The following is a 69,703-nucleotide window of genomic DNA, read 5'->3' on the forward strand; positions in this document are numbered from 1 at the left end:
AAGACAATCCCACGGCTGGAAAAATGAAAACATCCTAAATGACATGTGACTTCCAGGAGAAGAAAAAGAGATCGCTAGAAAAGAACTTTACAAATGTACATTTTTTACATTACAAAAACTAACAGCTCATTTGCATATAAATATTCCATTTGGTCTGCCATCATCTCGTGGCATTACAAATCCCTGAAGTAGCTCATCATTTAAAGGGACCTGAGATCGCTCGGGGTGGAGAAGGGAGGGAGGAAGGGAGGGAGGGGAAGACTGACCACGAGGCGCCCGCGCCTCCTCCGAGCCGGAGCGTTTCTGGTGGACTCCTGGGGGGTCCGGTGGAAGCCCCCAGGGGAGGGAGAGCTGGCTCAGTCCGGGAGCTACCGGCGATGGGAGGTGGGGGGATCGGTCATCCCGAGGCTACAAGGGAGGGCTTCCGGGCCCCTGCGGGCTCCCTTCCGCAGCCCCGGTTGGGGGCCGCTCTCTTCCCTCCCTGGAATCTCCCGCCTCTGCTGCCGCAGCCCCCCCCAAAGTCTAGCCCATGCACGTGCACACGTGGTGGTCACCTCTAGTTCAGGGTGGAGTGCGGGCGGAGGCGGTGTTCCCAACCCTCTGACCCAGTTTCCCACCAGAGACGAGCACCAACCGGACCTAAGCATCAGCTCTGGTTGCCTGCCGGGATGTCCCCCCACCCGGCCCCAGCTGGGAAACCGGGCTCCGCGAGGCGAGGCTCTAGGAATTCGCCGGGACCCGGCCCACGGCACCGCCGCCTCGAGACTCTGGCTTCAAAGAGGCACCGGCAAAGCCCGATAGAGAGCCCCCGCCGGGGTCCTGGGATCCATTCCCAGACCCCCCTCCACCCCTCTGGGCCACAGTTCTGAACCTCGACAGTCCAGGGGACGGAGAAACCAAACCAAGACGAGGAGAAGCCGCGAGATGCTACTCAGGCGGAAGCTGGCCACCCATCAGGTGGCCGCCGGTCACCGCCCGGCTGCCTTTGGTGGTCTCAGTTGGGATGGGCAGCCCCATGAGGCCCCGCTCTGGTCCACGCCCTCCCGTCCACCCGCCTTGGCCAGATTCCAGTGTCGGGGAGGCCATGCCCAGGTCAAGATGTTGGGCATCCACTGCCCAACAGGTTTGAGAAGCCAGAGCAGGGAGAGGAGAGGAAGCCTGCCCTGTGGCCCCCGGGGGCCACCACCGACGCCTCAAGTCATACTACTGTCCCTGCCCCCCCCGGAACACAAACACACCCTCTCTCCCTCTCTCTATCTTGCTCTCCTTCAGGGTGAGTTTTCACACTCTAGGAGCATGCCTGGGGTTTGGGTCCTTCACCCCGGCCTGCTGGAAGCTCGCCTCGCTCTCCCCTCCGCTGCCCAATAAGGGTCTGGGCCCGCGTTCACTTGGCTCCGCCGAGCCGGGAGAGGGAGGGACAAGGACGGAGCCGGAGCCGGAAGAAGGATGCTCTCCGGAGGCGAGAGGAGCACCAGTTGAAGGCAGCCACCGCTGGACTGGTGGGTGTCTGTGGGCCTGGCCGATATTTCGGCACCGGGACCCCGGGGAGGGGGCCGGGGGGTACGTGCTCCTTCCTTCTCCCCGCCTTCCTGCCCATGCCAAGTGAACTGGAGAGCCAAGAGGGTTGGGGGAGACTATGTTTCCCGCCCCTACACACACACCCACACACATCCACACACACCCACGCCCACACACACACACACACACACACTAATGTGGGTGCCTGCACGGCATTGTTGGACACAGAGTGGCAGAGCACACTGGCACCAAACTGCCTCACCCGGAACTCTCCCTTGGGCCAAGTGGGCACTGTGCCCAGGGCTGCGACCCCCCCGTCTCACTCCTTTATATCCGGGACATGTCCACCGGTCAGTCCCAACCCCTCCCAGGCAAAGGCACCTCTAGAGCTGGCCACAGCACCCAGCCGAGGCCCGCAGAGATTTGCCTTAGGCCAGAATAAGAGAAGGGGTTCCACTTCCCACCCTCCCTTCTTGCTCCTATGGAAAAAACCATCGCATCGAGATGTCAACTCCCTTTCAGAAAGCCGATCTGAATGCCCAAAGGCGCCCGGCCCCCGCCCCCGTTACCTAAGAACACCCATTTCAGCTCTGGGGTGCAGAACTCCGGGTGAGGGGAGGATCCTGACTCCGAAGGCGTCCTAGCTCTCTTCCCCACCCCATGACCTCCTCCGGACACGCTGTCCGGCAGGGCTGGACCGCGAGCCTGACCTCTGGAGGGACGGAGTGGGGCGGAACTGACGGCTAGACCCCCGCCCCCCCTGGGGAGTCTGCAGGGCTACGAGAGCTGGGTGGGAAGGGGTGGTGGGGAGAGGACTCCCACCAGAGCCGACCTGGTAGTCCGTGGAGGGGAACGGGCCGGGGGAGACGTGTTCAGAGTCCCGGAGGTCGGGATCCAGCAGGAATGTGGGAACGGAGTTCCCCTCCTGGTGGAATTCTCATTTCTCCGGGGCCCTAGAGGTACTCGGTACTGGCAAAACACACACGCACACGAGGACACCCACCTCCACAGGCACACCCACACTGGCACGTGTACGCGCACACACATAAATACACGCACAAGCGGACCCCCATCCCCACCTCTGTACGTGGACACCCATACCTGCATCTGCTTGCACGGCCCACAGGGGCACACCCACAGACCAGCACATGCCCGTGCACACACATAAGCTTGCCCGCTCGCACGTGGGCAAAGATCCTCACTTGCGGACCCCCGCTGGGGCTCGGGGCCCGGCATCCACGGCCACTGACTCAAAACAAAGTGTGCGACAGAGAGCAAGAAAATGACCACAGGTGGGTCGCTCCTCATTTAAAGAAGCCAGATTTGGTAAAAAAACAAAACAAAATAAAAAAACCTCTAAATTAAAAAACAAAACTAGACTCCTGAAAAACATAACTTACTCCCTTCATGCTTCTAAAAGAAAACCCACATGCAAGAACGCAAGAGGATCCATCTCCTGATGAACGCCAGCTGTCCGCGCCATCCAGCACCACGCTCTCGGGAACGGTCCGGCAGCGCATCGGAGATTAACACTAAAGCCCCGGCAAAACGCTGTTTGTTTCACTACCACCTTCACAGTATTGCATTACACAGAAAACACACGCTACAAAAGCACCCTTACTCTCTCTCATCAGCCTACCTCAAACCTAGGAAACAGGACGGGCCGGGGACCCGAGTGGGTCTCTTTCCCCAGATAAACAATGACCGGAGCGGCGGAAGGGCCGTCGTCCTGTCCGGGCGGAGATCCCGGCTCCGGTGCCGGTCAGAGCCCCGGGAGGGGACGCGCTGGGCGGAGGGGGGCGGCCGAGCCGGGGCACCGACTGCGCCTCCCCCTCAGCCCGCCGTTCACCCTCATGCCAGGCTTCCCCCGACTCGCCTGCTCCCCACAAGGCACATCCTCCTGACCTGCGGTGCCACGTAGTGCCCCCAGTCCGGCGCCATGAAGGAAGGCCCCAGAGACGCCAGCGGGGACTTGTAGGCCCATCCCGGGAGGCGGCTGGGGAGGGGAAGGGGCCGCAGACGCGGCTCCGCTCCTCAGAGCAAAATTCCTTCCCTCCGCGATCGCACCTCCGGCCTCTCGCCGAGCATCGGGGCAGAGCGAGAGAGGAAGGAGTGGCGCCCGGGTGGGTGGGAGAACGGGTTCCCCCGTTTGGGGGTACGCTCCGGTCCCACCGGACCGCCGAAGGAGACCACCGTTGCCGCGAGCGACTCCTGCGTTTGGCACCTCTTGTCCGGACTCCGATACGTCCCCAGAGCTCTTTTTTTAATAAAGTTAACGCACACATCAGGACACACCACATCGAAGGTTTGCTACATATATACAAGGCACCAACCCTTTCTCATTTTGTACACGAATTAAGAATCGATGAAAAGCGTAGGTAGATCCCCCCCGCCCCCACCCCCCCAGCCCCCAAAACCTGTTGTATAAATATACTTCGGTTCAGGATAATTTATGGACGTTTTGGCTTGGGAAGAGTAAAATAATCCAAATCCTTCTTACACTCTAGAAACTGTAAACATTTTATAGCTGCCTTTAGGATTGGTGAATTGTGCAAAAGTCGTCATTATTACTGTGAATCGGAATCAAGGGCAGAAACTCGATAAAAGCCCCGGGAGGCGGCGCGGCGTCTGGAGAATGAAAACCCAACGAGGGGAAGGAGGCGGCGGTGAGGCGAGGGGGCGGGGAGGGGTGGCGGTCCGTTCACCACGAAAACGTCACGCTACTCACGAGAAGCTGGAAGCTCCTTTGAACTTAGTGGATCTGTAGTGTGTCGGGTAAGGTGGGGGGAGAGCGGGGGCGGGGAGGAGAGTGGACGCGGACAGAATCTATTTAATTTAAGGCCCGATGAGTAAGGCTTGTTTGGGCAGATGACGGGAGGACGCCTGGAGTCTCCGAACGGGTGACCCCGACGTGGGGAGTTGGGGCGGGGGGGATGAGAGGCGGAGAGTGGGTAGGGCGAGCACCTTTTTGCCTGATAGATTTCCTGGTAAAAATCCCTGCAGTAGAAGGGGGCCACTGAAATTCCTTTACGTTCATCCGGTCCCCCCGCCGGGCGGGCGGGCGGCCCCCGGGGTCAGCAGTTCCAGCCCATGAGGTGGCTCACCCTGGCTTTCTCGGTCATCTTCCGCACGCGGCCCGAGCGCGAGGTGCCCAGGTTCAGCGGGTCGGCGGCGGGCAGGAAGCTGTCGTTGTCCGAGTCGTCGTGGTAGAGCACCGTCCGCCGGCCTTGGTTGCGGGTCCTGATGCCGGGGGGCCGGCCGCCGCCCAGGCCGCCGCGCCCCGTCCACGGGCCCTCCGGCTCCTCGTCCGGGGCCAGGCGGGCCCGTTTGGCTCGGGTGGCCCCCCGGCCGCCTCGCCCCCGGCCGCCCGGCCCCGGCCGCCCCGCCCCCCGCCCCGGCCCCGGCCCCCGCCCCCTCGGCCCCGGCCCCCGCCGGCCCCCGGCCGCGGCGGCCCCAGCGGCCCCAGCGGCCCCGGCCGCCGGCTCCTCTCGTCTTCCAGGGTCTCCTGCCGTCGGCCGGGTCCAGGCGGAACTTCCGCCGGGCCCTCGAAGGGGCCGCTTTGCTGTAGTCGTGGTCCCCATCCACAAAGTCCTGGTCCGTCCGAGACGTGGAGTCCGAGTCGGAGCTGGATGCCGACTCGCCGCTGTCCGATGAGGGAGGGTGAGGCTTCTCTCTCACTTCCTTCTTCTCCCTGTCCTCCTCCTCCTCCTCCTCCTCCTCCTCGTCATCCTCCCCGTCATCGTCCTCATCCCCCTCCTCGTCCCTGCAGCTCTCCTCCTCCTCGGATGCCGAGAGCAGTTTCCTCTTGACTCCGGCCCGAGCCTCTCTGCCTCCGCTGCTGCCAAGGCCACCGTCGTCCCCGTTGCTCAGTGGCCCGTCGGGGGACTCAGCTGCCGGGTGGGAGGGAAGGGTGAGAACGATGCGGGGGGGACGAGGTTGGAGCCGACGGGCGTCGCGCCGACCCCGCGTCCCCGCTTCCCCAAGCCCCATGTCCCGCGCCCTGGGTCTACCTTGTTTTACGGGGGTGACTTTGCCCCGAGGGGTTCTCCCTCTCCCCGGATCGGCGGCGGACCAGTTCGCCGCCGGCGGGACGTCCATCTCCTGGTCCCCGCCGTGCGCGGGGGGCTCTTCTGCGATGTCTGAAACTTCATCTGCACGAGACCGCCGGCTCAGTTCCCGGGGGCCGGGCGTTGGCGGGGCTGTGCCGACCACCCCAGGCCCTTGGGCGGCGTTCCCAGGGTAGGAGGCCGGGCTCTCGTCCGGCCCAGATCCCGGGAAGCGTGTCCCAACTGCCATGGAGCTGGCCCCAGAAGCTGCCCACCCAACCACAGTGAGGTAGGGACAAGAGGGGTTTAGGAGCCAGGCCCGGGGTGGGGGGGGGGTCGCCCGCCCACCCCATCACACCAGGGGAGAGAGGAGAATGGTCGCGGAGCCCGGTCTGGAGGCTGCCCACCCACCCTTCCACATTGGGGGAGGGAGAGGAGGGAATCTCAGAGCCACGCCCAGGAGCCACCCACTGGCCCACTCGGCCACATTAGGAGAAGAGGGGTCTCAGAGCCACACCTGGGGGCCACCTGCCCACCCGCCCAGCCACGTGGGGGGACAGGGAGTGGGTCCGACGAGGGGCCCCCCCGAGACACAATGCAGGGGGAGAAGGGCGATCTTAGAAACAGAAGGGAACTTCTCCTCACCATGAGAGGAGACGGAAGAGCTGGTCCGGGTCAAGGGCAGCGGGGCACTCTGGGCGGTTCTGGGCGGCCCCTTGGTGAACTTCTGCTTTCCCTTCGGGCTGAAGCCAGAACATTTGGGTCCTGAGTGGGCAGCCCCGGGCAGTCACCTGCCAGGCTAACCTCCTCCCGCAGGGCCCGCCGATTCAGACACGGCCCGGCCTCTGGGTCCACCTCTTGTGGCCAACAGCCGGTCGCCGAGCCCAGAGGAGGGCCGGCCCGCTGACGGTCAACTGAACCGGAGCTGCGGACGTGGTCAGCCCAGAGGGCTTTGAAGGGGAGCCTGCCGTCCGTAGCCCTGCCAGCCTGCCGCTCTGCCAGACCCTCTGCCCGTCCCGGGCCGGGTGGAGAGTCCCCACCGGCACACTGAGGTGGTCGAGCCCAGAGACCATCAAATCCTGGGCCCCGACCCGGTGGCCTGCTCAGCTCGGCAAGGTCAGGTCGGGCCTGTCCAGGGCCCTCCCTTGGCCCGGGGAACCATCCTGCTTCTCTGAGCTCTCGGACCCCGTCGGCCGGGCTCCCGGGTACCCGGGCCTCTGAAGCCAGACCGGGTCTCTCGGTCCACCAGCTGGAAATGCCCAACTTTCCAAACTACTCACTGGGCATCACTCTCACCTCTGATCCTTTGCTCACGCCCCCCCCCTCCTGCCCGGAACTCTCTCTTCGTCTTCCAAGTCCAACTAAAGCTGAATCTCCTCCAGGAAGCCTTCCCCGATTACCATCCCCACCAACCCATTTCCCTGCCCTCCCGCATCACCTTTGCATTTGAGTCCTCATTCTCTAAGCAGCTTACTTCCTCGCCCCGCCCCGTCTCCCTCCTCACTCTGCCCACGACACCCACATACCCACAGCCCTGACATCCGTATCCTCATGCTCGGTGCCCAACCCTACCTGTATTTTTTCTGAAGTCCTTCTCCCCCGTTAGACCGAAAGCGCGGCGAGGGAAGGGACCTACTTACTATATTGTAATCTCCCAAGCGCTCAGTACAGCGCTTGTACTCTGTAAACCCTCAGTGTGTACCACGGACTGATCGACCGATTGCTTATCATTCATCCCCTTGGAAAATTCAGGGCACGGGGACAAGGAAATGAGGGGAGGGGAGGAGGCCGAGGGCGAGGGAAGCGAGGCCATTTGGGGCCGGGGTCCCTCCACGTGTAAAGGGCCCCTTCCGGGCTCCCCCCGTTCCTCCCCCGTGTGGCTTTTGCAATTTGGACCTTAATATATTTCACAAACAACTCCCCGAACCGGGGCCGAGTCCGGATGTTCCGCGTGTGGGGAGGCTGACCTGGACGCCCGACTGCTGGCCGGGGAGCTGCCGTCGCTGCCGTCCCCGGCCGTCCGTCTCCGCCACCGCCCGCTGCTAGCTGCTGCTGCGCAGCGCTTGCGGTAGCGAGGCCTCCTCCGCCCCCGGCCCCGCGGAGCCGCCTTGTACTCGGGAATGATGTTTTTGAATGTGGTTTTCAAACAAGGCCGACAGCCGCAGGGTCATGCTGTAGATCTGGAAAGGGGCAAGGCCTGGACGTTGGTGGTTCGGTGGCTACAGCGGCTTCCGGCCTCTCTCCCGCAGAAACAGAAACAGCAGCCCCAGCAGCCGCACCCGAGCGGTTGCTCGGGGCTGGGGAGAAACCGGACTGGACGGCAGGCCCGCCGCAAGGCCCCGACCGCCTCTTCGTCCAAGGCCCTCTGCATCCTCCCCCCTCCCGCTGTCCGAGGTCATCCCGGGGGGCAGGCGAGCCGGACCCATGCACGGTTCCCTCCTGGAAGTGCTCCCTGGCCGGTTTCTACGGCAGGCGCTTGGGATGAACCGGACCCATGTGGTGAGAGGGGGGAGGGAAGGGGGCCCATACCCTGGACCTCTTGTTTGGCGTGTAGGCCTTGGAGTTGGTGAAGATGAGGCGGATGTCCTTGTAGAACTCCAGGGGGCTGGCGTATTTCCCCGCCTCCAGCGTCTGCTTCACGGTGCTGAAGTCCATGGGCGGGGTGACGGCTTGGTGGTCCCGAAGGTCCTGTCGACACAGCCCGGGATCGTCACCTGAAGACCACCCAGATGTGGGCCCCCCGCCAAGCCCCGGGCATCGCCCAAGTGCCCCTAGCACACGCGGTCTGGGTCCCCGGGGGCCCGGGCACCGCGGGCTGGAGGGGAGGGTCGGTGGCCGTGTCCCGGACTGGCGCTGGGGCAGACCCGTCCCTCTGTGACGCTACCCACGGTTCGGAGCCCAGCAAACCAAAGCCTCTGGAGCTGCGCGGCACAGCCCGATGGGCGGGGTGTTAGCCGGGTGCGGAGGCGCCGGGCCCCGCGGCGCCGGCGGTGGGGACGTGCGATCGATCGTCCCCGGGGACCCCATCCTCTAGGCGGTCGGCTGGGCACCCTCCGCGTGGGGTGGGCAGGGAAGGTTCTGTGGCCAGGAACCCGCCCGCAGAGGCAGGACGGACCTTGCTCAGGAGGCTCAAACAGGGGCAGGGGCATCCCGGGGCAGGTCTCGGGGAATCAACCGAGGCGGCCCCGCTCCTGCCCTGTAGACCACCCCTCCAGTGGGCCGCAGGGCCACCCCGCTGCCCCTGAGCTCCACCTCGGCCAACTGACTCCTGGGGTCCCGGGGTCCCACGCGGGCTTCCATCCAGGATCCTGCAGCCCCGCTCCGCCCCACCCGCCTCCCGTCCCGAGGTGCTGACGTGGTATTGGCACTGCCCGAAGGGCCCCGCCAACAGAGGGGCCCCGAGGTCGCGGGTGACTCAGGCAACTTCCCACATCGGGACCCGGGGTGGGTGGCGGCCGGCAGAGTGGGTGGCTGGCAGAGGACCCAGGCAGGAGGCGGGCGCTGGACCAGTCCCATCCGCGGTGGGCAGAGAGAGTCCAGGTGAGGCCCGCATGTCCCGTCCCTAGTAGCGTGGCGCTGGGAAACAGAGAGCCGGGGCCGAGCGCTCCTGAGCCGCCGCCGAACACGCTCTCCGCGGCCCACGCCATCCTGGAAGCCGCTTCCGGGAGCAGATCCGTCTATCGAGCCGACACCTCCGTGTCGCGGGGCAGGGCGAGGCCCGATGCTCCCCGGGCCCGCCGGGCGTGGAAGGAGCGGGACCCTGTGGGCCGACAGGCCACAGCAGCCACGGCAGGGGCCGGGGGTGGAGTGCTAAGAACTCCAGAGCAGCCGCGGGGTGGGAGAGGAGGAAGTGATACCTGAGCGGAGTCGGGCCCTACCGGAACGAGGCGCAAAGCTATCCCGCACGGCCACACCTGCGTGTCCCCCCGGATCAAGCACAAAACACAACCCAAGCGTTGCGTCTCCGAGATGGGGGGCGGGCAGGCCTACCGCGAGGGAAGAGACGTCTCCTGCGGGGCTGTCCTCGTCGGGGGGTTCCGGCGGCCGTCCTTCGGGCCGGGGGCTGGCCCTGGCAGGGAGAGGCCCGCGTCGGGCATCCAGGCCGTCAGGCAACGGCCGGAGGGCGGAGGACACTGGGTCACCGATTCGCGGTACAGCGGGACCTCAGTTCTCTTGCCTTGTCACCCTCTCCGGCGCACGACTGCGCCTCCCTGACCTCAGGGGGTCCAAATCTGAGGCCCCGACGTCCAAAAAGGGCTTTGGGGAGCGAGACACAGCACCCCTGGGACTCTGAAACATTCGATGCTTGTGCGGCGCGTTCAGTGCACGCGTTGCACGAGTGTGCGAGCAGGGACTAGGAGGAGATTTTGGGAAATGGCTGGGCCGTGTCGGCGTGGAAGCCTGCGCCGGAGACCGCCCGCGGCGCGGGCAACAAGGCCTTCACTGGAATGGGACCCTAGTCACCCCCTACTCCCTTTCGCTCCCGCCGGGCATGCCGCGCACTCACTGCGCTGGGAGAAAGCGGTCCGCCGCGGCTGGCTATGCCGGAACGGCTCCTGAATCTTCCCGCTCGTAGACTGGGAGCTCAGGAGACTCCTGGACAATTGCCCGCTGCCAGGCTGCCAGTCGGCCGCCCCCGCTCTGCCGGGCGCCCCCACCGCCCCGCCGCCCCTGCACATTTTAGGGGAGACGGGCCTATAGGCGGGGCGCGGAGTTGCTCCGGGCCGCTCGCTGCCCCTCGGCCTCCTGCCCCTCGGGAGCGGGCAGGGGAGGAAAGGGGTGGGTGACCCGAGGCCTCTCCCCCGGGATGCTGCCACACAGGACCACGAGGGATAGGGGCTGGGCTTTAACCCCCTTCTGACCACGAGGTGGCCTGCGGCCAGAGGGTCAGCCAAACAGGACAGTCCTCAAGAACGACCAGTGGCGCCCAGGGCGCAGTGCCCCCGGAGCACCCCCGAGCATAAAGGGGGAAGGGACAAGGCCCAGGGTTTCAGGGGGACTCTAGCCTGAACAAGCCAGGCCCCGCAGGCTCCTCCGCCTGACACGTATTTGGCTTTGATCACGGCGGCACACCCCATCATCACCGGATCCCGAATCCCGGCCACGGCCCTCTCTTCGTCGAGCGCGGGGAGGGGTCGGGGGTAGCGGGCTGACCGGAGTACTCACTCTCCTTCCAGATGATTCCCGGGGCCCGTCCGAATCCCACGTCGCCACCTCTGTCTCCTAATCACGAGAAAGAGGATCTTCGCATCCGAACGCTGAGAATGCAATGGAATACCCCGGGGCCAGGGGGCAGGGGATGGGCAATAGGAATCCGTGGGGGCGATGGAGGAGGGATCAGGGCGCTGCCGGTCAGCAGAAAAGATGGGTCGGGGAAGACCGATACCGACCGCACCGAGGGCCGAGGACAGCTTGCCAGCCCCTCTCGGCCCCTATTGGTCCCCGATCCCCGGCTAGGGCGGGCAGATCTCCCGAAACTGGAAGCACGGGGTCCCTTCCTCCCGGGTGCCCGGGCCGCTCGGCCTCGCCGACCCCAGCCCAGCCCCCGCACGCCAGAAGCCCGCCGAGCCCTGGCTGCTGGCCCCTTCGGGAGTGAACTGCAGGGGGTGTGAGAGGGTTCGGGAAAGGCCCAGGGCACCCAGCAGGGCCGACCAACCGTGCGTTCGCCGGCCCCCACCGGGCCACAGTACCACCAGCCCCCTGCCGTACTTAGCCTGGCGCCGGCCCGGCTGGCCTCGCCGCCCGCTTCTGACCGAACCTCGCCTGCTGCACCCCCGCCCCCACGGCCGCCACTGGCCGCCCTCACCTCCTCCTCGTCAGGCGCTGCTCAGGCCTTCGGCCTTCACCTTGTTAGTACGTGTCCAGGGATGTCCGAACAGCTCTGGTCCCTGCAACCCAAGCACCGCCGTTCAGAAGCCTCGCCGCTGAGGAGGCTTCGCGGCCGGCCGCCGCCGGCCCCGTCGCCCGCCAGGCTTCCTACCCGATGAAGCGGAGCAGGACGTCGGTGACCGATTTTGGCGGCTTTGACGATCGGGCTGTTGGGCTCGTTGAAGGTCCGAGCGTTATGCTCTAATGTAGCGCACCTCCCACATCAAGCGCAGAGATCCTCCTGCGGGAACAGATCCCACCCCCACGCGCTCAGCTGAGGGCACCGTCACCCCGGGGGCGCCGCCACGCCGCTCTCCGAACCAGGGTCTCCCTGGACCGCCGACCTTTCCGACGTGCCCACGCAACGGGACCGGGGGCCCCCGGGGACCGACGGGGAGGCTCCCGAAGGCGATGGGGGCCGGGATGGGCTAGAACACGCCGGCCCGCGGCGGAGGGGCGCGGTGACAGACGAACGGACTCTCACCGGTAGAAGCGGTTTTCCAGTCTCCTCCTGATGGTGTGAGGTCGGTGGGGTACGCGACCACAGTGCAATACAGCGGGTAAGCGCTCAGGTCCACGGGGACGGGCGAAGGGGCTGGCAAAATCTGGGGGCCGCCGAGACCGGAAGGCATGAACCCCGGGCGACGCCACCTGGCGCTTCAACCGACCGGACCCTGGTTCCCCTCCAGGCTGTGGGCTGAACCCTCCCGCTCCAGAACCAGGAGAGGAGGAAGAGGGGCGGGAGGAGGGGAGCAGGAGAAGAGGCAGAGGAGGAGGAGGCCAAGGGAGGCAGGCCGGACCCCCTCCGGGCACACCCAACCCTCCCGCCGGCCATCTGGAGATGTCGGAGGGAGCAGCGGCCGGGACCACGGGCGGGCACTTTCCGCAGAGACGGGCATCATCTCGCCGCTCCGCGGAACGACACCCCCGGCCGGGCGGGTCCCGGCAGGCGGCCGGGCTCTGGGGTCTGGGGCTCGTACCCAGGGTGAGCAGGTGACCGATGCCCCGGATGACGCGCTGGCACTCCTCATCTCGGGAGCGGGCACCCCACTCCCCCTCCTGCGGTTGGTACAGCAGGGCCGTCAGCTCCTCTGGAGACACCGGGACGCTGGCCCCCACTTCCTCGGGAAAGGCCGCTGGGAGAGAGACGCCGGAGACGTCAGCTCTCCGGCCCCGACCACCCCTTCACGCCTCCTCCTTCCGACCCCCGAGTTTCCCCCCTCCCTGGGGGCGATGGGTCTTCCCGAGGCACCCTTACTTCCTTCTGGAATCGGCTCCATGTCCCACGGGCTCATCTTCTCTCTCTCGTTGTTGTCCCAGCTGTTGGGGACAAGGAATCCAGGTCCCGTTCCCCGGTACCCCCGGCCCGGTCCGCGGGAGGGTAGAGGGACGGGTGGGGGGGAGGGGGCGGGGGAGGGGCGGGAGGGAACTCCCCCGGGAGCCCGCTCCGCATGCTCAATTAGTTCTCGTGCCGACCGGGCGCCGACACTGTACTGAGCGCTTGGGAAGAGTGGAAGTACAATCCCTGCCCTCGAGGAGCTCACAGTCCTAGCAAGGGGGTACAGACACCAACCTCGGAAAAGGGACCCCAGTCCATTAGGTAGCCTAGAGCTCCAGCCCCCTGAGCCCTGCAGAGAATAATAATAATGATGATAAATAATAATAATAATAATAATAATTGTATGTTTTAAGCGCTTCCTGGGGGGCCAAGCCCTATACTAAGCGCTGGGGGAGTTCAGGTGCTGGGGAAGCGGTAATGGCCTAGATGAAGAGACCTTGGGCCTGGGAGTCAGAGGACCTGGGTTCTAATCCCGGCTCTGCCACCTGTCTGCTGTGGGGCCTCGGTCAAGTCACTTCACTTCTCCGGGCCTCAGTTTCCTCATCTTCAGAATGGGGATTCAACACCCGTTCTCCCTACTACTTAGACCGTGAGCCCCACGTGGGACCTGATGATCTTCTGTCTAACCCAGCTCTCAGTGCAGTGCTCGGCACGTAGTGATCACTTAATGAATACACAGTTAATCATTCAGACAAGCGGCAAGTGGCGAGCAGGATTAGAACCCCGTTCCTCTGACTCCCGAGGCCAGTGGCCTTTGCCGACCCGGGCATGATTTGGGCAGGCTGGTGACCGGGAGGAGCCCCCCGCAGCCTCACATCAAGGGTCCGACCTGGGCCGTGGATCTCGTGCCTGTGGCTGACCCAAAGGGATGGCATCCGGGGGCTCGGGCGAGCACCCCGGGAGCTCGGGTTTGGAAGGGGGAGGTGGGTGTGAGCACAGTGCCCGGGGGCAGCGTGGGCATCTAGGGCTCAATGGGCATGGAGGGCAGGGGAGAGGGGCTGTGCCCCCAGGAGGTTGAGGGCTGTGCGTCACCCGCTACAACGTGACATCCGCGAGGTGGGGATTGTGGCCACTAGCTCTTTCCAGTGCTCCGTACAGTGCTCCGCACACGAGAGACTGGAAGCTCCTCAAGGGGGGGGGAGGGCGTGTCCTTGAGACTGTAACCCCACCTGATTATCTTGTACCCACTCCGGCGCTTAGTACAGTGTATAGCACCGAGTCAGCACTTCAATGCCACAGTTATTATTATTATCGCGTCTCCTAACTCTAATCAATCCATGATATTTATTGAACACTTATGTGCAGAGCACTGTACTAAGCGTGTCAGCTCGCTGTGGGCAGAGAATGTGCCTGTTTACTGTTGTATGGTACTCTCCCAAGCACTTAGTACAGTGCTCTGCACAAAGTAAGCGCTCAATGAATACGACTGAATGAATCAATCGATCGATATTCCCCCAAATGCTTTCTAGAATGCGCTGCACACAGTAGACTGGAAGCTCCTCAAGGGGAGGGACCATATGTCCTTGAGACTGCAACCTACCTGGTTATCTTAATAATAATAATAACATTTATTAAGCGCTTACTATGTGCAAAGCACTGTTCTAAAGCGCTGGGGTTGATACGAGGTAATCAGGTTGTCCCGCGTGGCTCACCAGTCTTCATCCCCATTTTCCAGAGGAGGTAACTGAGTCACAGACGAAGTGAAGTGACTTGCCCAAAGTCACACAGCTGATAAGTGGCAGAGCTGAGATTAGAAACCATGACCTCCTCACTCCCAAGCCCGGGCTTTTCCACTAAGCCACGCTGCTTCTCAATCTTGTATCTACACCAGCGCTTAGTACAGTGCATAGCACAGAGTCAGCACTTAAACATTACGTTATCATCAAGTCTACAACTCTATTTAATCAATCAAGTAGTATTACTGAGCACTTTCTGTGTGCAGAGCCCCGTACTAAGCGCTTCTCCCATGCTGTGTGACGCAGCTTGGCTTAATGGACACAGCATGGGCCTGGGAGTCCGAAGGTCAGGGGTTCTAATCCCGGCTCTGGCACTTGTCAGCTGTGTGACCTTGGGCAAGTCACTTCACTTCTCCGTGCCTCATTTACCTCAGCTGTAAAATGGGGATCGAGACTGTGAGCCCCATGTGGACAGGGATCGTGTCCAACTCGATTTGGCTTGTACCATCCCGGTGCTTAGCGAGTACAGGACCTGGCACGTAGTAAGCGCTTAACAATACCATAATTAATTAATTATTCCCCCAAATGCTTAGGACAATGCTCTGCACACAGTAAAGCACTCATTTAAATGCCACTGACCCGCTGATTGACTGTGGGTTCTGGGTGCACTGCAGAGGCCAGCCCTCAACTCTACCCTGGGCACCGTTCTCCACTGCACACCGTAACCCTGAAAGGCACTGTGGGGGTGCTCTGGCCTATGTGCCGGGGGAAGCTGCACTCACTGCACGCTGCAACAACACCGGAAGGAGATGTCAGGTTGCTTGGGCGGCTTATATTGTCCACGGGAACCGTACTCACTGCACGCTGTAGCACTGGAGAGGAGCTGTCAGGATACTCCGGCTGGAAAGGTTGCTGGCTCTCCACGTCCCCGAACCACCAGGCATCGTCTATTATACTGCGAAAACGATCCCCTGGGACCCAAATAGTCGCTTCAGCCCCCGGCTCGTTGGGGGGTCGGGGTGAGGAGGAAGAGGAGAAAGGGAGAGCAGGCAGGAGGCGGTGGTGATGACCTGCTGCTCAGGGGCCTCAAAAGCAGACTGTCAACCCGAACCCAGCTCTGGCTTCGCGGTTCTCACGGAGGCCCCCCACCTCTTCCCGCGATACTCATCGCTGCCCGAGGATGATTTCCTATTTCCCGGGGGATTCCTGTTTCCGCCCCACCCCTGGATTTCACCGCCACACCCAGGTGCCCTCCGGTTCCCAGATCGACGTCCGCCTTCTCCCATGGTCAGGAGCCGTGGGAGGGAGATGATGGTCCAGCCAGGGAAGGCAGCGGCTGGCCCCCTTCCCCTAGCTGAGAGCTGGCTCTTCTCTGCTAAATGGTCACTTGGCCTGGCACGGCACCCTCAGCCAGAGCGGCGGCCGTCCCGGGCAGCCCAACGCCCGACCGGCACTTGCCAACCCGTGTCTTCAGCGGGAAGCACGGCGGCCTTTCACCATCTTTTCCACCCAGTCGGAACCGGGGCCCGGGGGAGGTAATGAGCCGAGGCCCAGGCACGGTGCTCCCCAGAGGAAAGGCAGGCCTCCCGCTCCGCGGGGCCGGGGGAAAGGCTCGCGGCCAGAGGCCAGGCTGCCCGCTCCCCGGCACTGGCGGAAATACTTCCTGTCCGCGGGATCTGAGAGACAGGCCACGTGGACGAAACGGAGCTTACCGCCGGCTGGCGGTCAGCAGGGGAAGACGGGTCGGGTAGAGAGGGCACGTACCAATCTGCCAGTTCCGTTCTTGGCCTCGTTATAGAACTGATGCAGCACGAGGAAGTCAATGACGTCCGGCATATCGTGGTACCTGCGGCCGGAGCAAAACGTCGCTCGCGGCGCGCCGAGCCCAGGTCGGCCCCCCTGCTGGGCCTCGCTCTCGTCTCTCGCGCCGCCGACCCCTCGCCCGGACCTCCCTCCCCCATCGTCTCTGACGGGCACTGCTCTTCCCATCTTCGAAGCCCTATTCGAACCCTCTCTCTTCCAGGAAGCCTTCCCTGCCTTAACCTCTCATCTCCCCACCCTGCATGCCTCCCAATTGCACTTCATTATTTTCCTCATCAAAGAGATGATGGGGTACTTCACCCCGGCCCCTGCTCCACATAGCACTTATAGACATTTCTTTACATACCACTGCTTCCCCTTCCTGTAATTTGAGTGTCTGCCTCCTCCTGCTTGGACTGTAAGCTCCTTATGGGCAGGGATCGTGTCTACCAACTCTGCTGAATTATTGTCTCCCAAGCGCTCAGTACAGTGCTGTGCACATCGCAGGTGTTCAATAAATACTGCTGATTGAGCCAAACACCTTGCAACCAAAAATACCTTTCTCATGACACCCAAACAACCACACACACACACCTCCCCAACACACACGCCTGACCGAAAGAGCGGGAGACCTGCATTCTAGTCCCCAGTGTTCCGGACCTGCTGTGTGACCGTGGACAAGTCCCTTCACCTCTCTGGGCCTCAGTTTCCTCCTCTGCAAAATGGGGACAGGGTCGCTGCCGCCCTCCTTCCTGGTGGGATAGGCAGCGTGTCCTATCTGATATCCACCTCAGCATTGAGCCCAATGCTCAGCCCAAAGGACGTGCTGAATCGAGGCCATGCCTGACTAACAGATGGATGCCTTAGCTTTTAGATCCTTGGAGCTGGCTCCTGAGCACCAATGTTGGCCCGCAGGATCAGAACCAGAATCGGTGTTCTCGGTAGCTACGGGAATCTCAAGGGGGCTAGGGAGGTGCCCGGTGACCCGGGGCCCGACTAGGGGCCCTGGAGTGGCACCCGCCGCTACTCACTTGATGGAGAAAGCCTCTCCGGTCATCTTGCCTGAGGTCGGCTCGAGGAAGGCCAATTTCAGGCAGCAGAGAGTGGGCGGCCCCACCTCGTATTTGATGCCCACAGTCTTCACCAACTCTTGTTCCTGGGAGGACGACACCACCCCGACCCCTGGTCACTCCCCACCCGGCCCTCACACTCTCTCGTGTTCCCGCCGCCACCGGCCGAGGGCCCATCGGCCTCCCCCGCTCCGCGAGGCCCCCCGGGAACGGAGCCCGTGACACCGCCGGACCCATCTGCCTTCGTTACCCTATTTATTTTGTTAATGAATTGTACATCGCCTTGATTCTATTGAGTTGCCATTGTTTTTACGAGATGTTCTTCCCCTTGACGCTGTTTAGTGCCATTGTTCTTGTCTGTCCGTCTCCCCCCGATTAGACTGTAGCCCGTCAAACGGCAGGGACTGTCTCTATCTGTTGCCGACTTGTTCATCCCAAGCGCTTAGTACAGTGCTCTGCACATAGTAAGCGCTCAATAAATACTATTGAATGAATGAATGAATGAATGAATCTGCCGGACGGTCGGCCCCCTGTCCGACGCCTCCGAGCTGCTCGATCGGCTCTCTCGCCCCGACTCGTCCTCATTCCCCTCCCACCACATTCGGGCCCCTGCGTGCTTCACTCCTCTAATGCCAATCTACTCTTTCTGCCTCTATCTTGTCTCTCTCACAGCTGAGCGCTTGCCCAGAGCCTCCCTCGTGCCTGGAATTCCTCCTTCACATCGATCAACCAATCAATGGTATTTATTGAGAGTTTACTGTATGCACAGCACTGTAGTAAAGGGTCGGGAGAGTACTAGTTTAGTGGAAAGAGCACAGACCTGGGAGTCAGAGGGTGTGGGTTCTAGTCAGTCAATCATATTGATTGAGCGCTTACTGTATGCAGAGCACTGTACTAAATGCTTAATCCCAGCTCTGCCACTTGTCTGCTCTGTGACCTTGGCAAATCACTTAACTTCTCTGGGCCTCAGTAACCTCATCTGTAAAATGGGGATTAAGACTGTGAGGCAGGGATCACGTCTGACCTGATTAGCTTGTATCTACCTCAGCCCTTGGAACAGTGTTTGGCACAGAGTAAGTGCTTAACAAACACCACAATTAGCTCACTGTAGGCAGGAAACTTGTCTACCGACTCTGATGTATTGTACTCGCCCAAGCGTTCAGTACAGTATTCTTCACAGACTAAGTGCTATTTTGTTAAAGAATTGTACATCGCCTCGATTCTATTTAGTCGCCATTGTTTTTACGAGACGTTCTTCCCCTCGACTCTATTTATCGCCATTGTTCTCGTCTGTCCGTCTCCCCCGATTAGACCGTAAGCCCGTCAAACGGCAGGGATCGTCTCTATCTGTTGCCGACTTGTTCATTCCAAGCGCTTAGTACAGTGCTCTGCACATAGTAAGCGCTCAATAAATACTAGTGAATAGAAAGCGTTGGTGATGAGGATGAGGTGGTAGACCTGATCCCTGCCCACAAGGAGCTTACAAGGGGCAGACAGACATTAAAATAAATTACAGATACACACACAAGTGCTGTAGGGCTGAGGGGAGAGGTGAATAGCAAATGTATGAAGGGTACAGATCCGACCGTATAGGTGGTGCAGAAGGGAGAGGGAGTGAAATAAGGGCTTAGTCGGGGAAGGCTCCTCAAAAGAGACGTGAGGTTTACAAGTCAGCAAGCCTTACAAGTAAGGGTTTGAAGGTGGGGGAGTGGTGGTCTGTCGGACACGAAGGGGGAGAAAGTTCTGGGTCAGAGGGAGAACGTGGGCGAGAGGCTGGCAGTGAGATAGAGGAGATCGAGGTACAGAGAATAGGTCGGCACTAGAGGAACGATGTGTGTGGGCTGGGCTGTAGAAAGAAATCTACCTGACTTCTAGGCCCTACTAAAACCACACCTTCTCTAGGAAGCCTTCCCTGACTAACCTCTCATCATCCCACCCGATCTTCTCCCCTTTCTGCCACTGCTGCATTTCGGGATCACCTAAGCACTGGGTTACTCACTCCCCTCTGGCCTCATTCCACTTAGGGTCGTAGCTCAAACAGACTTCCCAATATGCAATTTATTTTCAAGTCTGTCTCCCCGACAAGATTCCTCGAGGTCAGGGATCCTGTCTGCTACTCTACTGTCCTCTCCCGAGCACTCAGTACAGTCCTCGGAACTGTACTGTGCTCTGCTCACAGCGAGTACTCAATGAACACCACCGACTGATGGATAGAGACAGAATGGTCTCTGGGCTGGTCGAGGCGACCCGGGCCCCAGGACCGTTGCTGGGGGCTGCCCGGCACTCCTGGGTTTGGTTGGCTCGGCCATTTTCCGGCACGCTTGCTGCCGTTCCGGCTGGACCGGGATTATGAGCACTGCACTTCTTCTCACTGCTCTCACCACTTAATGATCTCCTCCTAGCATTCATCTCAGTGCTTTGCATTGGGGTTGGCCTCCAGAGATGCTCCTGAAAGGCCGGGGGAAGCAGAACCACTCAGCGGGGGTGATCAGGAGTGCCCTTGGGTCCCACCCCTCTCCTTTCACCCCCAGAGGCGTTCCCTGAGGCGGGAGCGGGCAGCCCTCCGGACACCCAGGAGATTCCTTGAGGGTTCCCCCCTAAACTGTAAGCTCATTGTGGGCAGAGCGTGTGTCTGTTTAGAGTTCTATTGTCCTCTCCCAAGCGCTCAGTATAGTGCCCTGAACACAGTAAGCACTCGATAAATACGATTGACTGACTGAGGGCTGGCTTGGGATGCGGAGGAGCCCCTTCAGTCAGCCGGTCCCAGTCTGGACCAGCCGAGGTCCGGGGCACTGGGAGCCTGGGCAGCCTGGCCAACCACAAAGTCGAGGTCAGGTGAGCACCACCGGTCGGCGTGGGTTCGGCCTAGCCTCGACGGCCACCCGTCCTCGGCACTACTTGCCCCGACCGCCTCCTCCCATCCCCAGGCTCCCTGCCTACCCTCACTAATGCCCACTCTGGAGGCCAGTGCGGGCTGCCCGGTACCCTCTTTCTCGGCCCCTGGGACACTGCAGCTTTAGGAGGCCGCCTGGCGACGGAGGAAACTCATTCCCCGGGTGATGCCGGCAGCCGCCGGCACAGCCGAAGCTGTGGCGAAGAAGGGGCTGCAGGGACCTGAGCCCGAGCGGACTGTACCGTCGGGAGGGCGGCCTCACCACAGGGTTGGGACACAGATGGCCAACACCCACATCGGACTGGCCGCCCCACGCAGGCCACGTCACCCCGCTCAATGCCTGCTCTCTAGAGCTGTCAGAGAAGCTTACCCGCTACCTCGACTGGATTAGTGTACCTAACAAAGGTGGGTGTGGTGGGGGGGCGGGCAGTTACGATGGGCCAGACATCTGGAGGGGGCAGGAGTCAAGGAACTTTAAGCTGGCTCTCTGAGGAGGCTCCTCTTCTGGACTGTAAGGTCACTGAGGGCGGGACATGTGTCTACCAACTCTATTATATTGTACTCTCCCAAGCACTCAGTACAGTGCTCTGCACACAGTAAGTGCTCAATAAATATGATTGGCCGATTAGAGCATCGGCTGGCTCAGCGCTCCGTCTCCAGCTGGGAAGGCCCACTCCCACCTACGGCTGGGCCTGGGGCGTTGCCCTCGGAGCCGGCGCCGTGCCCACAGGGGTACCCGCGGAGACAGCGCGATGCCGCAGTCTGGGCGGCTGATTCCCTCCCGACACCCCCCGTCCCTGGGAGCCTGCCCCCGGCCGGACTCGGGCAGGGACCCTCACCCTGAGATCCATTTTGTTCCACGGCTGCTTCTGCAGGTTCACGCTGTAGATCTTGGCCTTCCTGACCGCCCGTACGTAAGCTTCGTGGCCTTGCCTGAAATAGATGAGCTGCGGGGAAGAGGAGATCGGAAGGCATCAGGCCCGGGGGCCTCGTCTGCTCCCGCCCAAACGAGTCCGTGCAAAAGACTCCTCCTCCACCTCCACCCGGAATGCCAAAAACCAGGGACTGTGTCTGTTTGTTATATTGTACTCTCTCAAACCTTTAGTACAATGATCTGCACAAAGTAAGCGCTCAATAAATACGACCGAATGAAGGAATGAATGGTTCGCTTCAAACAAACCCACGAGGTCTCCCACGTGACAATACAGTCAGCCCCTAGATAGTAAGCTTGTTGTGGGCAGGGAAACACGCTTACCAACTCTGTTTTATTGTCCTCTCCCAACCTCTTAGTACAGTGCTCTGCATACAGTGCAATTCCCCCGATTAGACTGTGAGCCCGTCATTGGGCAGGGATTGTCTCTATCTGTTGCCAAATTGTACATTCTAAGCGCTTAGTACAGTGCTCTGCACATAGTAAGCGCTCAATAAATACTACTGAATGAATGAATACAGTGAGCGTTCAATAAATATCATCGACTGACTAACTGACTGAAGTGCCCCGGTACCCGAAGCTCAACTGTAACAGCACTTATGTACATTTCTCTAAAGTTATTTATTTGTATCGATGTCTGTCTCCCCCCACTTTAGACTGCAAGCTTGTTGTGGGCAGGGAATGTCACTGGTTTTTACTGTACTTTCCCAAGTGCTTAGTACAGTGCTCTACACAGAGTAAACGCTCAATAAATACAACTGAATGAATTAATTAATGATTGTGGTATCTGCTAAGTGCTCCCTACAGGACAGGCACTGTACTAGACAACGGGATGGATGCAAGATAAAGGTTGGGGGTTGCTGGGCAAGTTAGGGGGTGAGGTCTGTCGGAGGTGGGGAGACTGAGGAATGGAGGGAGCAGGGAGGGGAGGAGGGGTGAGGAGAAGGGGGGGGAGGCGGTCACACACACACACACACACACACACACACATACACATGTGCGCGCGCCCTGCCCCCAGAGCCGGCCGGGACCTCCGCCATTACCTCATCACCCATCTGCGGCACGAAGGGGGAGCGGCGCGGGATGGTGTCCAGGATCCACTGGGGTGCAAACCAGTCCTCGCGGGGACCCCCCTCTCCTTCAGCTGACAGCAGCCCGCCCGGCTTCTGCAACAAAGCGAGGGACCGTGACAGCCAGGCCGCCGGGGGTTGGGGAACCCGGGGAGCCCCGGAGGGGACGGAGGGACCCGCCCCACCCTGACCTCAACCCCTTCTCAAACCGGAAAAATCCAAGTCCGTCCCACTCAGAGCGTCCCCTGGGCCCGACGGAACCACTCTGCTTAAGGAGAATCCCGACCCGTCGGCAGGGAAACTCGCCCGCAGCCGGGGGGGCCCGGGGTGACGGACATCGGCCGGCGGGAGGACCGGGACGAGGTCCCCGCGGGGTTCTGGCTGCCCCCGTCCCCGTGTCCCGGGAGCTCAAACCCACTGGGCCGCGTGGCTCCTGTAGTCGAGACAGTGTGTGCTCGAGGGTCACCTAGGGGAAGTCTACTAGCCGGGCAGATGGATCCATTTCAAGCCAGCTAGCGTGGCTCAATGGAAAGAACCCGGGCTTGGGAGTCAGAGGTCGTGGGTTCTAATCCCGGCTCCGCCACTTGTCTGTTGTGTGACCTTGGGCAAGTCACTCAACTTCTCTGTGCCTCAGTTACCTCCTCTGTAAAATAGGGATTAAGACTGTGAGCCTCTGGTGGGACACCCTGATCACCCTGTATCTACCCCAGCGCTAGAACAGTGCTCGGCACATAGTAAGTGCTTAACAAATACCAACTTTATCATCATTATTACCTGCAGACCTGTCACGTTAATCAGACTCGCCGTGACAGAGTCTGCTCCCCCGCCGGACGCCAATGGAAAAACACAAAAATCTCACAGAAATCCAAAGCTCCTAAGAGAGGGGGATCACGTCCACTGGGAATACGGGAAAAATCTCTGCGTCTCCAAGTTTGCTTTGGGAGGGTTGGGGGAGAGGAGAAGCACAAAGAGGGGAAGAGAATCTGGAGATCTGGGTGTGTTTAAGCTCTCTGTGGACAAGGAGCAAGTCATTTTGATTCTGTGCTGTCTGTAATTACAGTTGAGTCCAGTGCAGCATACTAAGAAAAGCAGCTGTTACTGCTTCTATAGAATGCGTGAGTGTGTACACACGTGTACGCACATGCTCCCTCTCTTTCTCTCACCCTGCACTTGGCTTCCCGGTGCTTGTACAAGCCTATTTACAGATAGTCCTGTCGCTCAAGTGTCAGTTTCCCAACCCCATGCCCCAAGGGACGTGACGGGGGACGTCTCAGAGCACCTGTGACGGCCCAACTCAGAGGGGCTCAGACCCTTCCTCCTGCAGATCAAAGCTTCCCTTGTTTGGCAGCATTACAGAAAGGCAGTGGTGAGGACAGGGGAGAGACATAATCACGGGGATCGACGGTGGGGACGGGGAGAGACATAATCAAGGGAGTCGACGGGAAAGAGATTTCGCTGCCTATGAAAATCTCTTGAGCAGAGCCGAGTAAGCACTTCCACCAAAAAGAAGCGATTTAAGGCCCATTTTCAGGGTTTCGCATGATCGGACCGGGACGAAGACTCAGATGAAAATGTTGAAGAAAAAGACAACTGCGCACGCTGTGGGGGAACCACGACAGATCATCTTCAGGAGCCCAGTGAGTGGGACGGGCCTCGATGTGGGTTTTTGCTTCTCCGGTCGGCCACACGCAGTTCAAGCCCCGTGTCCTGGCCGAACCCAAGGCCGGGGCTGCCCCGGGCACGCGGCTGGGCAATCTGCCCAAAGACAGCACTCTGATGCCACCGTCCTCTTCCCCCTCCCTCCCGCCGAACCTCCAGACCTTTCTCCGAGTGGCCTTGGGCCTCTTCCGCTTCTCTTCCGGCGACCTGGGCTCCTTCCCCTTCTCGTCCTCGGAGCTGCTGCAGATCTTGCGGGCCGCCTGTCGGGTCTGCCTCTTTGGGGGCTGCAGGTTAATGCCCGCGTCCGCGGTCCAATCGGAATATTCGCTCGACGAGTCACTGCGAGCCGGATGGCGAGGGGCTCAGTCGGCCGGAGCCACGGTCCCCGCCGCCGCCCCCGGGCCCTGCTGTCTTCCTTGGGGCGACCACGGCCGCCGCAAGCTGGGATCGCTGCTCGGGGGAGCTGAGGGTGTGGGGCCGGGACGCCTGGCTCTCTGCCATCCTACAACTCCCGAATTGAGTATGAGGCCCCGGGAGCTGAGAGTGGAGGTCTCCGAGGAGCCGGCCGGGGGAGCCCTCCCACTTCCCAGCTGGGTCCCGGCTCCCGATCCCCGACAGTTGTCGGGGGCTGCTCCCTGGCACGGGGCACAGCCTGTGCCGGCCAGGGACCAGCCTGGACTGGGGCCACTCGCTTCCCCGGGACAGGTCGGCATGATGCAAATTTCCACCTCACCTAGTCTTGACCGCCCGGGTCCACAAGGAAGCAGAGGGGACGGGGAGAGGGGGACGCAGAAGGGACGCAGAGAGGAGACAGCGCTAGGACTAACCTGGAGGAGCTCTCGCTCTGCCACTCGGCCACGGCTTCGTCGACCGACACGTCGCTGGTGCCCACCGTCTCGTCTTCCTGCGTGGCGGGGGGCGGGGAGAGACGCTTCAGTCTCTCCACCCTGCCGCCTCCGGGGAAGCCCTATCAGGCCACATCGTGAACACTCCCCCGACACCCTGCGGTCCTCATTCATTCGATCGTACTTATTAAGCGCATACTGTGTGCAGAGCACCGAACTAAGCGCTTGGGAAAGTACAACACTAAACAGTGACATTCCCTGCCCACAACAAGCTCACAGTCTGGGCGGGGAGACAGTCATCAATACAAATAAATAAAATTTCAGATATATACATAAGTGCTGTTGGGCTGGGGGCAGGGGGAGTAATCCGCCTGACCGTATGCCACCAGCCACTGAAATCCTGCAGCAGCCTGCAGGTGGGTCCGCAGGCTACCACATGCCACAGCCCGCTGCTACCGCACACGGTTGTCGTTCCACTCCAACCCGCACAGGATTTCACTACACACCTCTTGCAGCTGGCTCTCTTGAGCCTCAGGATGGCCTCGACCAATCGATCAATTAATGGTATTTATTCAGCACTTATTCTATACTAAGTGCCTGGGAAGGGCACAGCGGGATGAGGAGACACGAACCCTGCCCTCGAGGAGCTGACAATGTAGCAATGCAGAGGGAAGCACCCCGGGCGCGACGGTGGCGGGGAGGATGAGGAGGAGGGGGACGGGCAGGGCTGTGAGAAGAGCCAACGATGAAGAGACAAGGAAGTACTGAAGCGACAGCTGAAGGGTTACTAGGGTGGGGAGAGGAGAGGTTATTCAGGGAAGCCATCCCGAAAGAGACTTGGAGAGAACGGAGGACTGTGGGATATGAAGGGGGAGGGAGTTCCTGGCCAGAGAGAGGGCGTGGGCGAGGGGTCGTTGGCAAGATAGATGAGATTAAGACCCGATACGGAGGTTGGTTTGAGAGGAGCCAAGTGTGCTAGTTGGGCTGAAGAGGAAGAGGAGCCAGAGAGCCGACTGGGAGCCGTAAAGCCGACGGCGAAGACTGTCCGTTGGCGAGGAGATGGACGGGCAGTCACCGGAGGATTTTCCGGACATACGGACTGAACGAGGACCTGGGCAGCAGACTGAAGTAAGGACTGGAGAGAGGAGAGGAGGGGGGCTGGGAGGTCAGCAAGGAGGCTGATGCGACAATCGAGGCGGGGTAGTGCTTGGATCAGCGTGGTTTGATTGGAGAGGAAAGGGCAGATCCAAGAGATGCGGTGAAAGTGGAACCGACAAGATTCATTCACAGACCGAATAGGCAGGTGGGAGCAGAGAAAGGAGTCAAGGATAATGCCAAGGTTGTGGGCTTGTGAGGCAGGGAAGTTGGTGGTGGTGTCAACGGTGATGAGAAAGTTGGGGGAGGACAGGGTTTGGGAACTTGTCTGAACTCCCCCTGGAAAGGGTAAGTTCCTTACGGGCAGGGATTGGGTCTTCCAATTCTACCGTACTGTAGAGAAGCAGTGTGGTCTAGTGGCCAGAGCACAGGCCTGGGAGTCGGAAAGCCTAGGTTCTAATCCCGGCTCTGCCACTCGTCTGCTTTGTGACCTTGGGGAAGTCTCTTCCCTTCTCTGGGCCTCAATTACTTTATCTGGCAAATGGGGATTAAGTCTGTGAGCTCCATGTGGGCCTGGGACTGTGTCCAACCTGGTTAGCTTGGATCTACCCCAGCACTTAGTACAGTACCTGGCCCGCAGTAAGCGTTGAACAAATACAAGCGCCTAGTACAATGCTCTGCACACAGTAAGTCCTCAATAAGCACTGACTGACTGACTGATGCTTCTGATCCCTCTCTCAGGGAAAATGTCCACCTCCAGTTCTCCAGCTGGAGCGTCAGCTCCTTGTGAGTGGGGATGGTGTCTCCTCCTCCTGTTGTCCTCTCCCAGGCGTTTAGGACAGTGCTGGCACCTGGAGGGCAACCGTCAGGCCCTGCCATTACCACGACAACCCTCTCCGCCAGCCAAGCAGGTTGTCAGGGCCCTGGCCGGCCCAGCCGGACCACCCCTCTAGACCGTAAGCTCACTGTGGGCAGGGAATGTGTCTGTTGTACTCTCCCAAGCGCTTAGTACGGTGCTCTGCACACAGGAGGTGCTCAAATATGCTGCCTGTGACGAAGGAAGGGCCTGTGAGAGCGCGTGGCCTGACCACCCCCCCGGCAAGGATCCCGCCCCCTACAAGGACCCGGCCCTGGGGGCTGACCTCCGAGGAGCTGTCCGAGTCGTCCTGGGCGCCGGGGCTCCGGCCGGCCGCCTGCTGGCTGTGCTCGATGGTGGAGCGGGTCTGGTACGTGTGCTGGCGCTTGCGCTGGGTTCTACGCAGGAAGCGCCCGCTGCCAGGCGGGTACTCGCTCTGCAGGATTGGGGGGGTCGGAGGGGGGCAGGGGAGGTGGCCGGGGGGGGATGACGGGGAGAGGAGCGGGAAAGAGGAGGAGGGGAGGGGGAAGGAGAGGTTAAACACACACGGCCAGAGAGAGGGTGATTCCCGGCCCGTCGGCACTCGGGAGCGGGAAGCCGAAGCCGAGACACCGCTGGGCCTGGGCGGCCCCGAAGTGACACCAAGCGGGTTGGCGGGATGAGGACTGACCCCCACCCACCTACCCACCACCGGGATGGCGGAGTCCCTCTTATTCTCGCCCTCCACTTGGGAGTACAGAGTCCCCAGCACTGGCTCTGATCCCTGTGCCCCGTGGCAACGTCCTCACCGATCCTCACCCTCTGGGTGACGTGAGAAGGTTTCCTCTTCTTCTCGACAGTGTACAGACTCACTTCTATGTCCCCCTTGGCGGCCCGGCACTCCTCCTGGACCCTAGTCACCAACCGGCGGGGTCAGCGCTCGGCCCGGAGCTGAGCGGCGCCCAGCCAGTGGGCCCACCCGGAGGGGAGTCGGCGGTCTCGGTGGAGCACAGCCCCCCAGTTCCACCCAGGGCCCGTGTTGGCGGTCCTCTCGCCAAGACGAGGACTGGAGGGGGAAGGGAGGGTGTGACTCTCCAACCACACGCACAAACACACGCGCGCGCAACGCACACTCGCTCACATCCTCCCCACCCTCCTTAGGCCAGCAAGGGCAAGGACCCACCGGCTGACCCCCGGGTTCAGCTCATTGACCACGACCCGTCGACTCCAAGCCACGAGGTCCCTCTCGGTGGCGATCTGGCTGCGCGGTGCGTTGTGGTGCATCTGCCGGACGCCCTCGATCTGGCCGCTGCGCCGGAGGCCCACATTGGGGGGCGATGCCACGTCCGGCCCAGTGGGGCCGCGCGGGGCTGCGGGGTCGGCAGGGGCGGCGCTTCCGTCAGGCGCCAGCCTCCTGGCCCCACCCCCCGACCCCCCGACCCGGCCACCCTGAAGCCGAGGAGAGAGCAGACTCCCCGTCGGGAGAATCTGTGGCTCCCTAAGACTCGGAGAGGCGAGGTCAGGGCCACGGCTCCGTTCTGGGCGGGGGGTCTGGGGGCCGGGCCGGCCGGAGCTGGGGTCTCCTGATGGGGCCATCTCCTGACCCTCTGGGGATCTGCACCCAGGTCTGCCCTCAGGTGTCTGGGAGTGACTCCAGCCTCTTCCGTGGGTCAAAACAGTCGAGAGCTGGGCGGCTCCCACACCTTCTGGACTGGGGCGCGCTGCCCGGGGGGCGACCATCTGGAGCCTCCCCAAGCGCGGCAAGGGTCCGGAAAAGCCACCCACCCGCCCGTCCCGCCCCACCTCACCCCATCACGTCGGTCCCCCCGTCCCCGGGGTCCCGCCTCAGCGGGGCACACGCTCACCGCTGCTGACAGAACCCTGTCGGGGCGGGCCGGGGGGAGGGTTCGGAAGGGTCTCTCCTCCGTGAATCAGTCGGAGATCCTGCTCTCGCTGCAGCTCCCTGATTATTCCGTCCAGGATGCTCTCTTCCTGCTCACTCGTCTGCTGACCGATCACCTGCTCCACCACCTCCCCGTCCCCTGGGAGAGAGCACACGCACCCACGCCCACACGCACACATCAGGCTCGGCCCCCCCGCGACACCCCCTAACCCCAACTTGGGACCCCCTCTCTCCCACTCCCAGAGGGAAAGAAGCCTTTGAAATTTCACTCCAGGGTTAAATTGGTAAGCAATTCTGAATTTCAATCAACTTCAGGCAGAAACACCTGACCCTCCACCAGCTCTCTCCTCCTTATCCATCCCCGCTTCCCTCCTGTAACGCTCCATCTCGGCTTTTTCACCTCCGAGCCCTCATCCACGTCCTCGCTCGGACCTGGAACTCCCTCCTCCTCCACATCCGACGGGCCGCTGCCCTCTGCACCTTTACAGCCAGACTAAAAATATCCTGTCTCCTTCGGGAAGCCTTCCCTGACTAACCTCATCTCCCCATCCAATTTCCCTTCCGCTGCCCCCTCAGCCCCGGCCAGATCCCTGGCACCGTCACGGCTACCACGGTTCCGAACGAACGATGGCCGACTGGCCTCAGGACCCTGAGCGTCCTCCACCTGGGTCCCGTGTCCCGGCCCCCCGCCGCCCCCGAGGAGGGTCACCGTGGGCGGGCTGGCCAGGGAGGGGCACCGTGCCCTGCGCGTACCATTTGCCACGTATCCCAGCTGGGGGATCAGCTGCTCCTCCTTGCAGTTCTCGCGGCCGGGCACGAGCCGCTGGAAGCGCGGGGGGTGGGGGTTCCCGTCCACGTCCACCAGGAACGGCGGGGGCATGAGGTGGGGCGCCTGCTGGGTCTGCTCGTCCAGCACGTAGTTGTTGCTGTCCCGGATGAGGGGCCGGTAGTCCGTGTGGAAGAACATCTGGTCTGGAATCTGCCAGGCCAAAGACCCAGGGTTTGGGCTGAGTTCGGGGCCAGGGCTCCAAAGGGAAGCCGGGGATCTGGGGCGGGGAGCCGTCGGAGGGGAGTGGTGCCGCCGGGGGGGCCGTCACACCCACGTCCGCCCCGCTCCCCGGCCCGCTTCCCGGCAAGGAGGGAGAGAAGCCTTCGTGAAGAGGTTCTGGTTCTCTGTCCCTTCTCCACGCTCAGCTTCCTCCTTGGCAGCGGGAGGAAGTCGATGGGACCAGAAAATGGAGCGGCAAAGACACATACATCACACGGACACACGGCACACTCCCATCCCCAGGGTTCAAAGACCAGAGCGGACGGCAGGCAGCCACACTCCGCTAACAAAGTCTTTGCCCCGTGGGCGCCGGGCTACCCAAGGGCACCAACCTTCTCGTAGTATTGACTGCACCCAAAACCGAAGAGCAGCAAGTGTCCGTGAGAATCCGTGCAGGCGAAATGCTGTCCGTCTGGAGAGAACTTACAGTCGAACACGGCCCCGTGGCCTTGGCCCTCGATCTGAAAGCCGGAAAGGACCTGGTCTGCTGAGGGCCTCCTCGAGCAATTCAATTCAGTTCAATCGTATTTACTGAGCACTTACTGTGTGCGGAGCACTGTACTGAACACTTGGAAAGTACAATTTAGCAACAGAGAGAGATAATCCCTGCCCACAACGGTCTCAGCGGGAGCTTCTCAAACTAAGGGGGCGCAGGACTGGTCCCTCCAGCCAGGGTTGGGGGGGATGAAGGAGGAAGGGAGGGGGCCCGCCTCCCAGAGCCCTTGCTGCTTACACAGAATGAAGCCGGGTGGACAGCAGATGGGCTTATGGTCACCTGTCACTGGGCTGAAGGCCTCCCCCAATGCCCCCCCAACAGCACCGGCCCTGTTCCCGGCAGACCCTCGAGATGCCCGGCCCACACACGGACCTGGGGCGATGCCGCTCATGCCAGGCCCGGCCCTGCCGCCCACGAGCCGCCTCTGCCTCCAGGAGGTGAGCAGTGGATCTCCATACCCCGAGTGAGAGGGGCCTCCTGCTGCTCTGCCCCGCTCTGCCCACCCCGCAACTCACCACGCCGGCCCCTGTGGAAGCCACCCGACTCCATCGTCCCACAGCACGTGTGGGCACCCCCACGGGCTCCGTGCCCAGGACAGCACTCCTCGCCTCCGGCCCTCTGGTCTCCTGGGGTTCTACGGGCCACGCCATCCCTCTCCCTGTTGGCCCTCCAGTCCCCACAGACTCCTGTTGTTCCCTCCCCCCATTTCTCCTCAGGGGAGCGGGCACGGTGGAGTGCAAGGTGCCCGTCTGGAAGCCGGAGGTACTGAGCCCTGGCCCCGATCTGCCCACTGGGTGACCACGGGCAGGCCACCTGGTCCCTCTGGGACTCGCTTTCCTCACCTGCAAAATGGGAATAATGATACCGGCCTTCCTACCTGACCCCCAGGGTTGTCGGGAGGGCAAGAGCGAGGTGGGGAACGCAAGGCGCTCTGGGAACGAAAGCGCCCTACGAAAGTCCAAGCGCTCGCGCTTCTGCTGGTTACGGGCCGCTGGCCGCTGGCCACAGCGCAGGTCTCCCGGTTCGACGACTCCCTGCGGGGCCTCCCAAGCGCTCACACGGTGCTCGGGCCGTGGTCGGCAGGGACCGGGTAAATGACCCGAAGGGACGGGCGGACGATGCCTCACCATGTTAAAGTAATTGCGGATCTTGGTTCCCTTGTCCAGATCCCAGACGAAGATGTTCCCATCGTGGCCGGCCGAGAGGAGGATCCTGGGGTCGAAGGGATGCGCTTCCAAGACGAACACCTCGTCGTCATGGCCCTGGGGAAGGGTGGCGCAGACAGGAGGGGCGGCATTCACTTCATTCATTCATTCAATCATACTGAGCACTTACGGCGTGCAAAGCACTGTACTAAGCGTTTGGGAGAGTGCAATAAAACAATCAACAGACGCATTCCCTGCCCTCAACAAGCTCACACTGGCCTTTCAGGGCGGGCAGTTCACATGGCAGGACACAAGTTTCCCCCGGCAGCGGGGGGCCGGATCCCAACCCTCCCTGCCGACTGGCAATGGTGGGGGTGGGGGAGGTCCTCCAGCTGGGGCTACCTAGGGGCCAGAGAGGCCCAGAACTGACTGCCCGCAGGCGGCAGCCCTCCCCAGCCCCCTGCAACCCCCTGCCGAAGAGTCCCAGCCAACAGCATCTACAACGTCCACAAGGCAACGCGAAGTGCCGCAGGCCCGGCTGGGCCAAGCCGTTGCTCGGGGGCAAGGGTCAGATGAGTGAATTCTATTTATTTATATTAATGCCTCTTGTCTGGATGTCTGTCTCCCCCTTTCTAGACTGTAAGCCCGGTGTGGGCAGGGATGTCTCTCTTTATTGCTGAATTGTACTTTCCAAGTGCTTAGTACAGTGCTCTACACACAGTGAGCTCTCAATAAAGCAGTGTGGCTCAGTGGAAAGAGCCCGGGTTTGGGAGTCGGAGGTCACGGGTTCGAATCTCGGCTCTGCCACTTGTCAGCTGTGTGACTGTGGGCAAAGTCACTTCACTTCTCTGCCTCAGTTACCTCAGCTGTAAAATGGGGAATAACTGTGAGCCTCATGTGGGACAACCCGATTACCCTGTATCTCCCCTAGCGCTTAGAACAGTGCTCTGCACATAGTAAGTGCTTAACAAATAGCAGCATTATTATTATTAATAATAAATATGAATGAATGAATGACCACGGCCATGGCTTGGTGCCAGCCCCGATACCAGCCAGCACTACAGCAGTCCGGCAGCCCTCCCCTCTCCCTCAGGGCCCTGCTCCGGGGACAAGAAGCAGAACCCTAACTCCTTCCGAAGCAACCTGGGATGCAGTCAGTCCGTCCCGGAGCCAGGCTAGCTCCGAGCGTGAGACCTGGGGGTCATTCATTCATTCAATCATATTTATTGAGCGCTTACTGTGTGCAGAGCACTGTACTAAGTGCTTGGAATGTACAATTCGGGATCCATCCTCAGGTTCACTGAGCTTCCCAACAAACCGGGGACCGAAGGGGAGCTGGATGGGTGAAGCAGTGTGGGGGCAATGGAGAGGAGGAAGGAGGAAGGCGGGAGGGAGAAGGGTGGATGAGAGAACTAGGGAGGGAAGCTCTAGAGAAAGGGAAGACAAGAATTAGAAGAGGGCGGGTTAGGGGGCCCTGACCGCGGAGGATGACCCTGGCTGAGCGTGAGGGCGAGGGGACGGCATGCCCACGGGCGGGCACTCACCGACAGCGTGTGCAGGAGCTGCCCCGAGCTGGAGTGCCACACCTTCAGCAGGAAATTGTTGACCGCGGTGATGACCGTCACGTCGCAGCGATCCCACGCCACCATGGTCACCTTCAGCTTGGTCACTTTGTCCTCCCCGGCCGGCCCGCTGCTCCTGAACCAAACAGTGGGATCCGACCCCTGGTTCTGTCCCGCTGCCTCTCGGGTCGCAGCGTCCGGGCCCACCGGGACGGACGGGCCGGGGATGGAGGGACCCAACGGGCTGGGGAATGCGCCAGGGCGGGGAGACACCCCAGGACCACCCGGTGACGAGAGGCTCCGCTCGGTCCTGCTCTGTCCGGTCCGAGGACCCACCCCCCCGGCCGAGAGCCGTGATCCCGACCCGGTGTCGGCCCCGTGGGCGGCTCTCACCCGGTCATCTTTGTGGCCATGTCGAGGACCGTGCCTCTCCACTCCTGCTGCTGGTATTGCCAGATCCGGGCCGTCCCGTCACGGCTGCCGCTCACGAAGCGCAGGCTGCGGGGGTGGGGGCGGAGAAAGAACTTGCACATCACCCCGTTGTCCGGGGAGCTCGTGGTCCGCCCGGGACCCCGGCTCTCAACCCTGACCCTCGCCCCTGGTGCACTCTCAATTCCGCCAGACTCGCCCTTGGCACTTCTGGGTAGGGGTACGCCAAATGACCTATCAGTGACCCATCCTGACCACTCGAGCCACTACCGCTCTCTGTGTCCGTGCCCTCCTGCCCGTCTCAGTGGAGCTCTCTCTCTGTGTGCGCTTCTGCTGAATGTTCCCAAGCGCTCGGTACAGTGCTCTTCCTTCCTTGGCTGCTCAGCAAATACAAGTACTCCCACTGCTTGGATGAACCAAGGTTGTGGACCAAAGCCTTGCGAGGGGGGAGGGAGGGAGGGGAGAGGCAGAAGGTAGGGAGAGGTAACAGAGTAGTCTGATGTCCTGACAGACCACCCCACCCTGGGTCTAACTGCCCTCCCACCCACCCACAGGAATGATTTCAGGGGCAGGGGGAAGGGAAGCGGAACCCTAATCCCTCCCGAAGAGGCCTGGGATGTAGCCGATCTTCCCCAGAGCCAGACTAGCTTCTGGGGTGCCCATGTGGTTGTTTTCAAGGGACTTCATCTTGTGGGTTTTATTTTTCCCAATCCCCCTTTTCCAGAATCTGGCTAGATCAGGCTCCCCAGCAGCAATGCTGGAGGACGGCAGACAAGCGGGGACCAGGAAATGAAGTCAAGGGGAGGCAGCACAGCCTAGTGGAAAGACCCCGGGCCTGGGAGTCAGGTGACCCGAGTTCTGGTCCCAGCTCCGCCTCTGGTTTATCCTCTCTGTGACCCTCGTTCTCCTCATCTGTAAAACGGGGATGCGATCAAATGGGAGCCCCAGGTGGGATCACGTCTGACGTCATAACCTTCCAACCTCCTCAGCACTCGGCACAGAGCGTACAGTCACCCCGGCGCCAGGATTATTACTGAGGGACTGAAAGGGTGGTGGGGGGTGGTCCCCATGGGCTCGCTCCTTTGTCAACCACTAGCCAGCACTCTAGAGGGAGCGTCCGGGCCCAGCCTGCCGGTGGGCCCAGTGGGAGAGACGGGCGGCTCTCCGTAGCAGTGGCCAAGAGGGCACCCCCACCTCGCCCCCACCCGGACCCCGAAAGCCCGCTCACCTGTCTCCGTTGTTACAAAATTGGACCGCGACGACTTTGTCCTGAAAACCAAACAAGGGACCCCGTCAGGCCAGGGAGAAGCTCCAGCCAAGTTGGCCCTCGGGGGCCGGTGATCCGCAAGGGGACCAGCTGGGGGTCACCTCCCCAGGGGAGCGGCCGGTGGCGGGGGAGAGGGCGTAGAGGGCTAACTGGTCGGGGAGGGCTCTGCTAGAGGACGTGAGCTGCACAACCCCACCGTCGCTCCCTGATGGGAGCTGGTCCTCCATCCTGGTGGAGAGAGGAGCGGCACTAGCTGGCCTCCGAGCCCAGGGGTCTGTGGCCCGGCCCGTCCAGAGGCCCTGGGACCCTCTGTTCCTTGTGTAGTCCTCCGGTAGCCCCAGACTCCAGGTGGAAGGCAGGTATCAGAGGGTCTCTGGGTGATTGTCTTCAAAGCTCTCCATGCCCTTGCCCCCTCCTATCTCACCTCCCTTCTTTCTACTGCCCACCCCATACATGCCGCTCTTCTGCCGCTCATCTCCTCACCATCCCCTTCGCGCCTGTCCCATTTATCGACCCCTGGCCCATGTCCTACTGCTGTCTTGGAATGTCCTCCCTCCTCACATCCATCAAACTAACTCCCCCTCATCAAAGCCCTACTGAGAGCTCAGCTCCTCCAGGAGGCCTTCCCATACTTAGCCCTCCCTTTCCCTCTACTCCTCCTCCCCTCTCCATTGCCTCTCTCCTTCCCTCTGCTCTACCCCCTTCCCCGCCCCACAGCACTGTGCTTATTTGTATAGATTATTTATTGCCCTATATAGTTTGTAAATGAGGTGCATATCTCCATGATTCTATTTATCTTAATGATGTTGTCTCGTTTTGTTCTGTTTTGCTTTGCTGTCTCTCTCCCCAATTTAGACTATGAGCTCGTCACTGGGCAGGGATTGTCTCTATCTGTTGCCGAATTGTATATTCCAAGCGCTTAGTACAGTGCTCTGCACATAGTAAGTGCTCGATAAATACTATTGAATGAATGATTCTGGAAAATTCCCTGGGATGGGGCAGTCTGGCCACTCGCTGACCTCTCAGAGTCAACATCTGCAAGATCCACTCTTTGGGTCCAGGGAATATGTGGATGGAAAGTACAGCGGTCTCATGCGGGGAACTTTCTGGCCTGGCCTTGGACCCTCCCAGGTTCATCCTGAAGCCGTTCCCAGGGCCATAACACCACCACATGTGGCCCTCCAGCTGCCCAGAGAGGCCCCGGGGCTGCAGCCCAGCAGCTGCGGCACGTGTGCCGGCGGCAGGGAGACCCCTCTGCCCAGGGGAAGGGGATGCTGGGGGCGCTCAGGATGGAAGGGGGTAGGATCGGATGCTTGCCAGAGCACAGCGGCATCCCAGAGACACCCACGGGGGCGGCCACGGGATCCTGGGGGCGGCGGCCTGGGCCGTTCCCCGGCTCCGACGGCTCAGATTCCTTTCCCGGAGCATCTGCGGAGTTCTCAGGAACGAGTGTCCTCGAGGTGAGGCTGTCCAGGTGGCCGAGGGTTTGCGAGGGGAGGTTAAAGAGCCTTCGGTCCGGCTGCCGAAACAGTGCTCGAGGGCACACGGGCACTCGGGGTTTGATCAGAGAAGCGCGAGGTGGCCAGCTGGAAACGAGTCAGCGTCCCTGAACTCTTCCCGTCCCGGCCTCAGCCCGGCTCCATGCGGACGGTGGGGACGGTCCCGGGGCTCGGGCCCACGAGGAGAGGGCCCCGGGACCCCGTGGCCGGCAAAGAGCCAAGGATGGGCCGGAGCTGGTTGGAGTGTGCAGCTGGGTGGGCTGGGGGGGAGCTGGAGGGACAGTGCCAAGAGCTTTCTGGGAGATGACGGGGGGTGGTACTGGCTCCCCAGAGAGTTGGATCGGGGGACGCTACTGGGAGTTTCCCTGGAGCTATGTGGACACAGCAGTGGCACCCCAAAGTGAGGCCGAAGCTCTGGGACAGGAGCCAGGCTGGCGAGTGAGGCAGGGGTCCAGGGAAGCCAGTGGCGGGTAAGGGGAGGCGGCCAGCATACTACCGGCTCGGTTCCAGCCCAGCGAACCCTGGCATGCTCTGGAGAGTGTTGGGGGACAAAGAACCATCGCCCACAGAGGACACTCCCTCCCCCCGCCGCCAAAATGAGGGTGGGCACCTCCCTCTTACCGTGTGCGACTCTAATTCAGCGATCTTCTCTGGGGCCTCTGAGCCCAAGTAATAGATTCGGATCACGTGGTCAGTGCTACCTGTCGCGATGAACATGCCGCCTGCGGGAACGATATTGTCCGTGAAACCCCTGCCCCATCAGGATAGAGGGTGTTTGTTTCACCACATGGCCCACAGGGCTCTGCGCCTGGCTCGGGACCACCCCGGGCCCGGGTTAGGGGCGCTGGGGCCTCCTGTCCAGAGTCTTCCCGACAGCTGGAAGGGGACCCTCGGGTTGGGAGGAGGGAGGACCTGAGCGGCCCAGGGGCTTGGAGGCGCAGGACTCGGGGGCAGGACCGGGGAGAGTGCCAGGGAGCAGGACCGGGGCAGTGCCGGGGCGGGCTGGGGTCACGCCCGGGGCCGGAGGGGCAGCACCAGGGGCAGCAGAGACAGCTTCGGGAGCAAAAAGGGGGCCAGCAAGCAGGCAGGACCAAGGGCAGAGCAGGGGGTGGGACCAGAAACAGCACTGTGTCGAAAGGGCCCACGCCCATGTAGTCAGTCTCGGCTCTGGTTTATCCAGTTTCCTCGGGGCTGGTCGATCCGGTCTGCGTCTCAGCCGGGCCCCTGACTTTCCTCCACCCAACTCCTTGCTGCCTGTTGGATTTTCCGGCAGCCAACGGGCCAGGAAAGGAGCACAGCTTCAAACCCAAACCCATCCCTTGGGCGACCGTTGGAAACCCCGGAAGAGTCCGGTGGAGAAGGAAGTTTGGTGCCCCTTTACTGAGGATTGTTCGTCGACTGGGGCTTCCCCATGGTTCCAGCCGCGGGGGCCCGCTGTTGGAGCGAGCGAGGCACGGGGACAGCGCCAGGCTCTAGGCATCGGATCGCCCGGCACTGTGCCAGCCCCCGGCACCAGAACCGACTCCTCTCACCGGCGAGGGGACGGGCTGGGCTAGGGGCTGAGACCTCGCTGGGCACACCTTCACTGACCGCCCCCAACCCCGCTAACTCTCAACACACTCAGGGCACTTGACATGCGACCTCGTGCCCACGAGCCTAGACAGACAGGACTTGGGCTCAGGGAGCCGGGGATACAGCCACTGCCGCCACGTACCGGAACTGAAGGATGAGCAGGAGATCTGAACGCCGGGCCTGGATCTCTCAGCAAACTTCACGGGCCGGTCTCTGTGGGGGGGGGGGGCGTCTCCCATCAGAGGGTCCCGGGGCGCGGGGGATGGCTCGGGGATGGGCCTTCAGGGCAGGGGTCTGTCTGGCCCCGCAGCCCAGTGAGGCGGGGGTGGACGACTGCCCGCTTCCCGCCTTCCACGTGCTCCGGAAAGGCAGAGACGGGCTTGGCTTGTGGACCCCTCCACCCCCCAAAGCGGCTGTGGGGGACGGGGGAAGACCGGGAGGGACGCAGAAAGACCAGGGGGACACGGGAAGACCAGGGGGATGCGAGGCGCTGCCCAAACTCACTTGAACTTCATGGTGCTGGCGTGCCACTGCCAGAAGCAGATGGTTCCGTCGGCACCGGTGGACGTGAGGTACCGCGTTGTGCCTTTCCTCGCTGGGCAAAACTGGGGATGAGAGTGATCGAGGTGAGAGGCGGCGAGACCGGGATCCCCGTCACGTCACCTCGGCACCCCGGGGACGGCAGTGCTCCCAAGAAGCCAGAGCCGGCCCCGGGGTCTTCTCAGCTCTCAATCTACTAAGCCTCCGAGTACCCCAACGTTCAACTTAAACACACAACCGCTCCAACTCCACTTCTGAATGGACCCCTGTGGGCAGGGGAGCCATCTGAGAGATGTGTTTGCCTAATGACAACGGCTGTGGTATTTGTTAAGCGCTTACTATGTACCAAGCACTGTACTAAGCACCGGGGTAGACACAAGGTAATCAGATCCCCCTTGGGGCTCACGGTCTAAGTACGATGGAGCACAGATATTGAAGCTCCATTTTGTAAATGAGGGAACTGAGGCCCAGAGGAGCGAAGGGGCTTGCCCAAGGTCACACGGCAGACAAGTGGCAGGGCTGGGATTAGAACCCAAGTTCCCCTGACTCCTGGGCCTGGGCTCTTTCCACACTGCTTCCCCGGCGTGATGAGCTACAAAATTAGGGAACAGGAACAGGATTGAAAACGGGAAGTTGAATTCAAAAGAACTATTTCTGGTCTAGAAGACACAACTGCTTGGCAACGGATGACTTACTGGTGACAGGGAAGTGGCCAGATGAAGGTGCTCTACGGAAACCAAGCCATCCACGAAGATTTAAAGGACTTTTCTTTTCGTATTACGGCTTGCTGCCCAAATACATCAGCTGCAGAGCATCATCCAAGGTCCCAGAATACTTTCAGACAGTTTTTTCCCCCTTTTCTTAGTTAATGGTATCTGCTAAGCGCTTACTACGTGGCAGGCACTGTATTAAACGCTGGGGTCGATACAAGTGAATATGGCTGAACACAGCCCACATCCCACATTCCCATTTTACAGAGAAGGGAACTGATGCACAAAGTTAAGTGACTTGCCCAAGGTCAGAGTAGACAAGGGGTGGAGCCGGGATTAGAACCCAGACCCTTCTGACTTCCAGGCCAGTTCTCTATTCACCGAGCAACTCCGCTAGGAATTCAAGCCAAGTCCTCTGCCCCCCAGACCCGTGCTCTTCCCACTAAACTCTCCCTCCTTAGACTGTGAGTCCCACGTGGGGCAGGGACTCTCTCTGATCTGCTTGTTTTTGATCGACTCCAGCATTTAACACAAGTTCTTGGCACTAATTAGGGGCTTAATAAATACTGCAATTATTGTTATTGTTTTTATTTCACTCACACCTTTCCTCTCGCCTGGGGTACTCTTTCCTCTCAAATCCTCAAAAAACTCCAGGGGTTGCCCATCAACCTTTGCATGAAGCAAAAACTTCTCACTCTTGGCTTCCAAGCTGTCCATCTCCTTTCCCCCCTCCTACCTCACCTCCCTTCTCTCCTTCTCCATCCCAGCCCGCACGCTCCACTCCGCTGGTGCCTCTCACCTCCTTTTGGTGCCTCCTCCACGCCGGTCCCGTCGTCGACCCCTGGCCCACGTCCCACCTCTGGCCCGGACTCGCCTCCCTCCTCACCTCCGCCAAACTAACTCTCTTCCCCTCTTCAAAGCCCTACTGAGAGGTCACCACCTCCAGGAAGCCTTCCCACAATGAGCCCTCCCTTTCCCTCTGTTCCTCCTCCCCTCCCCATTCCTCCGACCCTCTCTCTGCTCTTCCCCCTTCCCCACCCCACAGCACTTGTGTATATTTGTACATAATTATTACTCTATTTTATTAACGATGTGCATATATCTATGATTCTATTCATCTATTTTGATGGTACTGATGCCCGTGTACTTGTTTTGCTTTACTGTCTGTCTCCTCCTTCTAGACCGTGAGCCCACTGTTGGGTAGGGGCTGTCTATGTCTGTTGCCGAATTGTACTGTCCAAGCGCTTAGTACGGTGTTCTGTACATAGCAAGCGCTCAATAAATGCGATCAAATGAATGAATGAAAATCCTCCAGGGCTGCCACATTCTGACACCTAATTGGGACCGAGTCCCCGCTCTCCCACCCAAGCCCTGGTCCGATGCCTCCCCGACCCCCAACTCGGGGAGAGAGGGGTGTGGCTCGGACCCCCCGGGGTACCGACGCCCAGCGGTGGTCCCCACCTGGATGGAGGTGATGGAAGCGGCGTGGCCCTGCAGCACCGCCACCGGCGCACAGGTCCGGAGGCACCACACCCTGACCACCTTGTCGCAGCTGCCCGCGGCGAGAAGCGTGTTCTCGTAGCTGACCGCCAGGTCCGAGATCTCGGCCGAGTGGCCCCGCAGCGTGGACAGCAGACGCCCGTCGTCCGTGGCCCATATCTTGACCAGGCAGTCGTCGGAACCCTGCGGATCATTCATTCGTTCAAGAGTATTTACTGAGCGCTTACTATGTGCAGAGCCCTGTTTTGGAATATACAATTCGGCAACAGATAGAGACAATCCCTGCCCATTGACGGGCTTACAGTCTAATCGGGGGAGAGAGACAGACAAAAACAACAATAATAATAATGTTGGTATTTGGTAAGCGCTTACTCGGTGCAGAGCACTGTTCTAAGCGCTGGGGGAGATATAGGGTAATCAGGTCGTGCCACGTGAGGCTCACGGTTAATCCCCATTTTCCAGATGAGGTAACTGAGGCCCAGAGAAGTGAAGTGACTCGCCCACAGTCACACAGCTGACAAGTGGCAGAGCCGGGAGTCGAACCCATGACCTCTGACTTCGAAGCCCGGGCTCTTTCCACTGAGCCACGCTGAAGGGGATGTACATCTCATTAAAACAATAGCAATAAATAGAATCAAGGGGATGTACATCTCATTAACAAAATAAATAGGGTAATAAAAAATATATACAAATGAGCAGATGAGCACAGTGCTGAGGGGAAGGGAAGGGGGAGGAGCAGAGGGAAAGGGGGGGAAGGGGGGGCTTAGCTGAGAGGAGGGAAGGGGGGCAGAGAGGCAGCAGGGGGAGCAGAGGGAAAAGGGGAAGCTCAGTCTGGGAAGGCCTCTTGGAGGAGGTGAGCTCAGGATGCACCCGGGGCCCACTGGGTATCAAGCTGCCCCCGGGCCCTCCCGGGATGAGGGGGCCCGCTCCCCCCACCGGCGGCGAGGGCTCTCAGGTCAGCCGGGGGCCGCGGCTACCCACCTCGAGGCCCCACCCCGACCCGCTCACCGGGGGTCTCCCTATTCACCCCCAACTCCCGGATGCCAGGGCCCGGCGGCTGGGGCGGGGCAGAAGAGCAGAAGCAGTGGCTTTCGTTGGGCACCTGCTAGGTGCCGGGTGCCATTCGGGGCACGCGGGAGTATCAAACAAGCAGATAACACATTCCCTGCCCTCAAGGAGCTTCCACTCACCGGGGGGAAACAGACACAAACATATTTCCCAACAGCAGGACTGCCAGGCCCGAAGGGTGGGCGGGCACGTGGTGTCAGAGATGCCCACGGGGCACTCACTAACCGCCACCACCGCTCTCTCGGTGCCGACACGCTCAGACAAGGCCCTGGCCATAATGAGCCCCGCACACTAACGGAGCTGGCCCGGAGGGAGAGGACTCCTCGAATGGGGCAGCCGGCCAAGCGGGGCTCGATCGGACGGATACCCGGCGGCCTCGCCCGGACCGTGTCACAAGTTGGCGGCACCGACGTTGGAAGGCACCCAAATGCCAACATCCTCTCCCTAGCAGGGCGGCACGTGGGGAGAAGGTTACCCGCACTCCACCCAGACGTCCCGGGGCGAGGTGGCCCGGTGGACGGAAATCTCATCATTTGAGAGTTGTGAAGAACAAAGCAGACAAACACGGTGGGCCCTCGCGGTCCCGCGCCCCAGTGGTGACCGGTGGCCTCCTCCTGCCTGGCAATGGGGTGCACTGGCCAAATCTGCAGACGGTGGGGGGGCCCTAGTGGAGGACACCCTCTTGAGCAAGATCTGTGCAAACAGGAGCTCCTTGGCTGGAAGGAACGCTGCCTTGAACCACGTCGTTCGGGGGAAGGAGTTTTGGGGCGGGCTGGAGTCCTATAAAAAAACTCAGCTTCTTGGGGGATGGCTTTGAGATGGCGATAGCAGCCAGGAAAACGGGAAGTTGGCCGCCACGGTTCACCCAGCCCCAGCGGGCCCCGGGTTCGGCTCGGAACCCAGTGCTCAAGGACCACAGCCGGGAGCCGGGGGCCACTGGCCGCTTCTCCGACGGCAGCTCGCAGCCGTCGCGGGACAGCGCGCTCGATGACCGACGTTGGAGCGAGTCCACTGGCATGGCGGCAGGCTTGGTGGGGGAAAACGCTTAAAACTTTGTGGGAAAAAAATGATCAAAGAGCCCAAACCTAACACCGCGCCAAACCGAGACTTCCCACCTGAGATGTTCAAGCTGTCGAAACCCTGGATGAGGTTATCTCTTATACAAGACCACGCTGCCAATATTAAGAGAGACCAAGACCTAGGCCACCGAGGAAGCTGGCCAGGAAGACCCCCTCTCCGCCCGAGAGCCCCCCGCCGACACTCCAGTGGGGGTGGGGGTGGCAGTGGGCACCCCGGGCCAGACGAGGCCGGGGCCTGAGGGTGGGCGGCTCCCCCTCCCCAGATCCCCCGCCCAGGGCCCGGGTCCCTCACTCACGGTAAAGACGCGCCTCCCGCTCCGGTCGAACGCCACGCAGTAGACGGACGATAGGTGACCCAGGATCCGCTTGTGCATCTTCATGTGCTGGTAGGCGGACGTGGGGAACACGTGGGTGAAACGGCCGCATCCCGTCAGCTGTCGGGCCGAGGTGATGTTCACTGGAAAAGCGAGCGGACGGGGGAGCACAGCTAGCTACTTCTCCAAGCAGTGGTGGGGAGGAGAGAGAGAGGGAAAGAGCGCGCCCACCACCCAGCACCTGCAGAAACCCCTCCCCTCCGGCTTTAAGGCGCTCCATCAACTCTCTTCCTCCTGCCTGTCTACTCTCTTGCCCCGCTATACTCCAGCTTACACTCTTCGTCCCTCTCAAGACAAGTGGATGGGAAGGGGGAGGGAATTATCTTTCCTCTAATGCCAACCTACTCGCCGTATCTCCATCTCGTCTGTCTCACCACCGAACCCTTGCCCATGTCCTCTCTCTGGCCTGGATCTCCCTCCTTCGCCCCCACATCACATCTGACCATCCGCCACTCTTCACACCTTCAAAGCCCTCCTCAAATCCCATCTCCTCCGAGACGCCTTCTCGACTAAGCCCTTGCTTCCCCTAGTCCCCCTCTCTTCTGCATCACCTCTGTGCTAGGATCTGTACCCCTTAAGCAGTTGATATTCGCCACCCCCACAGCAATTACGTACAGAGCCTTAAACTCTGCCATTCCTCATCCGTATTTATTTCAGTGTCTGTCTCCCCCTCTAGACCGTAAACACCGGGTGGGCAGGGATTGTATCCACCGACTCTAATAATAATAATAATAATTTTGGTATTTGTTAAGCGTTTACTATGTGCCAGGCACCGTACTAAGCGCTGGGGTGGATACAATCAAATCGGACTGGACACAGTCGCTGTCCCACGTGAGGCTCACCGTCTCAATCCCCGTCTTACAGATGAGATAACTGAAGCCCAGAGAAGCGAAGTGATTTGCCCAAGGTCACACAGCAGACAAGAGGCGGATCCGGGATTAGAACCCATGACATTCTGACTCCCAGGCCCATGCTCTATCTATGATGCCATGCTGACTCTATTCTACCGCACATTCCCAAGCACATAATTCAGTGCTTTGCCTGCAATAGGTGCTCAGTAAATATCACTGATTGATTGAGGCACACTGGTTCCTTCCTGTGAGGCCCCGAGAACCAATTTTTTTTTTTAAATGGTATTTTTTAAGCGCTTACTATGTGCCAGGTACTGTTCTGAGCACTGGGCTAGATACGAGGTAATCAGGTTGGACGCAGCCCAGGTCCCACATGGGGCTCCCGGTCCTCATCCCTATTTTGCAGATGAAGTAACTGAGGCATGGAGAAGTGAAGTGATTTGCCCAAGGTCACACAGCAGACAAGTGGAGGATCCAGGATTAGAACCCAGTCCCTCTGACTCCCGGGCCTGTGCTGAAGCCACTGGGCCACGCTGCTCCTGCAGCCACGATACCCCATTGCTGGATGAAAGGGTCAGTGCCCAGCCGGAGACGTGGCCGCCACCTGACCCCTGGCCCCAGACACGGCACTGTGACTGGGGCAGTGACGGGTGCTAAAGTCTTCAGCCGCTAGCGCATCGCCAACTCCTCGGGGGCAGTGGGGAGAGGCACAAGCCCACCTCTCCGCCCGCTGCTGTCTGCAGACCTCCGGTCACTCTCTCCGCCCCCGACCGTCAACAGCCAATGTCCCAGGGGAACACGTCGGGCCCACCGAGCCGGTCCATCGGGTCCGGGCGTGCCGCCGCCAGACCATCCGGTCATCCGTCCGTCCCCGGAGAACCTCCTCCGAGGGGCCGCACCTTCACCTCCCGCGGCTGCGGGCTCGGGCCCCACCCTAATGCAGGCCCCAATCACGCCCAGATGCCCAGCGCTGCCCACCTTCACCTTTCCGGGACCCCTGGTCGACTCCACACCTCGGAGGGGGCCACCTCACCCCACAGTGCCCCAGCCTGAACGGCTGCCAGGGAGCGGGGAAGGGAAGGGCGGGGGAAAGCCACCCACCATGGCCACAGCTACGAGGTCTGAGGGAAGGAGATGCCCGCCGTGCCACCCCTGAGAGGGCCGACGTCCCTCCCCATTGCGCCTGCCACCGCCCACCCTCAAAGCAATGGCAGCAGCCCCCACGACATCCGTCCCCAGCCGGGGAAGTGATGAGGCACAGTTGAAGAATGCCCACGCGCCCACGCTCGTTTCCTGGGGCTTCCCTCCCTCCCTTCCTTGCCCCTCGGGGTTTTCTCCACCCCCTGAAGCATTGGCCGACTTCAAAGGCAGCGTGGCACGCAGAGATGGTGGCGGGGCTCCCAGCACGACGCGCTTGCTGTGCCCAAGGAGCCCTTTAATTACAGAGTCTCCCAGCTGGGGCTGATGAAAGCAGGTTGAGCAGAGGGCCAGAGAGATGGGGCCGGAGACCTGGGGGCAGAGAGCCGGGGAACCAAGGGCCAAAGAGCCAGAGAGCCGGGGGCCAGACACCTAGAGAGTCGGGGGGTCAGGGACCTAGAAAGCCGGAGGCCAGGGAGTCCAGAGAGTCAGGGCCAGAGCCAGAGGCCAGCGAGCCAGAAAGCAGGGATCAGAGACCCGGGCACCTGGGGGTCCGAGACCTGGAGAGCAAGGGCCAGAAAGCCGGAGGCCAGAGAGCCGGAGAGCTGGGGGCCACAGACCTAGAGAGCCGGGGGCCGGAGAGCTGGCGAGTTGGGCTCAGAAAGCGAGAGAACCGGCGGCCAGGGAGCTGGAGAGCCAGGGGCCAGCGAGTCGGAGAGCGGGGGGGCCAGAGACCTAGAGAGCAGGGGCTGGAAAGCCGGAGAAGTGGGGTCAGAGCCGGGGTCAGGGAGCCGGGGCTAAGGGTGCCGGGAATACGGGCAAGTCCCCAACTGTGCGGGGGCTGGATGGCAGAGACCATCATCGGCTCCGGGCCGTGCCGGCCGGGGACCCAGCATCAGAGGGGGTCAGTACGCCACCTCCCCGTGACAGTGGGGACCGTGGATCTCCGGAACCGGAACGAGTCCCGCCGGGACGCTGGCGACAGGAATCGGTCCGGGGAATGGGGGGGCCTGGACCCTCCCCCTTAACGGTCACCTTCTGCACAGTGGCGAGAGGTGAGACCGGCTGGCAGTCCCCCAAGGACCTGGGGGCCCGTCAGACACAGTTCGCTGCTCCCCGCAAGCCCCCCGAGAGCCCCCGGATGGTATACCAAGATTGGCCCCGGGCAGGTCACCCGCAGAACAACAGGACGTAGACCTAAGGCATCAGGACGGGTGATGGGGAACACCTCTCCCATCACCACCCGCTTCTATCACGCAACCAAGAGTGTTGCCCGAGCACCTCCTGAAATAAGTGCTTGGCAGAGGATGATACCATCGAGGTAGAAAGCACGATCCCGGCCCTCGAGGAGCTTACGACCTAGGAAGAGAGGCAGGCGCTGACATCAATTAGAGACGGGAGGAGGCTAAAGGGGACAAAGACGCGGAAGTAAGTGCTACGGAGGGAGGGGAATCAGGGCCCAGGTAGCGTGGCAGTTAAAGCTAGATGGTGGGGAAATAAGAAATCAATCCATCCATCGGGGAAGGAAGGCCTCCTGGGGGAGATGTGGCTTCAGGAGGGCCTTGAAGTCGAGGAGAGCGGTGCTCTGCCCGATGTGAAAGGGGAGCGAGTTCCAGGCAGAAGAGAGGGCGTGAGCAAGAGGCAGGTGGCAAGAGAGATGGGACGAGGTCCACTGAACAGGTCGGCTTCGGGGGGGCGAGGTGTGGAAGTAGAGCCAAGAGAACCGGCGGAGCCTCTCCGCCCCGACGCGGACCCCTCGGGGACGTCAACTTCCCACCCGGACGTCCCTGACGACTCTCCGGTGCCCGCTTTCTCCCGCTCTTCAACTCCGTCCACCTCCTGCCCCTCTCCGCCTCGCCCCCTCAGACGCACGCTGGATTTCATCATCTCTAGTCTCTAGACGATCTGTGACCTACAGGCTTTCCCATCGCTGCAGACAGCACCACCATCCTCCCCGGCTGCCAAGCCCGGAAGCTCGGCGTCATCCTCGACTCATCTCCCCCTCTCTCGCTCAACCCGAATATTCAGTCCGTCACCAAATCCTGCCGGTTCTACCTTCACGACGTCGCTAAAATCTGCCCTTTCCTCTCCATCCAAACCGCTACCGTGCTGATCCAAGCGCTCATCCGACCCCGCCTTGACTACATCATTCGGCCTCCTTGCCGGCCTCCTTGCCTCCAGTCTCGACGCAACACGACCCTGCCGAGCGACTGCGGCCACAGACGATCGGGTCACACGTAGAAAAGCGACAGGTGAAGAAACCCTTCCAGACCGTGGGCCCGTTGCTGGGTAGGGATGGTCTTTCTGTTGCCGAATTGTGCTTTCCAAGCACTTGTGCACACAATAAGCGTTCAATAAATACGACTGAATGAATGAAATCTACATCTGGGGGCGGGGGAGTGTGTCTGTGAATATGTGTATGTGTGTCGGGGACCCACTGGGGATGGCAGAAGGCCCTTTCCAGGTTTGAACTGCCTCGTGGAAACAGCCAGAGGGCATTTGGTGGCATCTCTGCTGACGTCTGGAGGGGGAAGAAGGGCAGCTCCTGCCCGCAGAGATGAGAGAGAGGTAGATAGCCAGCCGATTTCCTCCCCCATTCCCGAACTGGGCATCAGAGATCCCCCGGGCTGCCACAACCAGCCGGGACCACCATGGCGAAGGGTGGCCCAGGGCGGCTAGGGGGAAGAAACTGGGTTAACGCACCGGGAGAGGCAGGCTGTGCCGGACCGGCCTCCCCTGCCGCCCCCGGTGCCCTCCTGCCTCGCGCCGGTGTGCCCACCTCAGAGGAGGAGCGGCGGCCCGGGGCCTCCGAGGGAGCGAGCCCAAACCCGGCCCACACCCGGGGGCACCCCCCGCCCTCCCTGGTCCGCATCCATCGTAGCAATCGATCAATCGCGTTTACCGAGCAGTTACCGGGTGCGGAGCACGGGACTGAGTGCTGTGTGCGGCTCCGAAGCTGCTCGCCCTCCCCTTGTCTGCTACTTTCAGTGGTCGCTCCCAGGTGCCCGCTGTAGCTTCCCCGACCCCAGCGGGCACCCGGCCCGTTGCTTGGTACACAGCAAGTATCCGATAAAAGACCGACAGAAGCCTTCATTAATGATGATAATAATGTCGGTATTTGTTAGGTGCTTATTATGTGCACAGCACTGTTCTAAGCGCTGGGGTAGATACAGGGTAATCAGGTTGTCCCACGTGAGGCTCACAGTTAATCCCCATTTGACAGATGAGGTAACTGAAGCCCAGAGAAGTGAAGTGACTTGCCCACAGTCACACGGCTCACAAGTGGCAGATCCGGGATTCGAACCCACGTCCTCTGACTCCCAAGCCCATGCTCTTTCCACTGAGCCACGCTGCTTCCCTTCCCCTCCTCTTCGCCGCCCCAGTGTTCCTGAAATCGGACGCTCTTCACCATAAAACTTGGGGAAATGTCAAAACTGAGGCTAGTTAGGCAAAAACCTGCCCACTGAACTTACAAGGGCACACGTGAGACAAAGTTGCCGGAAAAAGGGTTCACAGTGAGAAAACCTGATCAAATAAAAGCCCGAGGCCACTACTTTTGTCCGAGGACCTCGGCGGCACGAGCCACTCCCTCCGGGCACCTCCCGGAGCTGGACAGGGCCGAGGGGGGGTAGCTGGAAAGTTAGCAGTCGACACGGGGCCTGCCGCCAGCGATGCCAACCCTTGCTGGGGGAACCAGACTCTGCCCAACTGGGCGGTGGCCCCCTGACCACCAGTCCCGCCCGACTGAGCTCTCGTCTCTCCTCAGGCACCCGGCCTCAACCCCGCCCCCACGGGGTTCTCGCCCCGTGAGCCCCGGGGACCTGCGCCCGACTCTCCCCGGGGTCATCCGTGCCCGGCGCCCGGCACAGTCGAGCGCTGGGCACACGGAGGGGCGGCGGGGAAGGTGACCGCGGCCGGGCACCACTCACCCACATTTGGAGGCTTCACGTAGTTGGCGGGCAGCTCCGGAGGTCTTCCCCGGTGCAGGGCGGCGAAGGCCGAGCCGTTCCACAGCGTGTGGCGACAATCTAGGCCGGAGAACGAGGCTGGCTGGGCCAGAGCCGGGACGGAGGCCCACCGGAGCCTCTCGACGCCCGGCCGGGCCCGTGCCTGGGGATTTGGCCGCCCGCGGTGTCCTCCACGTTCGCGCGCCGGGATGCTGGTCTCAGCCGGGAAGCCCAAGGTCCAGGCCGAGGCCGGCGTCGACCGTTCGGCGGGTCCGCGATGGGGCCGTGCCCACCCGCTCTCGCCCCCTCATTCCGGGGCCTTCCGAGCCAGGCTCCCCGTTGACCCACTCCGACAGCGGAGATGGGGAACCCCAGGTGCCCCCCAAGAGGCCCGGCGCCCGCTCCGGACCCCGCAGCCCCCGGCCGGCCGCGCACCTCACCTTTTGCCGCCCGCAGCAGAGACTGGCGGCCCCCGCCCAGCAGCGTCTGGATCCCGGGCACGCTCTGCGGGATCTCTCTCTCCAGCAGCGGGCCGACCCGCTCGCAGATCTTCAGGAGGTAGTTCGGGGGGATGTGGGCGTTGGCCGCCACCTAGACGGGACCACAGGGGCCGGGGGAGCAATGTCGCGCTGACGGGACGGAGCCCGCCCGGTCCCCCACGGCCCCTCAGGAAGGGGAGGCCTTTCCAGCGAGGGCAGGGCCGCTTTCCGCCCACGTCCGTGGGCCGGCGTGTACGTGCGCCCGCGGACCGGACCAAGGGTCCGGCATCGCCGTCTTTGGCCACGCGGGCACCTGGGCTCCCCCAAACTCCCCCTCCCTCGCCGCCTCTGCAGAGAAGCAGCGTGCCTCGGTGGAAAGAGCCTGGGCTTGGGAGTCAGGGGTCGTGGGTTATAATCCCGACTCGGCCACTTGTCAGCTGTGTGACTTTGGGCAAGTCACTTCACTTCTCTGTGCCTCAGTGACCTCATCTGTCAAATGGGGATGAAGACTGTGAGCCCCACGTGGGACAATCTGATGACCTTGTATCCCCCGGGCGCTTAGCACAGTGCTTGGCGCATAGTAAGCGCTTAACAAGTGCTATCATTAAAGGCCTTGCCCCCCCCCCCCCCCCGTGACCCCCTCTCTCACCCCACTGTCCCTGATGAACCAGGGAGCAGCGACGAGCCCAGGTTTCCCTCTGGCCCCCGCGGCCACAGCCCAAGCTCTCTTCTGCCACGGGAGCCACCCGGTTCCAGCAGCCTGTTTTTTCTTTCTCTTGTTCTCTTTTCTCAGTTTTTCTCTTTTTTCTTTATTTCTTTCCTGCTTTCTTTCTTTCTCTCTCTCTTTAATAATAAGAATAATTATGGCATTTGTTAAGCGCTTACTATGTGCCGAGCACTGTTGTAAGCGGGGGGGGGGGGTAGATATAAGGTAAGTAGGTTGACCCTTGTGGGGTTCACAGTCTTCATCCCCATTTTACAGATGAGGTAACTGAGGCCCAGAGAAGTTAAGCAACTTGTCCAAGGCCACACAGCAGACAAGTGGCAAAGCCGGGATTCGAACCCACGACCTCTGACTCCAAAGCCCGCGCCCTTTCCACTGCACCATTCTGCACCCGATCTTCAGACCAGGTTAATCCCGGCTCCACCACGCATCAGCTGTGTGACCTTGGGCAAGTCACTTCACTTCTCAGTGCCTTAATTACCTCATCTGTAAAATGGAGGTTAAGACTGTGAGCCCCACGAGTGACATGGACCGTGTCCAACCTTGTACCTACCCCGGCGCTTAGTACAGTGGCTGGCACGTAGTAAGCGCTTAACAAATGCCATTAAAAAAATAAATAAATGGAAACACAGGCACCAAGATTTTTAGATCAGAGGCCCGTCGGCCTCTGATTCGGGGGGGTGGGAAGCAGGGGAAAAGGAAATGCCGAAGCTAAATGCCCCACGAGCAGCCCAGCGGATGGGACTGTGCCGTCCCCGCGGCCGTCCCCGAGGAACCGTGACCACCACCCAACCCTGCTTCCTGCCCCGCGGGGGCCGCTCCTCCCCGTTCGAGTCCCCCGCTCCCGAGAGATGCCGCCGGGGAGTCGGGGAAGCCACGTCGGGGGCGCGCGTCTGCCCAGGAGGAGGGAGGCGCAGCAAAAGGGGACGACTGACCCACGTAGTAAGCGCTCAATAAATACTATCGAATGAATGAATGCAGCCGGGCGGCGTGGGGGGCTACGGTGCGTGCAGCACCGGGAATGGGGCCCCCGGGGGCCTATGGGCGTGGGGGACCGGCCGGGCCCACCGAACTGATTTTCTGGGAGTTTCGGCAACGATAATAATAATGACCGTCGTGGTACTTATTAAGCGCTCACGAGGTGCCGGACACTGTACTAAGCGTGAGGCGGATACAAACAAATCGGGTCCGATGCCGTCCCTGGCCCACATAGGTCTCACGGTCCTCAACCCCATTTTCCACAGGAGGGAACCGAGGCCCGGGCCAGTTGAGTGACTCGTCCCAGGTCGCACGGCCGACGAGTGGCAGAGCCAGAATTAGAAGCCGGGTCCTTCTGCCTCCTAGGCCCAGGCGCTCTCCAACGAGCCACGCCGCTTTCGCACCTGGGACCCCGGCGTCCCACCCGGGTTCCTCTGGGCTCGGCCTGGCCCTGCACCGGGCCCTGCACCTCCTCATCACTAGGTCGTCAGCACTGATTTGGCTCAGGACTATGTGCTAAGTACTAGGGCGGTTGAGGGGGAGCCAGACACCCACCCTGCCCTTCCTGGGAGTCTACAGCGGGGAGGACACCGAGGCCCAGAGAGGCTGGGGACGGAGCTGGGTCCCAACGTGCTCGGCCTCTTGCTCTGTCCACTCGGCCACACGGCCCCCCGGCTAGGGATGTTGGTATTTAAGCGCTTACTACGCTGTTCTAAGCGCTGGGGTAATAATAATAATGTTGGTATTCGTTAAGCGCTTACTATGTGCGGAGCACTGTTCTAAGCGCTGGGGGAGACACGAGGGAATCAGGTTGTCCCACGTGGGGCTCACAGTCTTCATCCCCATTTTGCAGATGAAGTAACTGAGGCACAGAGAAGTGAAGTGACTTGCCCACAGTCACACAGCTGACAGGTGGCGGAGCCGGGATTCGAACCCATGACCCCGGACTCCAACGCAAGGTGATGGGGTCGTCCCACGTGGGGCTCCCAGTCTTCGTCCCCAATTTACAGATGAGGTCACTGAGGCCCAGAGAAGTGTACTGACTTGCCCAAGGTCGCACAGCTGGCAAGCGGGGGGAGTCGGGATTAGAACCCGTGACCCCTGACTCCCAAGACCTCCTTCCACTAAGCCGCGCCGCTTCTCTGGATGTCCCACCTAATGGGGTCCAGCTCCCCGCTTCCCATCGCCTGGCAAAAACCGATTCCCTTCAGACGCTGAGTTCTTTTTCATCCGAGATTTTAAAGTGAGCTCTAACCCGCTGCCCTACACCACGGGGCAGCAGTCCCAACCCAAAGCTTCTGGGACAAAGTCGTCAGCAGGAGCAGCCCGGAATATAAATGATGATGTAATAATGTTGGTATCTGTCAAGCGCTTACTATGTGCAGAGCACTGTTCTAAGCGCTGGGCTAGATATAGGGTCATCAGGTGGTCCCCCGTGAGGCTCCCGGTCTTCATCCCCATTTTACAGACGAGGTCACTGAGGCCCAGAGAAGCGAAGTGACTTGCCCACAGTCACCCAGCTGACGAGGGGCAGATCCGGGATTCGAACCCATGACCTCTGACTCCGCAGCCCGGGCTCTTACTTCTCTGTGCCTCAGTTCCCTCATCTGTAAAACGGGGATGAAGACGGTGAGCCTCATGGGGGACGATGCGATTACCCTGGATCTAAACCCAGCGCTTAGAACAGTGCTCTGCCCATAGTAAGCGCTTAACAAACGCCAACACTCTCGGCTCCCGAGGCCGAACCCCCGGGGAGAAAGGGAGGATTCGCCGGGTTGCGTGGAGGGAGACGGCTGAGCCGAGCGTCCGCGGGGATGGCGGACCGTGTGCCCCAATTCGAGGTGCCCTGCTGGCGAAAGGCAGGGAAGGTGGCAACCCGCCTTGTGCCCAATTGTCCATTCCAAGCGCTCAGTCCAGCGCTCTGCACATAGTAACGCTCAATAAATACTATTGAATGAATGAATGAGCCCGCCGACTGGGGGATGGAGCCCCCGGGAGGGGTTCCCGACACCCCAGAGCCTGGGGCCCGGTTGAATTGAGAAGCAGCCTGGCCAAGTGGCTGGAGCCCGGGGCCTGGGAGTCGGAAGGTCGTGGGTTCTAGTCCCAACACCACCACTGGTCTGCTGGGTGACCCTGGGCAAGTCACTTCACTTCTCTGGGCCTCCGTTCCCTCGTCTGTAAAATGGGGATGAGGACTGCGAGCCCCACGTGGGACCGCCTGATCACCTCGTATCCCCCCAGCGCTTAGAACAATGCTCTGCACATAGTAAGTGCTTAACAAATGCCATCATTATTCTTCTCTGGGCCTCAGTGACCTCATCTGTCAAATGGGGATGAAGCCTGGGAGCCCCACGTGGGATAACCTGATGACCCTGTATCCCCCCAGCGCTTAGAATAGGGCTTGGCATATAGTAAGCGCTTAACAAATACCATCACTGTGGCTCAGTGGAAAGAGCCCGGGCTTGGGAGTCAGAGGTCATGGGTTTGAATCCCGGCTCAGCCACTTGTCAGCTGGGTGACTTTGGGCAAGTCACCTCACTTCTCGGTGCCTCAGTTCCCTCATCTGTAAAATGGGGATTAAGACTGTGAGCCCCACGTGGGACAACCTGATTCCCCTGTATCTCCCCCAGCGCTTAGAACGGTGCTCGGCACATAGTGAGCGCTTAACAAATACCGACATTATTATTATTATTGACTCTGCCACTTGTCAGCTGTGTGACTGTGGGCAAGTCACTTCGCTTCTCTGGGCCTCAGTGACCTCATCTGTAAAATGGGGATTAACTGTGAGCCTCACGTGGGATGACCCGATGACCGTGTATCTGCCCCAGTGCTTAGAACGGTGCTCTGCACATAGTAAGCGCATAACAAATATCACTATTGTTATTGCAGGCGAATGAATGAATATTATGATTATGATTATTATGGTTATGGTTAGTAATTGTGGTCCCCGCCCCCAGCGGTCGGGGCTGGGGGGGGATGGGGGTGGTCCGGGGGGGCGGGGGGGGCGGGGTTCCGGGACGGGGAGGCCGCAATCAATGAGGAAGCGCCTCTCTCCCGCCGGGCCCGAACTGCGGGTTGTACCGGGAGCTGCCATTGGGCGCCGTCGGCCCCGGGGCCGTGACCTCACATGACCCCGCTCCCCCGCCTCCCCCTCCCCGGTCCTGCCCGGGGAGGGGGTCCGGGGCGGGGGGGGGGGGGGTCCATGGGGTCACTCACCAGGTCGTGGAAGCTGCGCCGGTGCTCCTTGCCCTCCCAGTCCAGGCGGCGAGGGATCAGCTGGGGCCGGCCGGGGGGGCGGGGGGGGGGAGGAGGGATGGAAGGGGAGGAAGAGGATGGATGGGGGAAGGATAGAGGAAAGGGAGAAAGAGAAGGGATGGAGGAAGGGGAGGAGGAGGAGGGATGGAAGGGGAGGAGGAGGGATGGGATGGAAGGGGAGGAGGAGGGATGGATGGGGAGGAGGAAGAGGAGGAGGGATGGAAGGGGAGGAGGGAAAGGAGGAGGGATGGACAGGGAGGAGGAAGAGGAGAAGGGATGGATGGGGAGAAGGGATGGAAGGGGAAGAGGGGGAGGAGAAGGGATAGGAGGGGAGGAGGAGGGATGGAAGGGGAGGAGGAGGGATGGAAGGGGAGGAGGAAGGGAGGGGGCACACAGCAGACAGGGTCAACGGGGAGGGGCCGAGCGCACGCCCCCGCGGCCCGGCCCCCGCAGACCCCCAGCCCGAGGCCCGGCCCGGCGCGGCCCATCCCGGTCGGTACCTGGTGCTCCTCCAGCTCCTCCACCAGCACCTGCGGGGAGGGGAGACACAGGCCCGGCGTCGGGGGACGGAGGAGACCCCCCCAGCACACCCACACGCACACACCCACACAGCTCCAGGGTCGGGGAGGGAGACCGCTCCCCATGCACACACATGCACACACCCATGATCGGGGTGTCTGTGGGGGTGGGGGGAGACACCCCCATACACACACACACATATACACAGACAGACCCAGGGTCGGGGGCAGACCCCCTCCCCCTAAAAACTGACCCAGAATTGGGGTCGGACCCAGGGTTCGGAGGGGGCCGACACCCAGAGACCCAGGATCGGGGGAGGGCCGGGGCCAGACGCATACACAGACCCAGGGTCGGGAGGAGACCCCCCTCCCCACGCCCCCCACCAACAGACCCAGGGTTTGGAGGGGGTCGACACACACAGACCCAGGGTCTGGGGAAGATCCTTCTCCCCCCGCTGCCGAACACACATACAGACCCAGGGTTTGAGAGGGGTTGACCCCCAGAGACCCAGGGTCGGGGGGGAGACCCACACACACAGCCCCACGATTTGTGGGGGGTCGACACACACAAACCCAAGGTAGGGGGGAGACCCCCCTGCTACAAACGGACCCAGGGTCAGGGGAGACCCTCCCTGCTACAAACAGAGCTAGGGTCAGGGGGAGACCCCCTGCTACAAACAGACCCAGGGGCAGGGGGAGACCATGCAATAAAGAGACCCAGGGTCGGGGGGAGACCCCTGCTACAAACAGATCCAGGGATGGGGGGAGACCCCCGCTACAAACAGAGCTAGGGTCAGGGGGAGACCGAGCTATAAACAGACCCAAGGTTAGGGGGAGACCCCTGCTATAAACAGACCAAGGTCAGGGGGAGACCCCTGCTGCAAACAGACCCAGGTCAGGGGGAGACCCCTGCTACAAACAGGCCCAGGGTTAGGGGGAGACCCCCGCTACAAACAGAGCCAGGGTCAGGGGGAGACCAACTCTATAAAGAGACCAGGGTCAGAGGGAGACCACGCTATAAACAGGCCCAGGGTCAGGGGGACACCCCCGCTACAAACAGATGCAGGGTCAGGGGGAGACCCCCGCTACAAACAGATCCAGGGTCAGGGGGAGACCCCCGCCACAAACAGACTCAGGGTCAGGGGGAGACCCCCGCCACAAACAGACTCAGGGTCAGGGGGAGACCATGCAATAAAGAGACCCAGGGTCAGGGGGAGACCCCCACTACAAACAGACCCAGGGGTAGGGGAAGACCATGCTATAAACAGGCCCAGGGTTAGGGGGAGACCCCTGCAACAGAGTCAGGGTCAGGGAGAGACCATGCAATAAAGAGACCCAGGGTCAGGGGGAGACCCCCAGCTACAAACAGACTCAGGATCAGGGGGAGACCCCTGCTACAGAGTCAGAGGGAGACCATGCTATAAAGAGACCGAGGCTCAGGGGGAGACCCCGGCTACAAACAGACTCGGGGTCGGAGGGGGGCCCTGCTCCAAACAGACCCGGGGTCAGGGGGGGACCCCTGCTACAAACAGAGTCAGGGTCCAGGGGAGACCACTCTATAAACAGGGTCAGGGGGAGACCATGCAATAGAGATCCAGGGTCGGGGGGAGACCCCCGCTACAATCAGGGTCAGGGGAAGACCATGCAATAAAGGGACCCAGGGTCGGGGGAGACCCCTGCTACAAACAGACCCAGGGGCAGGGGGAGGCCATGCAATAAAGAGACCCAGGGTCAGGGGGAGACCCCTGCCTGTACAGACAGAATCAGGGTCGGGGGGGGACCCCCCGCTACAAACAGGGCGGGGGGGGCCCTGCTACAACCAGAGTCAGGGTCGGGGGGAGACCACTCTATAAACAGGGTCAAGGGGAGACCATGCTATAAAGAGATCCAGGGTCAGGGGGAGACCCCCGCTACAAACAGACTCAGGGTCGGGGGGGACCCCCTGCTACAAACAGACCCGGGGTCAGGGGGAGACCACTCTATAAACGGTCAGGGGGAGGCCCTGCAATAAAGAGACCCAGGGTCAGGGGGAGACCCCTGCCACAGAGTCAGGGTCGGGGGGGGACCCCCGCTACAAACAGGGTGTGGGGGGGGGACCCCGCTACAAACAGAGTCAGGGTCGGGGGGAGACCACTCTATAAACAGGGTCAGGGGGAGACCATGCAATAAAGAGACCCAGGGTCAGAGGGGTCGACCCCCAGAGCCCCGGGGTCGGGGGGAGGTCCGGGGGGTGGGGTCCCGGTGCCACCCCCCTCCCTCCCCAGGGCCGGACAGCCCCGCACCCGCCCGGCCCGGCGCTCACCTGGGCCGATTTGTTGCAGGGTCCGGACTGCAGGAAGCGGGCGATCAGGTAGTACAGCTCTGGGGGGCAAAGGGGGGCACATGAAACAGACAGAGAGGGACGGACAGTGGTCTGTTAGGAGAGAGGCAGCAGCCTGAAAGGGAGGGGGATGGGGATGGGGTGGGCCGGGACCCCCCGCGCCACCCCCGACCCACCGGCTTCGATCTGGGTGGGGGCCGCCGCCATCCTGGGTCCGGAGAGCCCGACGAGGACGAGGAGGAGCAGGAGGAGGAAGAGGAGGAGGAGGAGGAGGGGGAGGAGGGGGAGGAGGAGGAGGAAGGCCGGCCGGCGTCCGGACAGACAGGCAGGACCGGCCGGCAGGGCGGAGGAGCAGCACCGGCCGCCCGCCGCCAGGGGGCGCCGCCCCCCCACCCCCGCCTCGTTGGCCCCGCGCTCGCCGAGAGGGGTCCCCCCGGGCGACGCTCTAGGAGAGGCCGCCGGGCAACTCGGTGGAGCCGGAGGCCTCGCCCCTCTTCCGGCCGGCGCGGGAGGACTTCCGGCCCTCCGGCGCCCCCGCCTGGCCCGGACCGGCAGTCACATTTCGGGCATTAGTAATTCCCGGTCGGCAGTTGCAGCTGTAGAGCGCCTACTGGGTGCAGAGCACTGAGCTAAACGCTTGGAGCGTGCAATGCGGCGGGATCGTCTCCATCCATTCAGGCGTCTTGATTGAGCGCCTGCCGGGTGAAGAGCACTGAGCTAAGCGCTGGGAGTGTGCAATGCGGCAGGATCGTCTCCATCCATTCAGTCGTCTTGACTGAGTGCCTACTCTGTGCAGAGCACTGAGCTAAACGCTGGGAGTGTGCAGTTCGGCAGGAGCGTCTTCATGCATGCGATCGTCTCTACTGAGTGCCTACTGGGGGCAGAGCACTGGGCTAAGCGCTTGGAGTGTGCAATTTGGCAGGATCGTCTTTATTAAGCCCTTACTCTGTGCAGAGCACTGAGCTAAACGCTGGGAGTGTGCAATTCGGCAGGATCGTCTTCATGCATTCGATCGTCTTTACTGAGTGCCTACTGGGTGCAGAGCACTGAGCTAAGCGCTGGGAGTGTGCCTTTCGGCAGGATCGTCTCCATCCATTCAGTCGTCTTTACTGAGCGCCTACTGGGTGCAGAGCACTGAGCTAAACGCTTGGAGCGTGCAATGCGGCAGGATCGTCTCCATTCATTCATTCAATCGTCTTTATTGAGCACCTACTCCGTGCAGAGCACTGGGCTAAGCGCTTGGCGTGTGCAATTCGGCAGGATCGTCTCCATTCATTCATCCATTCATTCAATCGTCTTTATTGAGCGCCTACTCCGTGCAGAGCATTGGGCTAAGCCCTTGGACTTTGCAATTCGGCAGGATCGTCTCCATTCATTCAATAGTATTTATTGAGCGCCTACTCCGTGCAGAGCACTGGGCTAAGCGCTTGGCGTGTGCAATTCGGCAGGATCGTCTCCATTCATTCATTCAATCGTCTTTATTGAGCACCTACTCTGTGCAGAGCATTGGGCTAAGCCCTTGGAGTGTGCAATTCGGCAGGATCGTCTCCATTCATTCATTCAATCGTCTTTATTGAGCGCCTACTCTGTGCAGAGCATTGGGCTAAGCCCTTGGAGTGTGCATTTCGGCAGGATCTCTCCATTCATTCAATAGTATTTATTGAGCGCCTACTCTGTGCAGAGCACTGAGCTAAGCGCTTGGAGAGGACAATTCGGCAGGATCGTCTCTCTCCATTCATTCAGTCGTCTTTATTGAGCGCCTACTCTGTGCAGAGCACTGGGCTGAGCGCTTGGAGCATACAATTGGGCCACAGATAGAGACCATCCCTGCCCAACGACGGGCTCACAGTCTAAAAGGGGAGACGGACAACAAAACAAATAGGCATCAATACCATCAAAATAGATAAATAGAATAATCATAATAATGTTGGTATTTGTTAAGCGCTTAATAATAATAATGTTGGTATTTGTTAAGCGCTTACTATGTGCCGAGCACTGTTCTAAGCGCTGGGGTAGATACAGGGTCATCATTGTCCCACGTGAGGCTCCCACTTAAACCCCATTTTACAGATGAGGTCACTGAGGCCCAGAGAAGTGAAGCGACTCGCCCACAGTCACACGGCTGACAAGGGGCAGAGCTGGGATTCGAACCCACGACCTCTGACTCCAAAGCCCAGGCTCTTTCCACTGAGCCACGCTGCTTCCCCTATGTGCAGAGCACTGTTCTAAGCGCTGGGGGAGATACAGGGTCATCAGGTCATCCCACGTGAGGCTCACAGTCTTCATCCCCATTTTACAGGTGAGGTCACTGAGGCCCAGAGAAGTGAAGTGACTCGCCCACAGTCACACGGCTGACAGGTGGCAGAGCCGGGAGTCGAACCCACGACCTCCGACTCCGAAGCCCAGGCTCTTTCCACTGAGCCACGCTGCTTCCCGAATCATCGATATGGACACCTCATGAATAAAATAGAGTAATAACTAATACATTCATTCAATAGTACTTATGGAGCGCTCACTATGTGCAGAGCACTGGACTAAGCGCTTGGAACGGACAATTCGGCAAAGGAGAGAGACCGTCCCCGCCCAGGGACGGGCTCACGGTCCGAAAGAGTCTAGACAGTAAACGGTCTAAATTCTGCTGTATCGTCCTCTCCCAAGCGCCTAGTACAACGCTCAGTACACAGTAAGTGCTCAGTAAATAGGAGTGATTGAATGAAGTTGCATGACTTGCCCAAGGTCACCCAGTAGGGTAGAGGTAGATCCTAGGCCCAGTGGAAAGAGCCCGGGCCTGGGAGCCAGAGGACCTGGGTTCTAATCCCACCTCCGCCGCTTGTCTGCCGGGTGTCCTTAGGAGAGTCACTTCACCTCTCTGGGCCTCAGTCACTTCTTCTGGAAAATGGGCATTAAGACCGTGAGCCCCACGTGGGACCGGGACTCTGCCCAACTTGTTTATCTTCTACGTACCTCAGTGCTTAGAACAGTGTCTGGAACAGCAGCGTGGCTCAGTGGCAAGAGCCCGGGCTTGGGAGTCAGAGGTCATGGGTTCGAATCCCCGCTCTGCCCCTTGTCAGCTGGGTGACCGTGGGCGAGTCACTTCACATCTCTGGGCCTCAGTCACCTCATCTGGAAAATGGGGATGAAGACCGGGAGCCTCACGGGGGACCACCTGATGACCCTGTCTCTCCCCCAGCGCTTAGAATGGCGCTCTGCACGTAGTAAGCGCTTCACAAATACCAACATTATTATTATAGTCAGTGATTAACAAATACTCAATTATTATTATTTCTCCCTTTCTCTCCCCATTAGAGAAGCAGCGTGGCCTAGTTGTTAGAGCTCCGGCCCTGGGAGTCAGAACGTCACGAGTTCTAATCCCGGCTTGCTCACTTGTCTCCTGTGTGACCTTGGGCAAGTCGCTTCGCTTCTCTGTGCCTGTTCCCTCATCTGTAAAATGGGGATGAAGACTGTGAGCCTCACGGGGGACAACCTGATTGCCCCGTATCTCCCCCGGCGCTTAGAACGGTGCTCGGCACATAGTAAGCGCTTCACAAATACCAACATTATTATTATTATTCTTTGTGCCTAAGTGACCTCATCTGTAAAAGGGGGATTGAGACGGTGAGCCCCACGTGGGAGAAGGGACCGTGTCCCACCCTATGTGCTTGTATCCGCCCCGGCGCTTAATACAGTGCCTGGTACGTTGTAAGCGCTTAACAAAGATCATCATTTTCATTATTATTATCTCTCTCCCCGCCTCTGAGGAACCAAATTGAGGAAGGGAATGGAGAAGTGATCATCGCTGTGGAATATGTTAAATGTTTCACTATGTGCTAAGTGTGGTACTAAGCAATGGGGCAGATACAAGACACAGAAGCAGCGTGGCTCAGTGGAAAGAGCCCGGGCTTAGGAGTCGGGGGTCATGGGTTCGAATCCCGGCTCCGCCACCTGTCAGCTGTGTGACTTTGGGCGAGTCACTTCCCTTCTCGGTGCCTCGGTGACCTCATCTGGAAAATGGGAATTGAGACCGTGAGCCCCCACGTGGGACAACCTGATGACCCTGTATCTACCCCAGCGCTTAGAACGGTGCTCGGCACATAGTAAGCGCTTAACGAATACCCACGTTGTTATTACGAGATGATCAGTTTCCTCCTCCGTAAAATGGGGGCTAGGAGCCCCTCATTTTAGAAGCAGCGTGGCTCAGTGGAAAGAGCCCGGGCTTGGGAGTCGGGGGTCATGGGTTCGAATCCCAGATCTGCCCCTTCTCAGCTGTGTGACTGTGGGCAAGTCACTTCCCTTCTCTGGGCCTCAGTGACCTCATCTGTCAAATGGGGGTGAAGATTGTGAGCCCCACGTGGGACAACCTGATTACCCCGTGTCTACCCTTGTGCTTAGAACAGTGCTCTGCACATAGTAAGCATTTAACAAATACCAACATTATTATTATCAGGTTAGAGAGAGAGTCTCTGTCCCACACGGGGCTTACAGTCTAAGTAGGAGGGAGAACAGGGATTGAATCCCCAGTTTACAGATGAGGAAACTAAAACCCAAAGATTCATTCATTCCATCGTATTTACTGGGCGCTTACTATGTGCAGAGCACTGGACTAAGCGCTTGGAATGGACAATTCAGCAACAGATAGAGACCCAGTGACAAAGGTGTTCTATGCCCAAGGTTACACAGCAGACATGTGGAAGAGCTGGATTCGAACCCTGCTCTTCTAACTCCCAGGCCTGTGCTCTTTCCCCTAGGCCACGCTGCTTCGAGCTGGAAGATGCTCTACTAAGCACTTGGAGTGTTCCAGTGCTTAGAACAGTGCTTGGCACCTAGTAAGCACTTAACGACGTGGCTTAGTGGGAAGAGCACAAGCTTGGGAGTCAGAAGATGTGGGTTTTCATCCCGGCTCCACCATGTGTCTGCTGTGTGACCTTGGGCGGACCGCTTCACTTCTCTGCTCCTCGGTTATGTCATCTGTAAAATGGGGATGAAGACTGTGAGTCCCACGTGGGACAAACCTGATTACCTTGTAATAATAATGTGGGTATTTGTTAAGCGCTTACTACGTGCCGAGCACTGTTCCAAGCGCTGGGGTAGGTACAGGGTAATCAGGTTGTCCCGCGTGAGGCTCAGTCTTCGTCCCCATTTTACAGACGAGGGAACTGAGGCACAGAGAAGTGAAGTGACTTGCCCACAGTCATACGCCTGACAAGCAGCAGAGCCGGGATTCGAACCCATGACCTCTGACTCCCAAGCCCGGGCTCTTTCTGCTGAGCCACGCTGCTTCTCTACCTTGTATCCACCCCCCATCGCTTCGAACTAGTGCTTGACACATAGTAAGCGCTTAACGAATACCACAGTTATTATTAATGGCAAATGCCATAATTATTATTATTATTAAGCAAGGTACATGATCCTTGCCCTTGAGGTGCAGCATAGTCCAGTGGATAGAGCGCAGGCCTGGGAGTCAGAATGACCTGGGTTCTAATCCCAGCTCTGCCGGTTATCTGCTCTGTGACCTTGGGCGAATCACTTCTCTGGCCCTCAGTTGCCTAATCTGTAAAATGGGGGTCAAGACCATGTGCCCCACGTGGGACCGGAATCGTGTCCAATCTGGTTACCTTCCCTCTCTACCCCAGCTCTCAGAAGACTGCTTGGCACACAGTAAACGCTTAAAGCCCGGGCTTGGGAGTCAGAGGTCACGGGTTCTAATCCCGGCTTCGCCACTTCTCTGCTGTGAGACTTTGGGCAAGTCACTTCACTTCTCTGGGCCTCAGTTCCCTCATCTGGAAAATGGGGATGAAGACTGGGAGCCCCACGGGGGACAACCTGATTACCTTGTATCTCCCCCGGAGCTTAGAACAGTGCTTGGCACATAGTAAGGGCTTAACAAATACCAATATTATCATTATTATCATTATTATTATTATTATTAATAACAAGCACCATTTAAAAAAACTTCAATCCCACCAGGGTCGGCGGGCAGCGCCCTCTGCTGGCTTGGTAGGGAATCACTTCGTTTTCTTTTTCTTTTTCTCACTTGGATTTGAATTTTTTGTTTCCTAGAGCCCCATGAAACAACAACAACGATAATAACAACAACAACAATAATAAATAATAATGATAATAATAATAATGAGGTTTTTGTTAAGCGCTTACGATGTGCCAAGTATTATACTAAGTGCTAAGGTAGATACAAGGTAATCACTGTTCAAGTATCATTCATTCAGTAGTATTTATTGATTGCTTGCCGAGTGCAGAGCACTGTATTAAGCGCTTGGAATGGACAATTCGGCCACAGAGACAGTCCCTGCCCAACGACGGGCTCACAGTCTAAATGGGGGAGACAGAAAACAAAACAAGTAGGGAGGCATTCATTCATTCAATAGTATTTATTGAGCGCTTACTATGGGCAGAGCACTGGACTAACCGCTTGGGATGGACAATTTGGCAACAGATAGAGACAGTCCCTACCCAAGGACGGGCTCACAGTCTTAGAACAGTGCTCCAGCCCTTAGAACAGTGCTTTGCACCTAATAAGCACTGAAAAAATGCCATTATCATTATTAAACGGGGGAGACAGACAGCAAAGCAAAACAGAACAAAGCAAAAACCAGACATCATCAAGATAAAGAGAATCATGGAGATAAACCCCTTATTAACAAAATAAATAGGGTAATAAATAATATACACAAATATGGACAGTGCTGAGGGGAAGGGAAGAATGAGGAGCAGAGGGAAAGGGGAGGCTCAGTCTGGAAAGGCCTCCTGGAGGAGGTATCAATTGTACTTATTGGGAACTTGGTCATAATAATAATATTATTATTATAATATTAGAGAGAGTTTCTGCCCCACATTCAATAATATACCGGTATTTGTTAAGGACTTACTACGTGCCAGGCACTGGTCTAAGCGATGAGTTAGATACAAGGTTGGACACAGTCCATGTCACTGATGGTGCTCCCAAACTTAACCCCCATTTTACAGATGAGGTAACGAAGGCACTAAGAAGTGAAGTAAACAGGTTGTAAGCAAGTAATAATAATAATAAAAATGGTATTTGTTAAGTGCTTACTATGTGCGGAGCACTGTTCTAAACGCTGGGGTAGATACAGGGTCACCAGACTGTCCCACGTGGAGCTCACATTTTTGAATCCCCGTTTTTACAGATGAGGTAACTGAGGCCCAGAGAAATTAAGTGGCTTGCCCAAGGTCACACAGCAGACGAGTGGCGGAGCCGGAATTGGAACCCATGCCCTCTGACTCCCAAGCCTGGGCTCTTGCCACCGAACCCCGCTGCTTCTCCGCTTAGCGTGTGGACACTCGGTGTGTACAGAGCACTGTACGAAGCCCTTGGGAGAGTAACGGGTATTGAGCAGGTATTGAATTCCCATTTTGCAGGTGAGGGAACCGAGACACAGAGAAGCGGCAAGGCTGAGTGGAAAGAGGAGGGGCCTGGGAGACAGAAGGACCTGCGTTCATTGGTTCATTCTTTCAACCGTATTTATTGAGCGCTTATTGTGTGCTGAGCCCTGTACTAAGCGCTTGGAAAGTACAATTCAGCAATAGAGACATTCCCTGCCCTCACTGGGCTTTCAGTCTAGCGGGGGGGAGACAGACATCGAGACAAGAGGCAGCAAAATAAATAGAATTATAGATATATATATATGAATCAAAACAAGTTAACGGGCCTGAGAGTGCTAAGCACTTAGTACAGTGCTCTGCACACAGTAAGTGCTCAATAAATATGATTGAATGAATGAATAAATAGAATTATAGATATGTACATATAGGCACAAGTGCAGTGGGGCGGGGAAGGGGGGAAGAGCAAAGGGAGCGAGTCGGGACAACAGGGAGGGGGAGCAGAGGGAAAAGGGGAGCTCAGTGCGGGAAGGCCTCCTGGAGGAGGTGAGCTCTCAGGAGGGCTTCGAAGAGGGGAAGAGAGTGAGTTTGGCGAATGTGAGGAGGGAGGGGAGTCCAGGACGGCGGGAGGACGCGGGCCAGGGGTCGACGGCGGGACGGGCGACAACGGGGGACGGCGAGGAGGCGGGCGGCGGAGGAGCGGAGCCTACGGGGTGGGCTGTGGAAAGAGAGAAGGGAGGAGAGGTAGGAGGGGGCGAGGGGATGGACAGCTTTGAAGCCAAGAGTGAGGAGTTTTTGTTTCGTGCGAAGGTTGATGGGCAACCACTGGAGGTTTTTGAGGGGGGGGGGGTGACATCCCATAACATTTCATGCCCAGAACCTGGGTTCTAATCTCAGCTCTGCCAAATGCTTGCTGTGTGACCTTGAGCAAGGCACTTAACTTCTCTGTGCCTCAGTTCTCCTGTCCTCCCTCCCACTTAGACTGTGAGCCCCATGTGGGACAGGGACTGTGTCCCAACTAGTTTGTTTGGTTCGTTCATTCGTTCAATCGTATTTACCGAGCACTTACTGTTATATTGCAAAGCACCGTACTAAGCACTTGGGAGAGCCCGACAGACCAATAAATGGACACATTCCCTGCCCACAGTGGGCTTACAATCTACACTCTTGGCCATCCCTTCCCTTCTCTTCACTCGCCACTTCACTCGTCTCTTCACTCCTCTGTGCCTCGGTTGCCTCATCTGTCAAATGGGGATCGAGACAGCGAGCCCCCCATGGGACGGGGACTGTGTCCAACCCGATTGGCTTGTATCCACCCCAGCGCTTAGTACAGTGCCTGGCACATATTAAGTGCTGAACAAATACCACAATCATTATTATTCTTGTCTCAAGCGGCAGCAAGAAGTGCACAACTCTGGCACTCGGAAAGCACTTACAAGGGGCCCAGCGATAAGAGAAGCAGCGTGGCTCAGTGGAAAGAGCCCGGGCTTGGGAGTCAGAGGTCACGGATTCGAATCCCGGCTCCGCCACCCGTCAGCTGGGTGACTGTGGGCGAGTCCCTTCACTTCTCTGTGCCTCAGTGACCTCATCTGTAAAATGGGGATGAAGACTGTGAGCCTCATGGGGGACAACCTGATTACCCTGTGTCTACCCCCGGCGCTTAGAACAGCGCTCGGCACATAGTAAGCGCTTAACAAATACCAACGTTATCATCATCATCATCATCAGTAGTACTTACCAAATACTCACCATGTGCGGATCAATAGAACAATGCCCGCTACGAGCTTTCAGTCTAGAGGAGAATACTAGGGAGCGGGAGAGAGCACTAGGGAGAGTACGATAACAAATCCCATTATCATTATTATTACAATAAAACAGAGTTGGTAGAATCATTCCCTGCCGCCAGGGAGCTTACAGTCTCTATTCGGTAAGCACCCCATAAATGTGGGGGTAGATACAAGAGAATCGGGCTTCCTCGTTTCCATAATAATCATAATAATGACGATGATATTTGTTAAGCGCTTACTATGTGCCAAACAGTGTTCTGGGGTGGAGTGTAAGGTTGCTGTGGGCAGGGACTGTCTACCACCTCTGTCGTATTGTACTCTCCCAAGTGCTCAGTGCCAAGTGAGAAGCAGCGTGGCTCACTGGAAAGAGCCCGGGCTTGGGAGTCAGAGGTCATGGGTTCGAATCCCAGCTCCTCCACTTGTCAGCTGTGTGACTGTGGGCGAGTCCCTTCACTTCTCTGGGCCTCAGTTCCCTCATCTGCAAACTGGGGATGAAGACTGTGATTCTCAGGTGGGACAACCTGATTACCCTGCATCTACCCCAGCGCTTAGAACAGTGCTCTGCACATAGTAAGCGCTTAATACCAACATTATTATTATATAATACGATCAGATGCCCAGCTCTTAGTACAGTGCCTGGCACAGAAGTAAGCACTTTACAAATACCGTAAATCCTAAATCGATGAGACGAGACATGGTCTCTGTCCCACCGGCGGCTCAGGATCTAAGGAGGAGGGAAGAGGTATCTTATCCCAGGTGATCATTTGGTGCTATTTATTGGGTGTGATAGAGTTGGCCGTCACAGTCCCTGGCCCTGAGACACAGCGAAGTGAAGTGACTTGTCCAAGATCACACACGGCAGGCCGGTGGTGGAGTCGGCATTAGAACCCAGGTCTCCCGCCTCACAGTCGCGGCTTTTCTTCACCAGGCCCCGAAGACACCCCAGCAGAGTCTCCTGGCTGCTCTTTCGGGGACCCATGAAGTAATCGATCAGTGGCGTTTATTGAGCGCTTCCCACGTGCACAGGACTGGACGAAGGGCTCGGGAGAGTACGACGCAGCAGAATGCGCAGGCACGGCCCCCGCCCGCGACGGGCCACCGGTCTGGTGGGGGAGACGGACATTATTATGAATAATTTATACTGTATAATTTAAAGATACGTACAGAAGTGCCGTGGGGTTGGGGCGACTATCAGATGTCCGTAGGTCACGGGCCCGAGGGCACGGACGACGCAGGAAGGAGAGCCAGCCGGGGAAAAGGGGGCTTAATCGGGGAAGGCTTCCTGGAGGAGGTGACCGGGCCCTCTCCTCCCACCCCAAGTGCGGATCCCCCCTCGGCCTGAGCAGCGTGGCTCAGTGGAAAGAGCCCGGGCTTTGGAGTCAGAGGTCACGAGTTCGAAATCCCAGCTCTGCCCCTTGTCAGCTGGGTGACTGTGGGCGAGTCACTTCACTTCTCGGTGCCTCAGTTCCCTCATCTGTAAAATGGGGATGAAGACCGGGAGCCCCACGTGGGACAACCTGATTCCCCTGTCTCCCCCCAGCGCTTAGAACAGTGCTCTGCACATAGTAAGCGCTTAACAGATACCGACATTATTATTTTTATTATCATGAGCAGCCGCCACCGCTCCCTGCCCCTTGGGGAACTGCAGACGGTGGCGGGCTTGGTCTTGTGCCCCCGATCCCGCCAAGGCCTGGAAACAAATGAACTTTTCAGCAAATTTCTCTGGGAATTTGCGAACTGCCCTCTCAGGCCCTTGCCATCTATTAAATCGATTAGACTGTAAGCCCGTCATAGGGACTGTCTCTATCTGTTGCACAATTGTACGCTCCGAGCGCTTAGTCCGGTGCTCTGCACGTAGTAAGCGCTCAATAAATATTATTGAATGAAATAGATCCTCCATCAGAACAAATGGCAGCTGGGAATGACTGAGGACGGATCGCTGGAGTGGGTCCGTTACTGGGCTGGGACGGTCTCTATCTGTTGCCGGACTGTCCATTCCAAGTGCTTAGTCCGGTGCTCTGCACATAGTTAGCGCTCAGTAAATACTATTGAATGAGTCTAGGGTCATATTCTAGTCTCCCCCTTCCCCTTTCTCACATTCTGCCCCTCTTCACCCTCCTTCCACCCTCTCCCTCGTTGATAAAAGACAGCCCCACATGACATCCCATGTCTCACGTGTCCATTCATTCGATCGTATTTATTGAGCGCTTACTCTGTGCAGAGCACTGGACTAAGCGCTTGGAGTGGACAATCGGGCAACAGATAGAGACCATCCCTGCCCAATAACGGGCTCACAGTCTAAACGGGGGAGACGGACAGCAAAGCAGAACAGAACAAAACGAGTAGTCTGGTAAAAAAATAAAATAAAATAAATGGTATTTGTTAAGCGCTTACTTTGTGCAAAGCACTGTTCTAAGCGCTGGGGGATAAAAGGTGACCGGGTTGTCCCACGTGGGGCTCACAGTTTTAATCCTCATTTTACAGATGAGGTAACCGAGGCACCGAGAAGTGAAGTGACTTGCAGTGCCGTACAAGAATTCCCGGGAGGTCTTGGTGGGCAGGGAACATTTCCGTTAGACCGTCCCGTGGTCCTCTCCCAGGCGCTTAGTACAGTGCTCCGCACACAGTAAGCGCTCAGTCAATACCACTGATTGATTAAATGAATCAACAGCACTGATTAAGTGCACCGAGACTGCCCAACGTAGAGGGTGCGGGCAGGGGGGACCCCTGACCGACCAACCCTCCCCCCCCCCAGCTCCGGGAGGTTGGGGCGAGAAAACACCTGGCAAAAAGACGTCCGGTCCCATATCCGGATCAGCCGGACACTGGACTACGCTCGGGGCGTGAACGGGATGGACGACCACCCTACGGCCGGGGGACAGACCGGCTGGGCGCCGGTCCGTCCTCACGGCGTAGGACGGATGGAAAGCCGCCCTCTGGACGGACCCGCTGGACACCGGGCCACCCCCACGGTGTAGAAGTGACGAACGGTCGCCCTGTAGACGGGGGACAGACCGGCTGGACGCCGGACCGTCCCCACAGTGTACAACTGGGCCGACGGTCACCCTGTGCACTGGAGTGTCCTTGAACTCTATAAGAGGAAGGACGTTTCCTGGTGGATTTAGCTGAATCGGGTGGGTACACGTATGTATACACACACACACGCCCACCCTCCACCCAAACCAAATTCAGCTAAATTCAACCGAGAGCTTCGTTTCGAACCTGGACGGCCGTCTCAAGTTTTCCACGCGCGTGTCCATTTGGGGGCTCTAAACAGACCCCCGCACACCTATGGGTGCAGGTGGGTGTTTCCTATGAGAAACAGCGTGGCTCAGTGGCAAGAGCCCGGGCTGGGGAGTCAGAGGTGGTGGGTTCTAATCCCGGCTCCGCCGCTCGTCAGCTGTGACTTTGGACGAGTCATTTCACTGGGCCTCAGTTCCCTCACCTGTAGAAGGGGGATTAAGACTGTGAGCCCCACGTGGGACAACCCGATGACCCCGTCTCCCCCCCAACGCTT

The 69,703-nt window shown here is 59.7% G+C and overlaps 1 protein-coding gene across 1 annotated transcript; it reads right to left on the bottom strand.

Moving 5' to 3' along the window:
• Nucleotides 1-3,925: 3,925 nt before the first annotated feature.
• On the bottom strand, nucleotides 3,926-57,311 carry BRWD3 (bromodomain and WD repeat domain containing 3). The gene is given in 52 exon segments (XM_039912438.1): nucleotides 3,926-4,883; nucleotides 4,886-4,951; nucleotides 4,954-5,408; nucleotides 5,529-5,669; nucleotides 6,210-6,307; nucleotides 7,532-7,695; nucleotides 7,697-7,744; nucleotides 8,094-8,444; nucleotides 9,257-9,324; nucleotides 10,072-10,235; nucleotides 10,960-11,161; nucleotides 11,398-11,428; nucleotides 11,431-11,452; nucleotides 11,545-11,573; nucleotides 11,575-11,634; nucleotides 11,636-11,659; nucleotides 11,661-11,673; nucleotides 11,917-11,953; nucleotides 11,956-12,016; nucleotides 12,018-12,037; nucleotides 12,413-12,568; nucleotides 12,691-12,752; nucleotides 15,306-15,325; nucleotides 15,327-15,418; nucleotides 16,212-16,232; nucleotides 16,235-16,293; nucleotides 17,279-17,403; nucleotides 21,050-21,157; nucleotides 22,185-22,307; nucleotides 24,032-24,209; nucleotides 24,698-24,774; nucleotides 26,953-27,102; nucleotides 27,465-27,558; nucleotides 27,829-28,015; nucleotides 28,511-28,687; nucleotides 29,302-29,527; nucleotides 29,929-30,057; nucleotides 31,220-31,354; nucleotides 32,782-32,935; nucleotides 33,193-33,297; nucleotides 34,457-34,497; nucleotides 36,616-36,716; nucleotides 37,709-37,779; nucleotides 38,071-38,171; nucleotides 40,278-40,499; nucleotides 42,760-42,920; nucleotides 48,755-48,853; nucleotides 49,213-49,363; nucleotides 54,170-54,229; nucleotides 54,709-54,738; nucleotides 57,029-57,087; nucleotides 57,223-57,311. Coding segments are annotated over 52 exon segments (5,850 nt in total). The 5' UTR covers nucleotides 57,254-57,311; the 3' UTR covers nucleotides 3,926-4,592.
• Nucleotides 57,312-69,703: the final 12,392 nt, after the last annotated feature.

Source organism: Ornithorhynchus anatinus, chromosome 6, assembly GCF_004115215.2.
Source record: "Ornithorhynchus anatinus isolate Pmale09 chromosome 6, mOrnAna1.pri.v4, whole genome shotgun sequence".
NCBI classification, from domain to species: Eukaryota; Metazoa; Chordata; class Mammalia; order Monotremata; family Ornithorhynchidae; genus Ornithorhynchus; species Ornithorhynchus anatinus.